The sequence below is a fragment of the Pagrus major genome, chromosome 11 (assembly GCF_040436345.1).
Source record: "Pagrus major chromosome 11, Pma_NU_1.0".
Taxonomy (NCBI): domain Eukaryota; kingdom Metazoa; phylum Chordata; class Actinopteri; order Spariformes; family Sparidae; genus Pagrus; species Pagrus major.
The window spans coordinates 1,404,244-1,465,191 of record NC_133225.1 but is presented as its reverse complement, the minus strand read 5'-3'; the positions used below and the strand labels follow the sequence as shown (position 1 = coordinate 1,465,191).

The 60,948-nt window shown below is 43.9% G+C and overlaps 2 protein-coding genes across 2 annotated transcripts; one reads left to right on the top strand and one right to left on the bottom strand.

The window, feature by feature from the left end:
- Nucleotides 1–486: 486 nt before the first annotated feature.
- LOC141004428 (sterile alpha motif domain-containing protein 9) lies at nucleotides 487–6,002 on the top strand. The gene is made up of 3 exons (XM_073475905.1): nucleotides 487–1,143; nucleotides 1,464–1,743; nucleotides 2,269–6,002. The coding sequence occupies exons 1-3, from the start codon at nucleotides 487–489 to the stop codon at nucleotides 5,901–5,903; spliced, it is 4,572 nt and encodes a 1,523-aa protein (XP_073332006.1). The 3' UTR covers nucleotides 5,904–6,002.
- Nucleotides 6,003–10,139: 4,137 nt separating this feature from the next.
- On the bottom strand, nucleotides 10,140–43,149 carry frem1b (Fras1 related extracellular matrix 1b). Its single transcript, XM_073476617.1, has 35 exons — nucleotides 42,903–43,149; nucleotides 42,731–42,825; nucleotides 42,375–42,637; nucleotides 41,303–41,502; nucleotides 40,408–40,731; nucleotides 40,182–40,290; nucleotides 39,947–40,078; nucleotides 35,169–35,513; nucleotides 34,562–34,704; nucleotides 34,273–34,469; nucleotides 34,035–34,125; nucleotides 33,554–33,721; nucleotides 33,183–33,391; nucleotides 31,726–31,819; nucleotides 31,377–31,629; nucleotides 31,012–31,206; nucleotides 28,482–28,670; nucleotides 28,190–28,386; nucleotides 27,856–28,081; nucleotides 27,009–27,153; nucleotides 24,833–24,974; nucleotides 24,027–24,231; nucleotides 22,536–22,800; nucleotides 17,730–18,150; nucleotides 15,193–15,394; nucleotides 14,957–15,101; nucleotides 14,582–14,711; nucleotides 14,417–14,489; nucleotides 13,723–13,872; nucleotides 13,088–13,419; nucleotides 12,629–12,673; nucleotides 12,347–12,508; nucleotides 11,947–12,065; nucleotides 10,966–11,051; nucleotides 10,140–10,411 (listed from the first exon to the last, which is right to left on the bottom strand). The coding sequence occupies exons 1-35, from the start codon at nucleotides 43,116–43,118 to the stop codon at nucleotides 10,203–10,205; spliced, it is 6,477 nt and encodes a 2,158-aa protein (XP_073332718.1). The 5' UTR covers nucleotides 43,119–43,149; the 3' UTR covers nucleotides 10,140–10,202.
- Nucleotides 43,150–60,948: the final 17,799 nt, after the last annotated feature.

Genomic DNA, 60,948 nt, shown 5'->3' with positions numbered 1-60,948 from the left:
AAAGATCATTCTCACTAATCATGAATCATGTGTCTGTCAGAATAATTGCAAAATGACTTTTTGTAATGTCGATGATTGATTGAGGTTGGATGACAAGATATTACTGGTTGAAATTAGTTGGTTCAAGCTTATATACGCTTACACGCAGTGCGTTTGTTTTGTTTATAGGAAAAAGACATTACTGGATTGTGCTGTAAAGTATAAAAGACCAATAATTTTGTAATTTTTGGCATATATTGATAATGCGTTCACAATATGATCGTGAATATGATATTAATTGAATTTGAAAGGCATTTTTCATTTCAGTTAGACTGAACAAATTCATAATAATCTGCATTTTATAGGTACGGCTATGTATACACGCGCACACACGCTTTTCATATCACCTTTTCTAAATGCAATGTATTTTCTTACTGTTCCTTCTTACTGTTCCTTTCATCGTTTTCTTTTAAATCAACCGACTCTTTTCTTTTCAGTTGATCCAAAATGAGACGTTCGACAAAAAAGTCACCACCTCCTGTTGAAACATGGACCAAGGAGGATGTCCACCTGTGGCTGATGACAGAGGTCCAAGTACATAAGACTTGTGCTGACAGATTCTGTGAAGAGGAAGTGTCAGGAGACATTCTGGTTGATTTTGAAAAGACAGACATATTGGACTTGAGAATAAAACACGGTCCTGCTGTCAAAATCACATCTTACCTAAAAGGTCTGAAAGAAGGATCACGACATGAATCACAGTTCCCAGGATATGTAGAAAACTGGACCAAAGAGCAGGTGAACCAGTGGTTACTGCAACATGTGAAAGTATACAGCAAATACGCAGAACGGCTCCAAGAGGAAGATGTGTCTGGAGATTGCCTTGTTTGCTTCAAGAAGCAGGACTTACTGGATCTGGATGTGAAAAGTGGTCCTGCTGTGAAGATTCTGGCAGAACTCAAACGGTTAAAGGAGAAACCAGAGCCGACACTGCAACCCATCCTTCCCACCAGCACAGACGAAGAAGCAGCACCAAAACCCACTCAACCTGAACAAAGTCTGGCTCAGGCCATAGCAACCACACAACCAGAATCATGTAACAAAACTGAGGCAAAAACAGAGGAAATAGTGGGAAATGAAAAGGCTCAGGAGACATTCAAGAAAGTTTCTGAGAAGCAGGAAGTTCGGAAGCCAAAGCCACAGAACTTGGGGGCCAGAAAAAAAGAAACAGTTGTGGTAAATTGCGATGTTGTTTTATACTACATAGTTTATTAAATATTGTTTAGAACGTTGCAAAATAGTAAAATCATGAATAAGATTAAAAATATAATTGTATTGTTAGAACACAAAGGCATGAATAGGGATAGACCGATTATCGGCCGGGCCGATTTTCGGTCTATCTCTAGGCATGAATAAACCTATTCGAATACAGGCAGTAATTTAAGGGTAGAGTTTACAGTAACGTTGGTTTCTGTTTCTTCCAGCAGACCACAGGCCTACCAGACAACCCCAAGATCAATGTGACGATACAGGAAACCCTAGAAGACCTTTCAAAAGAAGACTTTAAAAAATTTCATTTCAACTTAGCAGTATATGACAGATCCCCACATAAACCCATTCCTCGGGGTAAACTGGAAGACAAGGACACCATGGACACTGCTAAGCTAATGACTGGCCGCTATGGGAGCGAGGCTTTACAAGTCACAAAAGACGTTCTACAAGATATCGATCGTGATCTGGCTCTTAAACTGGAAAAGAGCATGGGTAAGACAACCAATGCAAATATTTATATAAATAGTGAAATTGCATTAACTTGGCCTTCACATTTTTTGTTAGTATTTTGTCGAAAATCTTTGTTATTTTGTAGTGCTCTCTATCCCATCTTGCTGAAGCATACTCACGCATTTTATTACATTTTTGAAATTACTACTGTTAAATCCCAAAGACCAAAACCTGAAACTGGGTGACATGTTCTTTTATTACCAAGTGCACTACTTCCTTCTGTTTGTTTGACAAGAACTACAATGAGCAGCTGTTTGAGGAAACTACTGAACCTTTTTTAAACATTAAACTATATATTTGTGAGGTGTTATTAAAGATTTATATATAGGAAGTTGTAGCTGTGAGTCACAGACAGTTTTGAGAAACAGACTAACACTGTTGGTTTTGGTTTTATTGGGTTCGGCTAACATTAATAAAAATAAAGAACAGAAGCCACAACCTTTTAAAGTTCAATTGGGAGGTGTTTTTTCTTTACTTAATAATGAACTTATTTTACTGTTTATACAGGTCAACAAGAGCAGCAGCGTCTTTCAAAAGAAGCTTTGAAGAAAGAAGCCAACCAGGGTGACAAACTAAAGAATTTGTTAACTTGTGGTGGGAACTCATTGGACAACTATAGCAGATTTGTTGTTGTTGTGAATAAGAGCTGTCCAGAACAACTGCAGTATCTCAAGTTTTTGAGTAAGATGAAACTGTTCTGTGTGTTAGACTTTGACCCTGACTCAGGTACTCCAGATGGACTCTGCCATTCATACAGAGAGTCAAGAGTGGCTAATCTGCATACCCCAACACAATATCAAGGACAGACCGACTCAGTGATAAAGAACCTTAACCTCTACAAACAGACCAGCTGGGTGTTCTGCAATGGCAGACATGACCTTGACAGCGACTCAAACAAGGAGTTAGACTATAAGAACTGGCTGAGAAAATCTTGCAAAGATGTAGAGCAGTTGGTTTCATTCATTTGCAACCCGGAAGTTCTTCTTCGTGGAAGAAGTCTCATCATATTCCTCCTACTTTCCCCTGTGGACAATGAGAAAGACCCAATATTTGATACCTACAGGTCCTTCATAAAGCACACTGAAGAGGAGAACATCATCACCATTTGTGCATCTCAGAGCACATATTTCAAATGGAGGGAGCTGATACAAGAAAAGTGTGACTATGACATTGACCATCTATCCATCAATGACCTGACCCTAAGTGAGATCAATGGTACCATCATGGCACTGGGGCCATTCAGTCAGTCATCTGGAAGACTGCTGCCCTCTTCTGGTTCCAGCGCTGTTGTCCTGAAAAAGAAGGAGGAGGATGTCATGACTGCTCTGGATATTTTGTGTCTCAATCAGTGTGAAAAAATGTATGATGAAGAAAGTCCAGAGTTTCATGACTTAAGAATCAAAGTTGAGGAGGAATTCTACAGAGGAGGCAAAGTCAAATGGTGGAACTTCTACTTCTCTGACAAAGACAAAGAGAAGCCATTTGTCAAGCGGGAGAAGTATGAACATTTGAAGAAAATGATCAGGTCTCAATTGAGGGATTCAAAAAACATCTGTGATCTGCTTAATCTTTTTCACCATCCAGGCTGTGGCGGTACCACCTTAGCCATGCATGTGATGTGGGATCTCCGACAAGAGTTCAGATGTGCTGTGCTGAAAGACAACACACTGCCAAAGACAGAAGTTGCCAGTCAAGTCAGAAGGCTCATGACACTTGAAAGTGATAAACCATCTCCAGTTTTGCTGTTAGTTGATGATTCAAAAGAAAGTGAGAATCCTTATGATCTTGTGAACTGCATACAAAGAGCAGCTACAGAGGACGGCTTAAACGTTAATGTGGATGACGCCCAAAATTGCAAAGTCATCATCCTTTACTGTGTTCGTTCCCATAGCCCGAAGGAGCAATACAGAAAGCACAATCCAATGCAGAGTCAATACATCACTGCTTCACTGACACAAGAAGAACAGCAGGAGTTTGAAAAGAAACTCAAAGAGCTCCAGGAAACTCATGAAAAACCTGAAAACTTTTACAGCTTCATGATCATGAAAAGCAACTTTGACCAAAAATACATTGAGGATCTTGCTCGTAACACACTGGAGAACTTTGATAACAGCTCAAAGACGGACCAACTGTTTGCTTTTCTAGCATTACTTAACACCTATGTGGCAGAATCTGAGATTTCTCTCTCACTCTGTGAAGACTTCTTGGGGATAAAAGTGATTCGCTGGCAAGAGGATAATCTAATGGACAGAATGAAGCCATACTCAAACCTTCTCATCACAGACACAGTTGAAGAATGGGGAGACTTCAAAGGAATCCGAATCCTTCATCACTCCATAGCATCTGCATGTCTAGAAAGGTTAGAGAAAAGCTGCCATTTAAAAGTAAGTGACATCACTATGGAGATTCTTCACTGTGATCTGTTCTTCAGTGACACAGTTGTCAAACACAGATTCATGCTCTCAATTCAACGAATGCTGATTGACAGGCAGCGCAGGAAAGATGGGGATAACAGAGAACCATTTTCTTCTCTCATAAACAAGATCCACGGCCAGCAAGGGAGACAAATGGTCCAAGAAATCTTTGTGAAAGCATCATCCAGGTTTGTGACAAGTGCATCCATTCCTCAGGCGCTGGCCAGATACTTGTACATCAATGAGCGTGACTTTCCAGAGGCTGTGAAGTGGGCTGAAAAGGCCAAGAACATTAAGGAAAACCCATACACATCTGACACAATTGGGCAGATTCACAAAAAGAATTTAAAATCTAACAACCAAAGAGAAAAGCAGGAGACATCTCACAATCCAGAGGATTTAAACACAAACATCAAAATAGCCCATAAGGCTGTCAAAGCGTTTAAAAGGGCTCAAGAGCTGGCAAACACAGAGGATGAACCTGAGGGGGACGCTGCTGATGATGAGTCAGATGACTATCCCAGAAAGTCATATAATGTTTTTGGCTATCTGGGTGTGCTGGAAATTGCTTTCCTGGTTTTTGAAATATTGGCCAGATTGCCTTTCTTTGAGGAAAGTGATCCAATGAAGAAGAGGTACTTGCAGAGTTTTCTGAAAAAAGCAATCCCAATCACCAGCGTGTACAAAGAGGACAATGAGATCAACAGCAGATACATGGAGATCATCAAAGACCATGAACAGTTTCTTGTTAGTTTGAAAACTGAAGTAAAAGAAACATTTGATATTCTTGACTGTTACTTCACGTATATAAAAGCAAACAATTCTGAATTTGAGTCAAGGAATCGTTGGACTGTCTGTGGTCATTTTAACAAGTATTTCACCCTTTTTTGCACTGCACCAGAGGAAATGAGAAAAGAACGGCAAAACAATCCTAATCTCAATCTGAAAATCGATATTGAAGAGAAAAGATCGTTTCTTGAGAAGAATCAAGCAGATACATTTGCAGGGATTCTTCAGCATTTGGACAAACCTGCCGAAGAGACTGAGAAGATCACAGAGTGCTATGAATTTCTGCAACAAAAACAACAATTTATCGACAAAAAACAAAAGACAAAGGAAACAATCAATTACATTTTGTCCAATATAGTTCTCTACCTTTTGAAACCCACATCTCAACATGTGAAGAATCACAGCCAACTCTCTGCTTTACTTTTGAAAACTCTGCATGATGTAGGACTTAGGTATCCCTTCCCAGACCCATACTACCTGGCTCTGCTGTTACTCTGGCCAAGCCCAACTGAGAGAAACACAGACTTCGAGGCATACGTGCGAGCAATCCGAAACTCATCTTACAAGCGCCTGACTTCATTGTTCCGAAGAAGGAGCACCGTTGCCCACCTCTACTTGGGGAAAGGAGAGGGACTCAAGAGGCTCGTTTCTAAACCACAACTCGATGAGAATTTCAAAAAAATGCGCCGTGACACCTTGGCACAACTTTGGCGAAATGGAGATATATTTAAAGACAAAGCAATTATCAAACGCCTCCATCGAGTCAGTGGGACCATTGAGCAAGGAGAGGTGTTTGCCAATTATGGAAAACTGAAAATCCCTGTGCGTCCAGCTCTCATCGCTGGCATAATGAGCGGTTTCAGCACAGAGAAGGTTTCTTTCTACCTTGGTTTTGCCATTAATGGGCCCCTCGCTTATGATATCCAGTATGAAAACTAGGGTAGCTAATTGTACAAATGAGTGCAACACAAGCAATGAGACACGAACTGTACAGCTTGACAAATTGGTGTAGAATTTCAAATACACCTCATAAAAACACATGCGCAAATGACAACTAAAATAGATTGCAGGGTTAAATGACAGTCCTGTAGCTCTAGCTCTTTATGTATATATATTTTAAGATTCTTTTTTCATCTTTTATAAACATTTGTTATCCACTTTGATTTTTTTCGTTGTTGCAGATGTGGCACAATCACTGAACTGTGTCCTATTTATTTATCTGCAAGCACAAATATCACAATACAGCTGTTGGGGCTGGTTAAATTGTAAAAATGAGTGCAACACAAGAAATGAGACATGAACTGTACAGCATGAAAACAGGTGTTGAATTTAAAATACACCTCATAAAAAAACACATGAGCAAATGATACTAAGACAAATTACAAGGTTAAATGACAGTCCTGTAGCTCCAGCTGTATACGTTTTATATTGTTTTTATATTATTTCATCTTCTATAAACATTTATTATCCACTGTCAGGTTTTTTTTGTTTTATGCAGATGTCACATATTCACTAAACTTTGTCATTTATCAATATGCAAGTACAAGTACTGTATACTACAATGGTTTAAACTGCTGTGAGCGTGGTCGTCAGTTTTGCTCTCTCCTCTACATCACAGCATGAATGTGCAGCGGTGACACAGCAGCAAACAGGAGGTTCACACTCTGTGTGTTCATGAGCAGACAGGACTGCCTCTTTATGGAGTCCTCTGTCCTATCTGTACATATTTTTTACAATATTTTTCGTGTCTATTTATCTGCAAGTACAAATATCATAATAAAAAGGTAGTGAAGATCAAGTGTTGCTCATTTATTCAAGGACAGAGAGATGAAGTCCCAGCAAAAAAAACATTGATCTACCACTCAATAATTCTGTATTTTTTGTTTGACTTTACAGTTTATTGTAACATTGAACAAATAAGAGCAAAGGTGAAAAAATTTGATCATTTTCAGCTACTCTTGTGTGAGAAATGTGATTGTTGTGGACATCAAGTTTCCTATATCTATATATCTATTTTCTACATGATTTAACATAGTAAGTGGTTTGCCAGCTCTAAATACATGTATCATAAAATATGCAATTAAAGAAATGTGTACTATTTTTGTTGTTGTTAGTATTATTTAGCAATTGTAACATAGACTCAGTTGACATTTGTAGTATGAAATCTCTGACACTTTACAGCATGTAGTGTCAACCTGTGTATTTCTGTGAGCTGTCTACAGCTCCTGAACAAGTCCAAAAATCCACAAGTCTACAAAATGTCTGAAAAATGGTGAAAAATGCCATTCAGTGTTTCCCAAGGCCAAGATGACGTCCTCAAATGTCTTGTTTTGTTCTCAACCCAAAGATATTGAGTTTAATGTCACAAAGGAGGAAAGAAACCAGATAATATTCACATTTCACAAGCTGACATCACAGAAATTTTCCTCTTTTTTTTTTGGGAAATGTACGCAAAACATTAACCAATTGTCAAAATAGTTAGCAATTAATATAATATTTGACAACTAATTGATTAAAAAGCCTGGGGGCTTGTACTGGACTTTGACAAAGATTTTGGTCCCATCTGCGATGCAGTAAAAGTATTTGTTAACAAAATGTAAAGTGATTCCAGTATGTTTTACTGCCGATTTAAGCATATATTGATGATTATCGGTATATCATGTATCACAGTTATTTAGATGGGGATAATTGTGACATTATTTTTTTTTATCTCCCATTCCATTATTATATCCTGTTTCTAATTGAGCAACACAATCATTTAAAAAAAACATTTCTTATACCTTTCTGTCAAAAGCTACCTCAGCAAGCCTCAACTTAGTGATATATAGTTGTATTATATATGCATCATAATGAGGCTTTCCAAAAAATTTAAGCAAGGCCTCTCTTACAACTTAATCATTACAAAGAGCACAGCACAACAGTCAGCTGCACGAACATTAACATCTATTAACACGACTGTATGACTCAGAAGTATCTATTACTATCTGAACTCTGTCCCCCTCTATGATCAAGTAAAACAAAATGGCTGCACTGATTCATCTGTTCCAGAGCAAGAACCATATTTAAAACTTAAGATACCGCGCTGACCACACAATTCAGCTTCAGGTTACTGATCAATCATTAAATAACAGAGAGAAACCAAACGATTATTAAAAATAGTAACGTTACTCACCAAATGAAGATCCTGCAGACTGACGTCCATCTTGCGATCATTTCCGGAAAACTGCCGGATCAGTTTGTCCTTTATCTCCAGCTCTGTGAGGAGATCTTCACAACTGAGACTGAAGCCAAGAGTAACATTAAAGAGCCAGTCTGTTGCTGTTTAATGTGTAGTCTTCGTTTTCTTCTTGTCAGTGCATCGAAATCCAAACAGAGGAAAGCGACAGCTCGTTAGCGCCCGTTAGCCGTTAGCTGAAACGTCTCTGTTCGCTGTTGCTAGCTTGCACCAATCCTGCCAAGGCGGTTGATGGTCGACTTTTCTGGATATATTCAGATTTTCCTTAAAAAGACAGTCTTGAAAACCGAATTTTAGTTCATCCGGCCACCGTCTTCTTTACAAAGTTGACTCCAAACATTTCCTTCGGTTCAAATCGTTTGTTTTCGTTAAAAACTGTCGTGTTTTTCCGTCTGACTCGCGCACCGTCAACTTTGAATTTTTCGCGGGTCGCAGGTGGCTCATCCAATGAATAATCGCGAATGCCCGGGAGCTATCCCGCCCACAGCTAGACAACATATGATTGGCTGGGACAACTGTCACTTTTAAATCCATGCCCACATCTATATAAAGCCTTCGCTGTCCTGCCAGGGGAGTCAGATTCACCTAGATACCGTCAGAAGGAGGGTTGTGATTGGTCCATTTCACAGGTCCGTTATATTAACCACCTGTTGCCCTGAAGACAGGGGAGTCCAAGTTTATAACAATAAAATAAATTATTGCTATTATTGCAGTGAATGAAAACAAACAAACAAATAAATAAACATTTGGAAAATAAAATATAAATATATATATTAGAAAAATATTGGAGGATCCATTATTCTCAAGCCTTCACTGAAAACCTTCAAGGCCCAAATGGTTCCCCTCTGTTATTATAAATGATGTCACTGAACTAGTAGTAATTTTGAACTATTTTGTACAGGACTGCAACTACAGATAATTGTTATTCTGGATTAACCTGCTGATTATTCCCAGTATCTTTAAACCCGGGCCCTGTATCATATATCTATGTTTTGGTGTGTAAATCATTCATACTGACCGAAAGTTTTGGAGTCAGACCTCAGCTGCTGCATCACCTGCAACATAATCCTTTGGGGCAACTATGAATGTCAAAGTCACGTCCACTAAAAGTGCTTGTTTTTGTCACTGACGGCTGAGGTTGTTATTTCAAGTGTCTGACAACATTACAAAAATGATTCCTACAGAGAGAGAAATGTTTGTTAAATAATAAGACTAAATTTGTAACCAGAAAAACGAGTCTCGTTCGAGGAAAAGCCTCGCTCTGACATATTGTGAAAACAGTGAGAAATGTGGTGACGAAGTGACACATTATTACAAATACATTAAAATCATTCAAATGAAAAGCAGCAAATCTGAAACCAGCTGAGAAGCTGCAACCAGACAATGATTTTACAGGAAAAATAATTTATTAATGGTCTAATTGTTTCAGCTGTATTTGTATAAACTGTTTTGTGGTTTAGTTTATGACAAAACATTTGATAAACTCTTCATATGTCGTGCAATGTGCGATATAGTGGAGCAGAAGTAGAAGAAGTAAGAAAGTGTTGTGAAAAGATAAACCTCAGGTGAAGCACAAGTACCTCAAACTTGTACTTTATCGAGTACTTGTACTTAGTTACATTCCACCACAGTTTCCAGATTGATGGAGATGAATTTGTCATCCTACAACACAGGGTCGCACAACGAAACAACAACTGATGTGGTCCTAACTGATGCTCAGTAGATGGACGTCAGTGATGTTTTTGACGGTTTTCATCACCTGCTTCCTGAACGATGCCAGTTTGTGATGTTTCAGTCGAGATGCTGATAAAATAAAAATGAGTGAAACTTCTGATCTAAATCTGAATTTATAGACACGTGTGTTAGTTTGTGCAGCAATCTTTATTATGACAAAAATATGAAAACTAATGTACAGAGCAGCATCGTTGCGTATCATTAAATATGATCTGAACACGTTCACGGAGGTCGTGATGACCTGTAGCTGTAAATACTCTGAGTGTCTCTCAGTGAGTGTGAGCCGGCGACGAACAGATGAATGTGTGTTGAGTTTCGGGGGAGCAGCTTGTAGAGATCCAGCTTCGAGGGTTTTCAACCAGCACGCAGTCCGAGCCGACGTCAGAGTCGCTGCGGCCCTGCGGCGCCCCCCTCAGTCTGGAGAAAGACACTGAGCGACCGTCGGCCCACATCCAGCGACCCGGACCTCCAGACAGACCTGAGGAACACGAAGGAGAGTCAACGGCCTGGAAACTGGAGGACAACAATTACTGATCAGTGATCAGGTAGAGGTTCGATTAAGGCTGCAACTAATGATTATTTTCACTGTGATTAATCTGACAGTGATTTTCATGATTAATCAGTTGTTTGGTCTATAAATCGTCAAATTATTGTGTAAAGTGCTCGTCACAATTTCCCAGAGCCCAAAGAAAATAGATTCAACTCGTCCAAAACCCAAAGACTCTTCATTTACTGTCATAAGTGACAAAGAAAAGCAGCAAATCCTCACATGTAAGAAGCTGGAACCAGACGATGTTTCACCTTTTTGATTTAAAAGTGACAATGAAATAAATGAATATGAGAGTCGGTCATGTGACATTAGACGGGATGATACTCCAGTCTACAGCAGGTGATGTTACACCTGTCAGCTGTTCTGACAGAGGTCAAATTCTCTGAAATCATTCGAACGTGCTGCATAAAAATAAACCTGGTGGTACGAGTGGTTCAGTGTAGTTCAGTGTTGATCCGTCACTCCGGTGTTCAGACACTCACCGATCCAAAATGGTTTCCTCCCTGCAAACTTCCACAGCCAGGTCATGTCTCGTCTGGACCGCACGCTCGTCAGACTGCTGTTAAACCTGACACACACACACACACACACACACACACACACACACAGTATTATAATAAGCAGTAGGGCAGGTTATCCTGATGAATGAGTCTGTATACGTTGTTAGATGTTTATATGGTGAAGTCACTGTTCCACTTGTTCTAACACCTGTCTTCACACACTGCGTCATTATATCCACATTACTGATGATTATTGATCAGAAATCTGATTGTGTGTGAAGTACCAACAGTCATCCCTACAGTACTGTCTCAATATCAAAGTATTTGGTCAAAAATATAAAGAATATAGGCTAAAAATACTGCAATATTCTGTTAAGGCCACATCACTCAGCCCTATTGGGCAGGAAAACATAGTTCAAGCTGGCTTGTGTCATTTAAATTCATTGAGATTAGGCTGAAACTTTTGTTCCTGTTCAAGTTGTTACTCTGTAATACATCAAAATCTGTTCATTAAAGGTGCAGTCTGCAAGATTTAGGAGGATCTACTGGCAGAAATGAAACATTATATTCATAATATTTTTAAGAATCGTTGTGTTTTTGTCACTTCCGTTACCAAACACTGGCTCCAGGGGGCCTTTCACACTTTGTTGTTTTTTACATTTTGAGTGGTTACTGTAGGGTAGGGTGAAACGAGGGGTGTTCAGTTGGTTGTAACCTGCACCATCACCACTAGATGCCACACTGGAAGACTTTTTCTTTTTTTCTTTCCGAGTTATAATCATTAAGATAATTTTCCATTATTGTTCTCAGATGTCAGATATTAACTTGATGAGTAAAGAAATATTCAAACCAACAGAAATAATGTGCTAAATGATGAAAATAAGTTGCAGTGAATGTGGGATTATTGTTTAAATTGAGGGATGAAGTTACAATAAAACAAAAGAGTGTTTTCTTGTGGTTTACAGCAGAGAGCAGGTCCTCTCGGCGCTGGCCCAGCTCGCCACAGACGAGCTGACGATGTAACAGCGTCTCCTGTAGTGAGTCCACCCGTCAGGACACGAGCTGCTCACCGACTTCCCCGTCTGAGGAGACACAGAGAGAGTTATCACAACAGAAACATCCAGCTGTCCCAACCACACCACCTCCGACCTCTGTGAGCAAATCAAACGAGCCAACGTTTATTATAAAGAAGTCAGTTTGGACTTTTTAAACTTTTTTAATAGTTTGATGTGTTGATGAGCTCCTTCATGCAGCTGAGAGTCTGTATGAAACACTTCACAAGTTATGAACACAAAAAGTTTGAGAAAGGATCAGTGTGTGTGTGTGTGTGTGTGTGTGTGTGTGTGTGTGTGTGTGTGTGCACCTTGCGCTGGCGTAACTCTGGGTGGTGTCGGGGTTCTGGATGATCCATCTGAGGAGGATCGTCGACTGGGAGCTCCTGCAGGAGGCGACTGTGAGGCGAGCGACTCCACCCGACGTCACCCGGCTTCAGCTCCTCCAGCCGGAGAGGAGTGAGACTGTGGAACTGATGGAGGAGGATAATGACTGAACTTACATTTTTGAACTGTTCCTTTAAGTACAAAGAAAAATCTGACATCATCACAATAAATGAGCAAATTGTGAGAATACAAGTTTTCAATCTCACCGTCCAGACCTTCTCCTCAGCCCTCCTCTCTCCTGACAGACGCACCTGAACATCAGCAGGAAGTCAAAGACTAAAATATCAGTTTTGTGTTTTAGATTCACACTGAAAAAAATAACAACATGCAAATCAACATGCAGCCTAAACTGCTAAATGTATGAATGAGGTCTTGATCACTGCTGGTCTGTAACACAACATGTGAAGGAGACGAAGAGCTAAAGATCGAGACGCTCAGCTCTGAGGCTGTTTTTTGGTTGTTTTGGGGGTTTTATCTGAAATATGGTTTGATATGACTTTGAACATTCAAATAAAATTGATTAATACACATTATATGCTTATAAATCTCCATCATTTCTATCAGTGTTAACACTGAGCTCTATCTGAGGAAACATCACAATTAAATCACTAAAGCAAGGATAAACTATCTGGAATTATCCTTTAATCAGTAAAAGAATCTCTCACCTTTAGTCCTCCATGTCTGACCCTGTGTCCAGAGCTCCCAGTGCTCCCAGTGCTGGTCCCTGGCAGCTGCCTGTAGTGGACTTGGCTGTAGCTGTGGGCCGCCTGGTCCTGTGGGTCCCCGTCTCCGTAGTCCAGGAAGGGTCGGCGGTTTGGGACGTCTCCTCTGGGAGGATGAGGCTGATTCTCCCACAGCAGCTCCGCCTCGATGTCGGTGACCGGGTCCTCCTCCTCCTCCGGTCTGGGAGGGTCAGGGAGGCGAGGGGGATGAGGAGGAGGAGCTGGGAATCGCTTCTCGTCCTCCTCCACCATCAGGTCGTCTGGATCACACCTTCCTGACAGACGGCAGAGAGGAAACTTTATCTTTCTTGGTAATGTGTAATTTACTTGAGCAGAACTACCACAAAAAGTGAAAAGAAAAACAGAAAACACCTGAAAACATCTGCACACATCTGAAAACATCTGCACACGTCCACGACTGAGAGCGAACACATTTGTCTTGACAGAACATAAAACTGGCACATCAATATACATCAACCCGTCCTGATCTAAACGTTAAGAGTTCTGACCGTGTACAGACACGTGTGTCGAACATCATAAAGAAGAAAATCGGCTTGTGATCATAATTTTATTTTTACCTCCTCTGGGGTCGATGATCTCGACGCTGGCGGACGTCCTCTGTCCCAGGACGGCATTTTTGGGGCTCTTCAGGGAGACGGTGAAGGTCTCGTGGTTTTCCTCCAGACCGTCGTCTATCAGGTAAATGTTCCAGGTTTTCACACTGACTCCTGAACAAGAGACGAGGAGACAGGATGTAATGCTCTTTGTTATCCAGAGCTGGACCAACATCAGAACATCATCACGTTCAGAACATCACAGCTGCTGGATCATTAATGTGGATTGATTCAAGTTCGCTGAATTTATCCACTGAGATCTTCAAAAAATCAACCTGTCTCTGTCATCAGCTGCACGGCAGCAGAACCTGAAGCTCTCTGATTGGATGTTTCTATCAGCAATGCTTTCTGGGACTTGTAGTTATGGACACAGTCTTAACACAGTCAACAGAGTACAAATACTTAGTTACTGTACTTCAGTACATGTTTCAGGTATCTGTACTGTACCTGAGTATCTCTGAGACTTTCCCTCTCTACATCTGAACACAAACATCTGAACTTTCTCCTCCTCACATTTTCAAAACAGGCTCGTTACTTTAGTTTGATGCATTTGAGGAGAATTATGGATTATTGTTATTTTAGTTGAATCAGTACTTCTACTTCTACCAGAGTAAGTGTGAATGCAGCTGGTGTTTGTGTTAAACCAGTGGAGTCAGACCTGGATCAAACTGGATCAGACCGGCTGTGCTGTGAGTGAAATCTCTGCCGGGTTTGGCCGATCCTTCCTCCACCTGCTCAGACGTGACACAACACAAACACGGAGCTCATGAACTCAGTCATGATGATATTACTGCAGTGAGTCTGAGAGGCGTCACCTTCCTACCTGGATAGCCACGTACGCCGGGTCGGCGCTCTTGCCGCTGCGTTGGATCTGGATCTGAAGCGTCCCCGCCGTCTCACAGGTTCTGTAGCAGGTGGCCGACAGCTCCACCCGAGACCAGGACAGCTCCAGTCTGCAGGAGACACAACAGGCTCACACTGCTGTTTGTTTGAGACACGTGAGGTTGGACGTGTTTCTGTGGTTGTAAGTTAGAGCTGCCTTCATCTTTTAATAATCTTTTTAATTATGTTTCTGCACCGACACACCAAAGTGTCCTCGGTTGATTCTGATTAAACTGAGCGATCAGAGTTCTTCACTGACTGGATCAGATCCTCTCTAATAAACCAGCTTTGGTCCCTGATCCTTCTACAAACCTACATCTCAGGCAGCGCCGTGTTTCCTGCCGGGTCGACGAGGCGGAACTGGAAGCTGTCGGCCGTCACCTCCACGTCCGCCGGGAGGACGAACACCACGGCTCGCTGGTCCACGTCCCGCTGAGTGAAACGACCTCTGATGTAAGCTCCTGGTGGGACGGCGAGAGTTTCAACTCAACTGAACGTCTTGACCCACCTGTCCAGTAACGGATGACTGTTTCTAACCAACAGACCGCTCACCTGTCAGAACATTCTCCAGGTAGCCGAAGTACGGCGCTCTGGTGATGGAGAACTCCAGCTCCTCTGCCGGGCTGTCGGGGTCGGAGGCCTGCAGGTGTTTGGAGGTGATGAAGATGCCGAAACGCCCGCCGCCAAGATCCACCACGGAGCTGGGACTCCGCCTGGTGGTCAGACTGGGAGGAGTCCTGTCCACCCGATCCACCTGAACACAGCAGACACCTTATTAAACACCTGAGTTATAGGAGGATAATGTGAAGAGACAAAGGTTTCACTGAATAACTAAATATATTTACTCCTGTTGAACTTGTGTGGTTTTAACTTTTCTGTGTTAATCTGAGGATGAAGTTATTCACTACACACATTACGTTTCTTTGACCGGTTTTTTGCTTTATCTTGTCTGACGTTTTTGATTTTTCTCAGTTTTAGTCTCATATCACTTTACAAGAAGGGGACAAGTAGAGAGTACAAATAAGTGCAGCAGTAAAAAATACAATTTAAACACAAAGACACAGAAACAATTGATGAGGAACCTCTAAAAATAAGCTGAATAATTATAAAAATCTTATATCTCTAACATGTGAACTCTTCAGGAAAACAACCTCGAAAAACATGAAATCACCTTAAAAAATCTTCACACATTCAGTTGGATTGTCTCATTCTGTGATGAAGCTGAAAGAAGCTGAACATGTAAAAACATCACTCAGGTGAGTAACAGATGTTCCTGTTATTTTGTCCATGCTGATGATACATTAAAGCGCCCTCTGGTGGTCGTTTGGCAGCAGGAAGTCAAAGATCACTGAGTTTAAACAGGTGCAGTTCTGTGTTCTGACCACCAGGTGTCGCTGCTGTCATGTGTAATAACCAGCTGACACTGAAGCACACACACACATCAGAGCGACATCACCGCATTAAACTGCATTCACAGCTGATTTAAATCATTTCTTCAGCAGTTTTTGTTTAATATAATTTATTGTCATTTATTGTTTTTATTATATTTTATTTTTTGACTCTAATTATAATTTCTTGTGGATTGTTAATCTCAAATTAAACACCAACACCCGTGAGGTTAAAAATGTAAAAAATACGGCAACAAATATTTTGACCATTAAAGTTGTTTATGAGGCAAAAACAGCTGAATGTAAATATAAGGTGCTTTAATGTCACAGTAAACTGAATCTCACATTTTAAGATGCTAATTATTTTCATTTTATGAAGTAAACAGTTAAATGATCTATAATGAAAATATAAAATATAAAGTCAGTTGAGCACCAAAATCAAAATACAACAATAACCAAATAATCAGAAAAGTTCAGTGTTGTGCAACAAAAACAGCAAATAATATGATTTTTTTTAAAACGTCCAACAACATGACATAACTCATCTTTCTGTCTCAGTTTTATTCTTAAACAACAGAAAGTGAATTTTACCTCAATTCACATTTTTTATTGTAATTTCATCACATTTTTTAATGTTTATATTTTTTAACAGTTTTAAGTGTTTGTAGACAGAAATAACCTGATTTAATGTTTTTTCTTCTGAGATTTTAGTGACTTTAAAAGCCTGAGTGTGTGTGTGTGTGTGTGTGTGTGTGTGTGTGTGTGTGTGTGTGTGTGTGTGTGAAATATTCATGAAGCCTTTAAATACTCACACACACCAAAACAACCACACACACATTTAAACTAAAATAAAATCCCTCAACACACACACACACACACACACACACACATTGTCCAATCACAAACAGCCTCTGTTCTCTCAGAGGTTCAGGACGGTCGGTCCGGCCAGCGTGTTAGCCACCTGGCTGCCTGTGTGTGTGTGTGTGTGTGTGTGTGTGTGTGTGTGTGTGTGTGTGTGTGTGTGTGTGTGTGTGTGTGAGAGCAGGTAGCATGCGATGGTGGATGGGGGGGGTGGGGGGGGGTCTTGGCTCACCTGCTGCTCTGCTTCAAATATTTATGTTGTCGTCCACCTGAGAGTCGACGGCAGCTTCACCTCCAACAAACATCAGAGTCCACTGACACCACTGACGTCATCAGACACAGAGCTCAGCTGCTGCTCCAGTGTAACTGAGTACATCTACTCGAGTACTGTAACTGAGTACATCTACTCCAGTTCTGTAACTGAGTACATCTACTCCAGTTCTGTAACTGAGTACATCTACTCGAGTACTGTAACTGAGTACATCTACTCGAATACTGTAACTGAGTACATCTACTTGAGTACTGTAATGGAGTACATCTACTCGAGTTCTGTAACTGAGTACATCTACTCGAATACTGTAACTGAGTACATCTACTCGAATACTGTAACTGAGTACATCTACTCGAATACTGTAACTGAGTACATCTACTTGAGTACTGTAATGGAGTACATCTACTCGAGTTCTGTAACTGAGTACATCTACTCGAGTACTGTAACTGAGTACATCTACTCGAATACTGTAACTGAGTACATCTACTTGAATACTGTAACTGATGGGTCTGAGTGACAGCAGCAGGTTTCTCTACCTGCCCGTACGACTCGTGTTGTGAGCTGCTCACCTGGATGTTAAACACAGCCGGCTCCTCTCTCAGCTGTCCAAACTCCAGGTATCCTCTGTTGCTCCCGTCGGTCGGCAGGAAGTAGAACCTGTCGATGTCCGCCGGGCTGCCCAGGTCGTGTTGGTAAGCCAGGTTCAGCTCGTCCACGTCCGTCTGGGTGAAGCTGAGCGGCGGAGACAGCGGGACTCCTCTCAGCAGCAGTTTACCGTAGCGCGGCGGCTGCGTGATGACGTAGCTCAGGTTGGCGGTGGCCGTGTCGGGGTCGGTGAGCTGCAGCTGGTCGGCGCCGATGGTCTCCGTGGAGCCGTCCTGCAGCCGGAGGCCCGTGTTGTGGTGGAGGGAGGGTGGGATGCGGTCGCCGTGCTCGATGGTGAAGTGGAGGGTGCCGCCGCGGGACGAGTCGCCGTTTGTGACGACAAAACTGTGAAGACGGAACCAAATTTAGTCAGAAACAAGTCAGAGACGGTACCAGATGTTCATAAATCCACCATCAAGATCCAGTGTGTGAAACAATAATAAAAATAATTATAATAATAATAATACTAATAATAATAATCTATAATCATCAGTGTTCACTTTTTAAACAGAACGACAGAAGAGCAAGATCCTGAGAAATGAGAACGCCTCAGCAGTTTGTGAAAGAAAGAAGGTCCAGTGTGAAAAGTGTCACAGTGTCACAGACGAGGGGACAGAAAGTGCTAAGATGCTAACATGCTAACTGATTTCTGGGCCTTAGGACTCATTACTACAGGATTCTGTTTACGAGGCAGCGAGGCTCGTGCATTATGGGAAATGTAGGATCCAGTGTTTTTGAACTAAACGTCAGAATATCTTCACTTCGGCTGCTCTGATCTGGACCTGAAATCCTCAGTGACGCGCTGCTTCATCATCAGTGTGTTTAAGTGATATCACATAAGATGAGACAATTTATTAATGATGGAGATTAAAACCTGAAAATAAATTTATGTTTTGTTGTTAATTTTTCAGCAGAAATATATAATAAATATAATAATAAGTGTCTTGATATTGAGTTTAATTATGAAATATTTCCAGTAATTAATGTCTTGATTGGTCTTAAGTAACAGAGACAGCTTCAGTCATCAATCACTCACATAAAGGCCTGTTTTCATTTGTAGTTCAGTGGTGACAGTTGACAGAGCAGCGGACCTGAAAAATGAGCTGTGTGTGTGTGTGTGTGTGTGTGTGTGTGTGTGTGTGTGTGTGCGTGCGTGTGCATGTGTGTGTGTGTGTGTTTCGTCCTCCTCTCAGCCCTCTGCCAACACAATCTGCCTCTCAGCCCTGCAGCTGACAAACTGCCCCGGGCCTTAACACACACACCGGCCACCACACACACGCGCACACACACACACACACACACACACGCACACACACACACACTCAGAGGCAGGTCCTGGTGTAACATCTGGCTCAGATGTCGGCCATATTTGCCCAGGGACGGCCGTCTGTGGCCGGCTCTCTGGCCGTCGTCGCCGTGCCAACGCTGTTGTTATTCTCATAATAATGCCCATTCATCATCCGCTGTCACGGCAACGCAACACACACAACACACACATGCACGATGCACAGGTGTGTGTGATCTTCAGACGTGTCCTCCTGCGTCTTGTTTTCACTCAGAACAAAGATTTAAAGACGCGACGATTCGACCTCAAACTTTGTTTTTCTTTTCCTCAGAGGATAAAAAGACGAAGCCGTCGCTGCTCAGACTCGCTCATGTTCAGTTGTGTCTCGTGTTGTTACTGTGTGAGTACTTATACTTGTACTATATACTTGTACTATATACTTGTACTTTATAGAGACGTGTTTACTGGAGCGATCATTAGTCTTCTTCATCTTAAGTTTCTTATTATGACCTCATAACACTGACAACATGAGACGGCTTCACGTGTTGAGTCGGCTTCATCAACAACGATGACGGTAAAACAGCCGCAACAGAAAACTTTCACAATAAAAGTCAACTTCCTGTTCATCGTGACAAGAAGCTGCACAGGATCACCACAAACATCCACATGAGTCAAACTATACAGGAAATCACCAAAAATCAACTCAACATTGCAATAAAATAAACGTCTTTGTAGCTTAAAACCATAAATCTGATCCTGAGGTTTGAACAGAGATTCAGCAGGTTTCACTCCTGAAGTGAGACACTTTACAGCCGACCGGACCTGAAGACGTCAGAGGAGCGACACACAAACTTCTCCACAAACACACGAGAAACTCAACAGAAACACTGATAGGTTAGCTATGAATATGTTGCTAGGCAACCCACATAGGACAGACAACACCAGCAAACATTACAATGTGTGAATAATACAGCGGAATGGTAACAAACAAACAAACAAACAAACAAATAAAGTTTAAATATTATGTTAAGAATCAGCTCAACCTGCTGTTTATCCAATAAACTCTCTCTGCCTGCCTCTCTGTCTGTCTCTCTGTCTCTCTCTCTGTCTGTCTCTCTCTCTGTCTGTCTGTCTCTCTCTCTGTCTCTCTGTCTCTCTCTCTGTCTGTCTCTCTCTCTGTCTGTCTCTCTGTCTGTCTGTCCCTCTGTCTCTCTGCCTGTCTGTCTCTCTCTTTGTCTGTCTCTCTGTCTCTCTGCCTGTCTCTCTGCCTGTCTCTCTGCCTGTCTGTCTCTCTCTTTGTCTGTCTCTCTGTCTCTCTCTCTGTCTCTCTGCCTGTCTCTCTGCCTGTCTGTCTCTCTCTCTGTCTCTCTGCCTGTCTGTCTGTCTCTCTCTCTGTCTCTCTGCCTGTCTGTCTCTCTCTTTGTCTGTCTCTCTGTCTCTCTGTCTGTCTCTCTCTTTGTCTGTCTCTCTGTCTCTCTCTCTGTCTCTCTGCCTGTCTCTCTGCCTGTCTGTCTCTCTCTCTGCCTGTCTGTCTCTCTGTCTCTCTTGGCTGTCTGTCTCTCTCTTTGTCTGTCTCTCTGTCTCTGTGTCTCTCTCTCTGTCTGTCTCTCTGTCTCTCTGCCTGTCTGTCTCTCTCTCTGTCTGTCTCTCTCTCTGCCTGTCTGTCTCTCTTGGCTGTGATGTGAGGGCTCTCAGAGAACCAGCCGGTCGGGGCAGCAGAGGTCTGGGTGACAAACTCAGGGTCTGCACACACTCCAGATCACACACACCCCGACACACTCCCCCTCCCCCTCCTCCTCCTCCCCCTCCTCCTCCTCCTCCCCCTCCTCCCCCTCCTCCTCCTCCTCCTCCCCCCCTCCTCCCCCCTTTAAAACCCTGCCGCTGCCAAATTGGCTGTAAAAGCAGATAACCCCGGTGCAGCAGAAAGCCTCTCGTCTCCTGACGCTGATGGTTTTTCTCCTCTCTCTCGTCTCGGTGCCCAGTTCTTCTTTCGTCGGCCAAATGTTGTGTGTGATACTTTCTTTGTGGGCGCGGCGCTGACAGAAATATCCTCCGCTCACAATACGTAGGCAGATAATTTGCCATTTATTCTCCTGATGTGTGCAGAATTTCATGCTGCGCTGCAAAATGGCTTCACTTAACAGAGCGAGCCAAAGTCAAACAGCCCAGCTGCTGCACAGACAGAGCGACACGGACGAGCTCGGGTCACACGTGCTGTTTGTGTTCGAATCAGACCGTCAACATATCAGGCCCGGATCATAATTATGTTTCTAATGATTCATTTCTTCTATCTGACATTAATTCAAACCCGGACAGTCGCCCTGATGAGAGCGGACCTCCTGTGAGCGACGCTGAGCCTGAGATCGATGTTTTCATGATCCTGTTTAAATCGATCTCAAATAAAAACTACGACAGCTCGACGATCATTGTTTCAAACTTCAGTCTGTCGGCCATCGTGTCGTTCACTCAAGATGATGTGTTAATGTGACGTTACTGTGCAGCACAACACGTGGTGAAAGCACCTGGTGGCTCAGTGAGGTGGCGCCGGGAAAACAGGAGAACAGGTCGATGTTTGTGACACAGTTTCAACATTTTATCAGTTATTGATTTACAGACTTGAAGCTGAGATTGTACAGATTTTAAGGATATGAATCATTTTACAATAATCTCAGAAATGATACTGATGAACTTATCAACACACCTTTGCTCTCTCTTCATAAAAATGATCATATATTAAAAACTAAACAATATAAATATATGAAATAACTTTCAGAGTGTTAAGAAATATTTTGTTCATGTTTCTATATTCAGATTTCTTTTTGTTAATATGTTTTATGTCCTTATTTATTAAAACTTGAAGAAAAAATCATATCTGGTTTTTGTATTTTTTAAACTCATGACATGATTTTAATAATTTTATCAATTATTGTGGTTTATTAGTTTAAAATGACCTTTTAGCTGAGATTGTACAGATTTTAAGGATATGAATCATTTAAAGATGATCTAAGAAATAACATCATAATAATCAAAAAATACCAAAGTAGGCGCCGAGGAAACTGTAGATGATTTATTAAAACACCTTCGTTAACTCCTCATGAAAATGAGAATATATTAAAAACTCAAAAATATAAGTGTGTTAAGAAATAATTTATTTATGTTTTACATTCAGACTTGTTTCAAATTAATGTTTTGTGTCATTATTTAATAAAATTTGAAGAAAAAACATCAGATTTCTGTACTTTTTAAAAATGTTATTTAAGACGTGATTTTAAAACTTTCATCAGTTATTGTGATTTATTGAATAACAAAACCTTTTAGCTTAGATTGGACAGATTTCAGGGATATGAAGCTTTAGAAGAGACCTCTGTCGGCACCGGGCACCATTTCTACAGAGCCCGGCCAGAACCACAGACTTCAACGTGTTAAAGTGTGTGTGTGTTCTGACCTGAAGGAGTCGCTCTCTGCGTGGTGGCTGTTGTCGTGGGTGTAACACACTCGGTGTGCGGCGACGTCCAGCTGTGTGAAGGTGGTCAGCGGGACGCCGGGCTGCTGGACGGCGTGGACGAGGCCGTGCCGAGGCTGGACCGACACGGTGTACACGAGCTCCTCCGGACGACCGGACGAGTCCGACGCCAGCAGGATGTCGGTGTTCAGGACGACTCGCTGCCCCTCGATCAGATGCACTGCCTTGCTCAACAGCACCAAGTCACCTGGAGGCAGTGAGAGGGAACATTTTAACATTTAACCTGTTCTGCCATGATGGCGCCTAAAAAGTGAAAACCTTTGCATAAATCAGATTTATATGAGCGGTGCCAGCGACTTGTTCACCTCCAGCCCAGATTACAGGGTTAAACTGTGTGAATGTCCCTTTAAAAAGAGCATATGTGTGAATCTACCATCAAAACTAAAGAAAATAAAAAGTATTTTTTATTCTTAATACTGTAAATGACTCTGGATTTAAGTGTCCAAAAGTTAAGATGACATTTCTTTCCCTGTTACGTAAAAAAAGATGATGGAAACAGAAAAAAGTTCAAGTTGGCGACTAAAACAATCAAAACCAAACAGATGAAGTGTCTCAGTGTTATGGAGAGTTGGAGGAGGAGGAGGAGGAGGAGGAGGAGGAGGAGGAGGAGGAGGAGGAGGAGGAGAACCCAGAGGAGACGAGCCAACGCCCGTCCACAGCTGCTCCACCTCCCCTCCGTTAATTATTCACCGGCTGAGGAGGTCGGCCGTTTCTCACCTCGGCTCCTCCAGGATCAGAGGGCCCGGAGCCAGAAGGACCGAGGCCTCGTCGCTCCGTGTTCACCCGACTGGCAAAGGGAGGTGAGGGGGGGGGGGGCGCTCAATAATACATGAACCAGGACCGAGCGGCCGGCCAGAGGGACCACCGAGTGTGTGAAGGTCCACCGTCTGTGTGTGTCTGAGTGTGTGTGTGTTTGTGATTGTTGTCTTCTTATTGTTGCTGGAACTTTAGTCTGAAGTTTCAGGATTTGATGTTTTCTGATTTGACTCTTTGCTCTGAAAAACACTTTCTTACTGTTGAAAACATCGTCTCCTCCCTCCAGGCTGATGAAGCTGAAGTCTCGTAGTCCACACAACATTTCTGGAGCTTCACAGTAAAACAGAGTTGCAGCATTCTGCTAAACAACTGAAGCAGCTGGAGACTTGATTTAAAACGGCATTAAAACTTTGCCGAATCAGCTGTTAGCACTTCCTGTTTGCAGTGTACTCATGTATGTACACACAACTATCACTGGATCACTGTGATACTGAAGAAAACTTAAAAACATGTTGTTTCTCAGGCAGGTTCTGCACATGTGAGGAGCGTTAAAAAGGCTGTTATTAACGTCAAAGTTTTCACTGAAACAATCAATTATCTTTTAATTCTTTGTGATCAGAGCGTCTGTGAACCAGAACTTTAGTCGTGACCTCTGACCTTTGTGCACGGTGTGGACCGAGACGAAGAAGCTCTGAGTCGGCGTCTCGTTGTCCAGGTCGCTGAGGGTGAAGCGGAAGCTGTCGTGACCTTTGAACCCGGCGGCGTTGGTGGCGGCGGTGTGCGCGTACCACAGACGGTTCATCTCCACGTCGTCCTGAGTGAAGTTCTGACCGGCCGACAGCTCGGACCACCCCGACTCCGTCTGCAGACCAGGAACAGACCAGAACCATTAAAAACACGGAGAGGTCCACTGGTTAGAGTGAACACAGCAGGAACACGAGATTTGATTTGAACTATTTAAATGAACAGAAACAGAAGAAGAAGAAGAAGAAGAAGAAGAAGAAGAAGAAGAAGAAGAAGAAGAAGAAGAAGAAGAAGGAGGAGGAGAAGAAGAAGGAGAAGAAGAAGGAGGAGGAGGAGAAGAAGAAGAAGAAGAAGAAGAAGAGTGTTTCAGCTGATCCAGTCATTGAACTAGTCACCACAGTATCACCAGACTCCCTTTACAAATCATCTGATTTTAAGAGTTGTTTGGAGAATCTAAATGAACACGTCATAAATTATCTTTAGAGTTTCTTTCAGGACAAATTTCAACGCAGTCCAGTGAAAAATAAGACGCTGGTGAGGCTGAGAACAAACACACACAGAAAGTCACTGACACGATGAAGTACAGCTGGAGGATTTTACAGTGAATTTAATAAAAGTTTATACGTTATTCTTTAAAGAAGAGATTCATGGAGCTGGATGAGTTCCCGTGGACTCACTCTTCTCTTCACGTACCTGATCTGATCTGATCTGAGTCTCACCTTCAGCTGCAGTTTTCCGAAGCGAGGTTCAGCGTTCAGGAAGTAGTACACCTGGTTTGGGGGCGTGTCCAGGTCCTCGGCCTCCAGAGCCACGCTGGAGATCACCCTGCGCTCACCGGAGTTCACCTCCAACCCGCCGTTCCTGAAACACCAACGAAGAAGAAAATCTGATTATTATACGCTGATGCTGAGGTTTGGATTAGAGTCAACACGTGATCAGTCTGGTGTTCATGAAGACGCACCTGAGCTTCTTGTGTATATTATTATTATTATTATTATTATTATATCTTATATTCATGTGTATATATATTTATTTGTATTATAGCTCTCGAACTCGCTGCCTGTGTCCGTTCCTTCTTTTAAATAACTCCTCAGAACTTTCATATGAAGGATTTTTTTATATTAATAATAAATAATATTAAACAAGTTTGTTTGGTTATTTTGCTCTTTTATTTCACACAGGATTTTTATAATGTTGTACCGTTTTAACCTGTTCTGTAAAGCATTTTGTAACTGTGTTTTGAAAAATGTGATCCAAATAAAGTTTATTATTTTTTTTGACGTATAAAATATTATTTTATTTATTGATGAAGCTGCAGTCAATAAAGTCATTCAAAACTTCTCGACCTCGATCAGCTCCAACATTAAAATGCTTAATGGATTAATAGTTACATTCCAGTTATATAATACACTGTATTTAATTATCTATCAGTTTTTCTTGGGGCCACTGACAGAAAATAGCATAAATCCAGAGATCTGACGGACTCTTCATCATCTTTTGCCTCCAACATAACCTTCAGACTGTTTTCTGATTGGCAGCAAAAGAAATCAGAAAGAAATCAGGAAGACAAACCTCTCTGATTTCTTTCTGATTTCTTTCTTGATGCCACGAACATGCTGGAAAGGAAGGGAACAGGAGAGAGCAGCATCTTTCAAACTCAACACCCAGTGAACGATGTTCGAGTGCTGCAGGACAGACGCAGAACTATTTATGTGCCAACGTCCTGAACTCTGATGTGTTTTACAGCATGAAAAGAGGCTGGTGGAGAGAAGAGAAGATAATACTGTGAGAATCTCTGATCCTGGTTTGGATCTTAATTGATGTTCAACTTAGAATTGAACTCTGAGAAGAAAAAGACCCAGATATCCTTTGGATGAGAAGGTTTGATGTGATGAACACGACCTGCAGATACTTTGACACAAACAGGAAGAAAGTTTGTGAGAGAGCAGGTTTCTCCAGTGGGATCATGGAGATCTGTGGTGGAGGAGGTGGTGGAGGAGGTGGTGTTGGGTGGGTGTGTGGGGGGGTTGAACATCAGAAACCGTCTGGCTGCTTCCTCACTCGTAACTAAAATCCACGCAGGACAGAAGCTGCCACGTCCATCCTGCAGGAACGCAAAAACAAGGAGGCCGGCATCTGCCAAGTCTCTGCGTTACTTCTGCCTCGGCGGTCTTTACAGTACCAGCTCGGCCTGTGCCAACGCACCCACGCACACCAACAACTGATCTGGGGACAGGGCACGGCAGGCGAGGAGGGGGGAGCGACGGGACAGCACGGGGAACCCAGTCAAGGATGCAAATTCCCAAACACTCGTTCAAATGAAAATATTATGGGAGGAGGGGGAGGAGGGGGAGGAGGGGGAGGACATCCACTGAAGCAGAGCGACTCGCCACATGTGCACATCAGGTCCACCCCCTCCTCCCCCGCCTCCCCCCTGCTGTCCCATGTTGACTCCCCTGACCTCCTCCCCTCCTGCTGAGCTCCTCCAGCTTTCACTGCAGCAGCTCAAATACATGATGATTACTTTAAATTCCTGCTGATCCGAGTCAACACACACAAAACTTAGTCACCTTTTTAATACAACACTGAACTCATTGGAGGGTTCCACGCTGCAAAATATCTTATTTTAAAGCATAAAAAACACAAGGTACTTTAACTATACATGAGTTTTTCCATTGTAGAAGAAGAAGAAGTACTTAATGTCAACTGTCATATTATATTTAAATAGTAAAAACATCAACGTGCTCAAAGCAAAAAAAATCTGCATCAATGTCGAAGCCTTCAAAAAAAAACTCTGACCTAAAACCTCAAACAGTCGCATTTCCAGAAAAACCATATTAAAAAGCACTAAATCCTCATCTGTGTGTGTGTGTGTGTGTGTGTGTGTGTGTGTACTTGAGCAGTCGTGGCCTCTCGTCGTTGACCGGCAGCACGGTGACCTGAGCCGTCCCCTCGACTGTGTGGACGCCATCTGTCAGCCGCAGAGCCACGGCGTCCTTCAGGGTTTCTGTGTCATCGTGCATGTACACGATCTTCATCCCTGCAGAGGGAGGCAGGGGGGAGGAAGACGGGGGAGGAGGGATGAAGAGCAGAGCCAGGGAGAAGGAGAGCAGGTGAAAGGGAGGGCAGGGTGGAGGAAGATGTATACATCAGTAATAAACGCAGGGATTCTGTTTACCTTCACTTTGTTGTTTTTAATTCATTTATTTGTTTGAAAAATTATGAATATAGAAAAGAAAAAGACATAAAACCAAAACATTACGTACATAATATAACGACAGACGTGTGGATATAATCTTATTAATATTATACTAATTATTTTCCCTCTTGTTTAAGATAACAGGGATGAATCTGTACTGAGTGTTGGTACTACAGCTCCCATCATGCTTTGGGTGACACTAACACAAAGAAGAACAAGAGGAAGAAGAAGAAGAGTCTGTTTCAACTGATCCAACCATTGAACTAATAACCACAATATCACGAGACTCCGTTAACCATCTGGTTTAAGAGTTGTTGAGTTAGAAGAAACTTTATAAACTTTGTGTCTTCATTATTTGTTCCTTCTTGTAAATTCAGCAAATGTTCTTCATGAACTTCTTTCTGTCTTTGTGTAAAAACATGGTGTCAGTGTGTCCCAGTGATGGACGTGTTTGTTTCATACAGATCTGAGAAGTGACATCAGAACTTCAGGACGTGTTCCAGCCCGGTATCAGTGACGCAGCGACCTGTGTTTCTCTCTCACCTTGTCGGAGCTCCTGCAGGGTGAAGGAGGTGACGGGGAGGCTCCTCTGCAGGAGGTCTGCTCCCATCTCCTTGTAGCGGCTCATCTCGGTGCCGTAGATGCCGTTGATGAGGCGGCCGTGAGCCGGCGGCTGCACCACCGTGAAGGTCAGGACGTCCAGCGGGGCGTCCAGGTCGAAGCCGTTCAGTATGGACGGAGTCAGGTCCCTCATCCCGCCCTCCTTCACCTGCAGGAGGCGGAGACCAGGAAGAACTTCACGACTACGTCAGCAACAGGAAACTGAACTGCTGCTCCAGATCTTCATCACGGTGGAGTTAGTGAAAGGTGAACCTACCGTGAAGTTGGCGAGCAGCAGTGACGGCAACTCGTCATTGGTTGGATTGATGATGATGTAGACGGGGACGGGGGCGGAGCGATGCAGCCCATCGCTCACACTGATGGACAGCTGGTCGACTGTTGGCTCCACCCCTTTGCTCTCTGACTGGACGTAGTTGATGAAACCGGAGGTCAGGTGGACGAGAGTGAAGGATTCTGGGAACACAAGAACACCAGGGTCACATCGGGTCACACACACACACACACACACACACACACACACACACACACACACACACACACACACTGACCGACTTGGACTCCGGCGTTGCTCTTCTCGGAGCCGGGCGTCGGCAGCGTGTTCTCCAGGAAGCCGTGCAGAGGAGGAGTCTCCAGGTGAAAGGTCAGCTGGTCGGGGGGGCTGTCGGGGTCCGAGGCCCCCAGGAGCCCCCCACACAGACAGGCTGAGGAGCCCTCGTCCACCACCAGCATGGACTCACCTGGACAGAGACACAACGACAGAGACATGAAGGAAACGGTCCACTGCTGACTGGAATCACAGGAGAAGAGTCTGGAAGTGACGCCGCAGGCTAACGCTAAACTTTACAGACGCAGCAGAGACACACGACCCAGACAGGCAACCCAGAACCACAACGTGCTGCTGGTCCAGATGGATCGTCCCAATCTGAGCAGCAGCTGACCAGGAAAACACTCAGTACAGGCCAGTCTGCCTGCCATCCATCCATCCATCCATCCATCCATCCATCCATCCATCCATCCATCCATCCACCCAATCATCCTCTTGTCAGCTGCTAATGAATCCATCACACCCGTCCTCCGTCTCGCTGCTGTTAATTAACAAACACAATCACCTCTGGACCTGGATCCATACCGCCATAATCCATGTTTACGTGTGTGTGTCTATACATTGTGTGAATGTGTGTGAGCATTAATGACGGACAGTCCTGGATCTGGCTGATAAACTGCCGTCCCTCTAAAACAAGAAACAAGGTAAAGCCGGATTCCTCGTGTTTCTCGCCGTGCTAATGCTCTTACTCTGCGTCTTTATTCACTGATAATTAATTAGACCACGAAACACCACGTTTACCCGCCTAACGCCCCCACCTCCACCCGAGACGCTGCACTGGCTGGCGGTGCTGGTGTTGAATGAATGGGGAGATATGCTGGCAGGATTAGAGAGTTATCCCGCCGCTGGTAGCGCCGCGGTAATCCGGCTACCGAGGCGGCTAGTACACGTCGCCTATTGTCAGCGAGGGGATGCGCCTCTTTCTGCTTTTGTTCGGTAAAGACGTTCATTGTCCGCTGTCCACTGTCTCCTGGGAACACACACACACACACACACACACACACACACACACACACACACACAGGGCCGATAATCTCACCCAGCTGTGTGTGTTTGTGTGTCTGTGTACATGTAATACGAGCAGACAATAGGAAGATTTCACTTCAACTTGTCAGTGCCAACCTCGTTAGCCTGGCCGACACACTGACAACACACACTCTCACACACACACACACACACACACACACACACACACAGCAGTTACAGTCACTCACAACAAATACAAACTAAAAAAACACCATTATTTTGTCATTATTTTTGTCTGCGATTGAACTAAGTTAACTTTAATATTAAATATTATTGTCCTGAGATTAATGTGTAGTTTTGTTTCAGGAAGTTTCTATAAATCTGATGCATCACGATGCTTCTCAGTCAGCAACGATCTGCTGTGAAGTTGAGGCTCGGCTGTATTTATATCAGGTGAACACAACTGAACCGGACTCATCTTAACTGAACCGGACTCATCTTAACTGAACCGGACTCATCTTAACTGAACCGGACTCATCTTAACTGAACCGGACTCATCTTAACTGATGTATCAGAGAAGCTTCTGATCGAGATCTCAGCCGAATGTTTCAGGAAATAAACATTTTTAGATCTGAGGAACAAAATAGAAATTTTTTGCAGTGTGCAAACATGTCAGGGAAATGTCTCTCTCTCTCTCTCTCTCACACACACACACACACACACACACACACACACACACACACACACACACTCCCAGTCATCCCAGTGTGAGTCCCAGTGGTCACTGGTCTCCATTGATAACCACAGAGCTCCTCCAATCCCTCTTCTTGGCTCCGACTCCAGCGAGAACTAAAACCCTCCCCAGGAGAGTGTGTGTGTGTGTGTGTGTGTGTGTGTGTGTGTGTGTGTGTACATGTTGTATATGTTACCCCCCCACACCCCTCCCAGTGCAGAGTGTGTGTTGGACTGATAGGTGACAGTGTGTTGTCGGGTCAGAGCTGCTCCGCTGCATTAAGAGGATTGTCAGCAGTGAGTACACAACACACACACACACACACACACACACACACACACACACACACACACACACACACACACAGTATTTATCTGTTGGATTCTTATTGAGACATTTTCTGTGAAACGTGGCTCCGTTCAAAATCTAATAGATTTTTTTTTCCCAAAGAAAATTTCATGTTTTTTAAAACATTAACATAAAAAAATGTCCACAAATATGAAAATGTCTTTTCGGGACCTTTTGATGCCACATTGAGTCATTTAATGTGTTTTTCAAGGTCACACTGTCTGAAGAATCAATGATGGGAAACCAGGAGGAACAACACCACCTACAATTATTATTTTATTATTTTTTGATGATATAATAAATAAAATCAACACAACATGGACCTGCACGAGCAAGAAATTCCTTCAAGGTGTTGAGAGTCACAAGAAAGAGACGCGCTGACAACCCAAAAAACTGTTTGCGGCTCGGAGGCATAAACGCGTCTTACCCAGAGTGACGGCGGGGACTCTGTTGTTGACAGGAAGAACGGTGATGTTCAGGTCGTAAACAGGAAGTGTGCCGTGCAGAGGTACGGGTGGGGGCGGGGCGTCTCCGTGACAACAGCCGTCCGTCCCTCCGGCCTCGCCGTCAGAGATGATGAGTGTGACGGTGTCGAACACCGGCTCAGGTCCGATCTCTCCTCCTGAAATAGAAACTTATCTTATTCAAAAATTGATTTTAATACAGTTATTTTAATATTTATTGCTTGTTTGTGTATGAAACAGTGTGAAAAGGATCTGGACTGTGATCAGGGAGCAAAGACACATTTTTCCCACGGGCCTTGAACACATCGTCTCTCATGATGCGTCTCACCTGTGTGGACGTAGTAGACGTGTCCCTGCAGCAGGTCCTGCTGGGAGAACTTGTCCACGGTCAGTCCGGCTCTCTGCAGCTCCCCTCGGCCGGGACTCCGGGCCAGCATGTAGGTCAGTCTGGAGTCGTCGCTGTCTCGGTCCGTGGCCGACAGGTAGTCCACCGTCACCTGGACCCGCCCCCCCTCATCGCAGCTCAGCTCCCCCCGCAGACCTCCACCCAGCTGGGGAGGCTCATCGTTCATGGGCAGGACCTGAGGATGATATTGATACGGATATGATGTATTGATCGCGCCCACCGACACCAAGATCCAAACAGTGTCGACTGATGACGTCAGCGGGAAACTCACCTGAACCAGCAGCACGACGTCAGCAGAGTTCTGACCGTCCGTCACCTTCAGGTCCACTTCGTCTTCAGTCGTCTCAGAGTCGTCGTGGATGAACCTGAAACACGCGATCACAGAACATCATCTCCAAAACACACAAGTTTAACTAACGCAAGAACTTTGTGACTTCGACCGCGAGTTAACAATCCGATCGAGTCGGGCTGCAAGAGATCAAACTCTGATTTTAACTGACCGACTCTTCCTGTTTGATTTACGAGCTGCGTCTTCTTTGTTTAACTTCTTCTTCCTCTTCATCATCTTCTTCTTCGTCTTTTTCTTCATTGTATTCTTTGTGTCCTTCCTCAGCAACCCTCTCTTCGTCACCTAAGTCTTCCTCTTCTTCTTCTTCTTCGTCTTTTTCTTCTTTGTCTTCTTCATCTCCTTCCTTGTCATCCTTCTCTTCGTCGTCTAAACCTTCTTCTTCATTCTGTTTTTGTCCTCTTCATCTTGATGGTCTTCTTTGTCTTCTTTTGCCTCTTTTTCTTCTTCCTCTTCATGAACTACTGCTTCTTTGTCTTCATCTTCTTCCTCTTTTTGTTGATCCAGTGGGAATCACTGAAATCACAGTGAAATGCTGCAGTTTTAAATCCTGGTACTCTGCCGGGCCTCCTTCTCTTCAGGTCCAGTTTCTCAGTTCTGTTGGAGTGAACTGAGGCTGCAGGTCGGATCAATGAGACCAGAAGTTTCAGAAGATTTGTGGTTGCAGAGAACAATCACACTCACACACCCACATTAAACCCTCCACTTCCTCCTGGATGTGTTGTTTCATGTTTCTGTGGTTCAGCTGCTGCACGTCGACACCGTCAACACAAAATCCACTCAGAGCCAATCAGAGAGGTTTCCAGTGACATCAGCGTTTACATGTCGGCGGCGTGTCATCATGAAGTGAAGCACGGAGGCTTCTGGTTACTGTGTCTTGGATCGTGTTGGGTCTCACGGAGCTGCCGTCATACGTTTGGTTTTAAACCGCTGTGTTGTTGGAGAGTTACTCAACTGTGACTTCCTGTTTATTAAAACCTGGATCTGATTTTCATTTTTACTCCAAAGTCTGCGTGTCGCCGGAGAAGAACTGAGTCAGGTCCAGTGTGATGTAACCCGGTGATGTGGAGGAAACACCAAACACATTTAAACCGTCTTTATATTTTATCATCTGCCTTCAGAAATCAGAATCAGCTCCAGTGTGAAGACAGTTTGGCTAAAATTCAGTTGTATGTAAACAAACATTAAAAGAAGAACATTTCCCATAATGCAACGTGATTACTCTGAACCCTGTCATCACAAACAATGATACTGAATGATTCTGTAAAATAAAGCTAAAAGACGTCCAGACAAGGATTTTATTGCACCGAAGAATAATAAATAATTAATGTTGTCGATCGATGTTAATAACTCGTCATCGTCGTCGTCCCGCTGCGTCTCACCTGAGGCGGAGTCCTCTCAGGTCCTGCAGGCTGAATCCGTCTCCCTGCTGCAGCGTCCGGCCCTGCAGCTCCAGCCGGCCGTGGCGAGGCGTCCTCTGGACCTCCACCCTCAGCGTCTCCTCCCGACTGTCCCGGTCCCGAACCAGGAGGTGCTCCTCTGTCACAAAGGCCCCTCCGCCCTCCTCCACCCGCAGCAGGTTGGTGAAGGCCTGACAGCCACACAGAAGATCAATCAACACAATCATGGATATTTAAATGTAAAAATAAAAACTTTCAGAAAAAAACAGACTGATTTTCTATATTTTCCAACCACATTCACACTCATGGTTCAAATCAACAATCATCTTTTCAGTCTCTGTTTGACCTCTGACCTCTGGCGCCTGGTCGTCCACAGGGGTGACGGTGATGTTGAAGAGGAGGCCGGAGACGGAGCCGCCGTGCAGGTCGCTGACGGAGAAGACGAACTGGAGGAAGAGCGGCTCCGGGCCGATGTCCTCCACAGGAGGCATGAAGGCCACCTTCATGTGGTTCACTGCATGCTGCCACAGGACAGGACGCAGTAACTGAGTATCTTCTTAAAGCTAACACGGAAAAAATCCTCAAACTTCCAAAAAATGAAAATCATTTCTGTCAACTGGACAAACTCCGTCTGCTGAGTGAAGATCCAGAACAACTCTTATCCAGACCTTGGGTTGATATTTTCTGTAAGTCATTGTTCTGTCGATATCACATTTATTTATAAATGTATAACACTCTTCATTAAACACCTTCTCATGGGACTGTAGGAGTGAATACAGCTCAACCGGCTGCCTGCATATTTGAGGATAGTTCAAATGTGTTTGTGTTTCCAACCTGTGTGAAGGACTTTAGCACCGGCACCATGTGGTCCTTCTTCATGGCGCTGGCGGTGTCGGTGTAGAACAGACGACCTGCATCCATCAGCCTGAGAGTTAAAACAATAAAAATGAGGTTCAGTTTCATCTCAGTGTTTCTTCTGCTCTGCACAGGAAGCTTTATTTTCTAGCTTTTGATCGAGGCATGTTAGCTGCTACTTCCAGTTCTTGAACACATCCTGGATCAGTTTCCTTACCCAGGATGCATCGGGCTGAAGCAGGGCGTCGTGATGACGTAGGTCAGGTCTGTGTCCGGATGCTCTCTGTCAGTGAAGTGGAGGTGAGCCTGAGTGATGTAAACCACCTCCGTCTCCTTCACCGTCAGAGAGCGAACGCTGCCCGAGACTTCCAGCGGCAGCTGGTCCTTCACCGGGAAGACATGGACGACCACCGTCTGGACCGCAGGGAGGAGGAGACGGGTCAGACTGACTGTCGATATTCAATCAAACACTTCCAGACCAGGCGTAATATTCAGTTTTGACTCACGTATGTCTGGGAGAGGTTTGGCGGCTGGTGGCTGTCGGACAGCGTGACGTCGAACGAGTCTTCAAACTGCTCCTCTCCTGAGTGCTGGTAGTAGATCTGACCCTGGATCAGGTCTCTCTGCAGGAAGCTGTCCACTGGAGCTCCTGCGAGGACACATCGTCAACATTTACAACCCAGCAGCTTCAACATGAGATAAAAAACAATACCGCATGTTCTGCTACGACTGTGCAGCATTTAGCTTTTAGTTCAGTGGATTAATAATAATCTGATTTATAGTTTGACTGCAGATTTACTGAGAAATGACCTGCAGAGATCAATAAGTGAGAAATGATCTGAGAATACTTTTAGAAATTTAGACTTTTCTTTTACTGACAGGCGGGTTAATGTTTTGTAATTTATATTTTAAGATGTAAAAGGCTGTAAAAAAGGAAGGAAAAACATTTCTTGAAATTTAGAAATATTAAATTAAAATAAAGGCGTGATATTTTCCAAAATTAGATTTTTAAGCTGCAAACAACTTGACCTCTAAAACAATCCACACCTCCTTCTAATCTTAAATAAAGATACATGTTTCTCTGTTTTCAGTCTGAAGCCGCTCCACCCTCACCTGTCTCATGGGCGGAGCTCTTCCTGACCACCTGCCCCGCCCGGGGGGTGGAGACTATCTGGTAGAGGATGTAGTCGTCGCTGGAGTCCAGGTCGGAGGCCAGCAGCATGTACTCCTCCAGCCGCACGGCGCCGCCCTCCTGCACCTCCACCGCCACGTTGTTGATGAGGAACGGCGGGGAGTCGTCCTTCGGCAGGATGTTGACGGGGAACTTGTGGCGGATGCTGTGACGGCCGTCGCTGATGCGGAAGACGATGTGGTCGCGGGTGGTGTCGCTGTCGGAGTGATGGTAGACGACCACGCCCTCCCTCAGGTCCCGCACACGAAACATGAACGCCTTCCCCCCTGAGGAAACAGCAGGAGACCGTCTGATATAATATGTAACATCATATAATATATAATAAATAATATATAATCAAATATTATTTACATCTGGGGAGGAAATTTAAATCCAAACAGATTAAAACAGAGTTTAGACTTTTCACAAATGAACAGCTGGACAATAAACCAGCCCTGACATAAAACATACAATTACATATTTTAGTGTTTTTAAGATTAATCTATATATTTATATCGGAAAAACATTTTCTGTATTGTTGTGATATTGTTAAAGTACATTTATGTCATTTTTTGTCTACAGTGAACTTATTTAAAGAAGAAATGTTGGACAAATAAAACTGAAATGTAAATGATTAAAGTTGACAATTTTAAGTATATACATATATATATGTATATATATATACATATATATGTATATATGTATATATATATACATATATATATATACATATATATGTATACATATATATGTATATATATACATATATATGTATACATATATATATATGTATATATATATATACATATATATATACATATATGTATATATATATGTATACATATATATGTATATATATATATGTATATATATATACATATATACATATATATGTATATATATACATGTATATATATACATATATATATATATATATATATATATATATGTATATATATATGTATATATACATATATATGTATATATATACATATATTGTCATTTCTAGCTGCACAGTTTAATGTTTGTATCACCTCTACATTATATTCCTCACAGCTGACTGGTGCTTCACACTCTCTGCTCAGTCTGAACTCGGCGGCGTCAGTATGAAGAGTTGGAGCGAACATGAGAAACTTCTCTGTCCTACATTAATAAAATGTAGGCCGTGTCCATCTGTCGGCTCTCTGCTGGCTGGCCTTCCTCACACTCTACATCATGCTAACACTAACAGCGGAGCGTCACATGACTGGCGGCCCACTGGCGGACATGTGTTGTTGTCAGAGGACGACTCAGTTTCCAGCCAAAGCTTCGCACTTTGATTCAATTACTGCCTCCAACACATGCACTGTTTTTTTCTCCCATTGTCACTTGGAAATAACAAGTTTCTCTTAGCGCCTGAAGGCACCGCGAGGCGCTGGCTGGGGTTCGTGCTGTGAACACCGGTGGGGTAAAACATGGCGTCCTTCCCGGTGGCCGCCCGGTTGCCAGGATGGGGGCTTCCTGTCTCACTGCGCGTTGCCAGAGAGACAGAAGGGCAAGGTCAGCAGACAGATTGAGAGACGAACGGTCGCGAGCCCGAACCTCATTAGCAACTTTACCGAGGGAAACCGACTACTGGTCCAACTGATGGAAACAACTTGGTAATTGGGCCCAAAGGTGGCGTTGGGCAACAGGCCCATAAAGGAAAAGATGGGAGCGTGTGTGTGTATGTGTGTGTGTGTGTGTGTGTGTGTGTGTGTGTGTGTGTGTGTGTGTGTGCAGCAGGACAGGCAGCCATCCATTTGGCTGAAGGCGTTGGACCGAGCCTGCAGTGACTGTCCCCACGCTGCAGCGCCGTCGCCCCCGAGTCGCAGCATGGAGGGTCGGCGTCGCTCTCCTCAGAGACGCGACTCCACCAGAGGATCCGCTCACAGGCCCGATACAGTACATGTGTGCAGAACAGAGCCAAACTTTAGTCAGCTTTGTTCCCACTTAACAAGAGCGGCAGATAAACACGGTCCAAACCGAGGCGATAAAACGATGCAGGAGCAGGTGCTGCGGTCCGACACGGAGGAGCTGGTGGTGGAAACCTGCCCAGTGGGACAAAAGTTTCAACAACCGTCCAACTCCTGTTCAGCTGGAGGAGGTTTATCAGGACGGGACGTGATGTGGTGGACGAGGACGGAGTGAGAAACAGGACGTAATAAAGAGACGAGAGAAGAAAAAGGAGAAAGAAGAACTCATTTCAAACGTCAATGATTTAAAACAACAGACGAGTTTCTGATCCGACATGCGGAGGAAGAAGAGCTCGAGCTGATACTTAAAGAAGTAATAATACTGCGTTAATACACATTAAAACATTTCATTATATCCAGATTTTCCATCTCACTCACTACTTCAGTTTGTGTTCAGTTAATGTGGATAAATTAAATAACTGAGTGTTTTATTACAGGAGACAGAATAATAACTAACTTTAATGTTTAATACTTGAATAATAAACACTTAATGTTTCTGTAGAAGTTTATTAACTTTATATGTAATAACTGAATAGACACATGAGGTGTTTGTACAAGTCTTCATTTATTTAATAACATTAATAATACCTAAATAATAATTACCTAAAGTCACCGTTTACAGCATAATTAATATATTCATATATGATATTCATATATAAATCACTGGATCAATAATATTGATACGTTAATTACTTATTTTACTGATGAGTAACTCTTTGTCCAGAGATCAACAATATTTCTTTGTATTATTAATCTGAATGTGAAACGTAACTATTGATGGAAGTTATCAAATAAATGTTGAGGATGGAGCTGCGACAGTTAATCAATTCATTAATGAGTTGTCAACTATCAAATCAATCACCGATTTGATAATCGATTAATTGATCTGAGTAACTTTTTAAGAGAAGAAAAGTCATAATTCTCTGCTGTCGGCTCGTTAATGTGAATATTTTCTGGTTTCTCTCCTCGTCTGAACATCTTTAGGTTGTGGACCAAAAAAAAGACATTTGAGGACGAAACACTGATTAAAACAGCTAATTGATTAATCGAGACAATAATCTGCAGATTCATTGACAATGAAAATATGAATTTCTACTCTTTTCCTGTTAAACTCTTGATAATGAAGAAGGAACAGGAGAAAGTTCAGGTCAGAAGACACGTTTGTTTCATCAAAGTGTTCAGACGACAGATTCAGGGTACATCAGCTGACACAAATTAAATATTCACTCGTCGTTTTCAATTAATTATATTATTAATTATATCACCTTCACTGAAGCTCAATCTGTTTCCACAGTATGATTTAATCTATTAATCGTATCTACTGTCAGCGATGAGCCCCTCGCTCACTAATCAATGAATCAATAAATACAAACACTGGTGATTTCTTCCTGTGGCGCTCACATTAAACTGTTCTGATCAGCTAATGTTGGCTGTCGCTTCGTGGTGAGATCAGTGACGCATCACAAGACACAATACGATGGTGTCCACAGCACAACACGACTCCGGCTGTGCGACAGGACGGTGAAATGTGTGAATGTGTCCACACGAGACAGATCTTAAGTTTTAATATCAGCTTTTCTTGCCACAGACGAGTTGCAGTGAGTCAGAGGATCAGCTGTGAACACACCTCGTCCTCTCCCTGCCAGCCTCCCTCTGTTTCTCCGTCTCTAAAGCAGCCATGAAAGGTTAACTCCCCGTCTGAACCCCTCGGGCCGCCTGCACTCCTGTCACCTCCCCCCCCTCCTCCCTGCCTCCTCCTAGCTGGTAGCATTAAAACCTGTTTGGGGACAGTGCATCTGCTCCCTGTGCACGACGGCATGAAATGGCATAAGTCCCTCCAATCTGCTCGGTCCCGCTCCCCGTTAGAGACAAAGAGGCCGTCTCCCGGCGCGCTGGGCTGGAAGGGACAGACGTGGACGGAGAGGGAGGCAGCGGCAGCCTCCGCGCTGCCACGGCCCCTGGCGAAGTGGCCACGGCCCCATTTTACACCTGATTAGAAAACACATGCAGGGCCACTAGACATATGCTTCCCCAGCCACACCACGGTCCCTGGCGGACGGGCAACACATGGAGGAAAAAAGGCGGAAAAGGCCAGACGACGTTCTCTGGGAATTCCCAGGGCAGTGTGTCGAATACCAGCACGGGATTAAAGCAGCGAGGGACGAGCACAGACGACCCGTTTGAGGCCAAACTGGGTTTGTTGCTTACGGTGACGGGACTCCATCCATGTGAATAGATGTCCGTGTTGCAGCTCTCCATCTTCAAGCTACTCCCAGTTTATGTGCTCCATCCAGTCAGCAACGTGCCGAGGTGACGGCAGCGCGAGCATACAAAGAGTTAGATCAGATCAGACTGTCGCCCAAAACACTGAAGTCACATCACGCTCATCTCCAGACTCCACCGCAGCAGAGAGTGTTCCTGGGAGCCGGGCCTCCCTGAACTGAACAGAACCACAACTTCATAACTTTACTCACCGATTTTGGAGAAACTGGATCATATTTTATTGATACAATATTTTCCTGCTTCAGCTCTCAGTGAGTTTACGGGTTTCCTGATGAACAGATAAGCTGACTCACTTACAACTAGCAGTGGAAGACTTCTCAGCTAATAGGAGCTAGCTACATGGCTAACTGAACTTGCAGCAGCTACAGTTAGCAGTAGTTAGCGGTTACTGTAGCAACAAGTAAAGCTACCTGTCGATCAGGAAACTAACCCTTTAACCTCACCTCTGACACTGAGGCGTCCATGCAGAGGTCCGTCCACAGCCACCAGGTAGACGGCATCGATGTTGTCACTGTCCACTATCTGCAGCTCCTCCCACGTGATTGGTCGGGACTGACCCTCCAACAGGTCCAAACCTGACGCACCGGAGAGGGAAACCACTCTGAGGTTAGTTGGACGGGAACACGTCCTTTTTAAAGGGTAAACATGTAAGTTGACGGTGAGATGATCTCTACGTACCCATGTTCCAGGAGACTCTGGGTGCGTTTGTTTCAGCGGCTCTGATGGAGATGTGGACCATGATGGGCGGGCTGCTCATGTAGGAACCGTCTATAGCCTCAAACTCCATCTGAGATAAGATGATCGACAGGATATTAAAATACGTGTTCGGTTTCCAAATACTTAACTTGAGATATTGATTTTAATCGTCTGTATCCTTTATCATGATTATCATGATCTTCAGTACCTCGTAGTTCCTGCGGTGTGATTGGCTGCTGTTGGGTGGCTGGTACGCCACCTTCATCTCGTGGAGGTCCAGCCAGGTGAAGGACGTGACGGGCTTGGTGTGGTCGTCCAGGTGGGTGATGTAGCCCGCGGCGGGCGGGACGGTCACGTTGAAGACCAGCCTCTCCTGCGGGGTCTCGTGGTCCTTGGCGTCCAGGGTGGCGGTGGTGAGGGGGGTGAGGATGAACTGGTCCACCTCCAGGATGAAGGAGGCCATGAAGGCGGCCTGGGGAGGCTGGTTCTGCATCGCACCGTGGATCAGAACCGGCAACCACACCGACTCTGCCTGAGGGCGGGAAAGAGAAGGTAGAAGATGTTTCTAAGTCTCAACAACTTCCTTCGTCTCTTTTTTACCCAGTTTGTGTAAATCTGCGTCTCCTCTGCGACACACGTATGTTTCAACACAACATACAGCAGATATAAATCAACACATACAGACACAAGTTAAGTGTTACTGTGGTGCTGAGGAGCTTAAAGACAATCAGACGTGTGAGAAGTGTCAGATCTTTGTAATAAAGACACATTGAAGGATCCTGAGGTCTTGATTTTAACGTCCTGCTCCACATCCTTCACATCCTCAGAGCTGAGAACAGGACATGAAAGTGTGATGTCACCTTCTCTCTGCCAATTAACCGCTTCACGTCTCAGATGCTGGAAACTTTCCACATCCGACTTGGATCTGAAGCTGCAGTGAATCCACTCTGTTCAATTAAAGCACCGTGATGAGCACCACCACACGTTCTTCTCTAAGAGCTGTTTATCTTCAGCACATCGTGTCCAACACTGCGTCTCAGCAGAAAAATATCTAAATCAATATTCTTATTTCCTCCACATTCACTTCTGGATGTTGCCCGTACCTCCAGCAGCGCCCTGGTGGCCTGCTCCCTCAGCTCCACCCTGATGGGGACGTAGTCGATCTCTGGTGATGGCGGGCTGAGGTGCTGGTACTTCAGACCGGAGCTCAGGAAGTCCTGGCAGCTGGTTTTCAGGAAACGAACCTCCGTGGCGCCATGAAGACACGGTGTGTTCCCCGGACAGAGCGCCGCCGTCTCCCTGCCTGAGGACGACAAGCAGACGAGGACGAGGACACGTCAAGAGTTTATTTTGATTGAAGCAGTTATTTATTTTAGGGTTTTTTAATTGTCCTCCTGAGTCTGATTAGTGAAGCCATGAAAACTTTCATCAGGTTTGTCAGTGTTGTTGTAAAATGGACGCCGCGTCTTCTTCTGCAAACAGGTGCAGATAAAGAAACGTGATCTGAGCGGTGAACAAACAAACAGCAGAGACGTGACAGCAAATACACAAAACACCAGGTTCACACAAAATATATCATTTTTAAATTCTCTATTCTTAATGTCGTCTAATTGTTGAAATCTTTAATGTACATTTTATATTTATTTGTCTATTATTGTCACTTTTATTGAACTTTATTTTATATCGCATTTATCTATATTTAATTTTAAGTAAAGTTTTCAATTTTTTCCATTTTCTATTTGATTTCATTTTAAATATTTTATATATTAAATGTTTTTTAAATTTCCTTTTGTTATCATTTGAGCAAATTTTAATGTTTCTATCTCTAGTTTTGTTGTTTTACTGTAAAACCACATTTAGAAAAAATGCAAATAGTTAAAGTTTATTATTATTATTACCATTATTTTATGTTTTACTGCAGAGAAACTCTTAAAGTAAATTAATGTTTATGTACATTTTTCTAAATTAAGTTCGTACAAAATGAAATAAATTGAAATAAATTAAGCTAAAGGTCCTGTTTTTGAAAAAAAAAATCAACTTTTCCTATTATAAAAATAAATGAGATCATTTTATTTTTAATGTGCATCCGTCAGCCAATCAGACGTCAGTATTCTCTGTGGTCACAGTTTAAAAGACGTGAAATGACTTTGGACTCGTGCTGTGTCTGAGACGTACCCTTCCTCTGCGTGGCGTCCTCCTCCTTCACCAGCTGACCCAGAGCGGGGACGCTGGTGTCGGTGGTCATCAGTCTGACGGTGCAGACCAGGTCGGCTCTGGTCCGGATGTTCAGGACGGAGCTGTCGATGGCGTTGGATAAACCGTAGAACTGAGGAACCACCAGCGGGGCGGTGCCCAGCTCCACCACACCGGACACGCTCGAGTCCACCACCAGCACCGGCACAACCACCGTCTCCACCAGCGTGTCCGAGGACGTGAACCTCCACACAGAGACAGCGTGTTAAAGGACAACGCCAACATTTCATTGTGGTGACTGAGCTGCTAATGCTAACACGTCTCTGTTGCTAACTGACCTGTAGACTCTGAGCTTCACCGAGTCCTCGTCCAGCTGAGGGCTGCCGTCGTGGACGTACTTCACCTCGTCCTCCAGGAAGCTGCAGTCAAACACCTGCACAACAAAACACCGGTAACACCTCTGCACCGGTCCACTTGTACCAGGGACAGTGTCTACAGGTGTGTCCTCACCTGTGGAGTCAGCCTCCCGACTCTCTGAGTGACCGGTTCGTTCATCACCACCTCCACCTTACAGTCTGCGGTCGGATCCACGCTGATCTTCAGCTGCGTCTCTGTGATAAACGCCGACTTGCCTCTGACGACCTCCACCCCCGAGTTCACCACAACCAGACTCCCTCTGCAGACGGACGCCACCGCCAGCAGCAACAACACGCCGCCAGCAGCCATCTTGGATCTTCTGCTTCACAGGATCAGGTGGAAGGTTTTAATCTGAAGAGAAGTTGTGAGCACAGCTGATGGAGGATGAAGGCCTCACTGTTGTTGTCTTCTGTCGGATTTCCATTCAATCTGCCTCCACCCACATCGCTGTGCAGCTACACCCTGCAGGGAGACATGACAGTGATCACATGACATTTACAACTTTTACCGACATTCACAGAAATATTCTCGATTAGAAGTTTCTTTATCAGCGAGCGTGGTGTCAATAAACGCTGCTTTGTCATAACAGCAGTTTGTTTATTCCCAGTTCAGGTCGTCCAGTTTCCCCTTAACGATAACAGACTAGCGCCCCCTGCTGGTATGGAGACTTATTTCCTCTAGTTGGCCGTCTGCTGAGGTCTTTGTGGTGTGTTCAAGGGCAGCTTATTGGCCGACACACAGACCATATGAGTCGATGTGACAGTTGTCCTTCGTCGCCACTAGTTCACTGATGTCAAGCGTGTCAGCTCGTCACTTATTTCATTTGGTTAAGTTTTTTTATGGTGTAAGCTCATCGACAAAATGGCGAGTGCAGAGCCTCTGTGACAGCAGGAGCGCTGCCAAACATGCTCACATGGAAGCAACACCACAGATCAGTGCCAACGAAAGGTGCTAACATAACAAACAAGACACTGAAGGACCGACACACCAACGTCACTGTTAAAACAATGAGGCTAACGTTCGACTCCAGAGTCTCACCAGCTTTTACAAATATGGTCTGATGCAGTAAAAAGCTCATGACCCAGGTGTTAATCTGACCCTTGACCTCTTCACCAAACGTCTTCCTGAATCTGATGTTGAAGTACTTACATCACAGAATCCTGAGCCGCTCCAAACCTCCTCCAGCGTCACCATCCACCCTTAAAAACTGCTAAAAGTGATCAGCTGCTCGGCTCTTAATCCCTCCGACTGCCCTGAGCAAACACCAAAACTCCTCTAAACCCTCCAAACCCTTAAAAACAACTCCCAGCATGCAGCTGGCCGCCCCGGCCTTCTTCCCCCGCTGCTCCACACGCCCAGCCGGAAAACGCTTTCACCCTCCATTTCACTTCAAACTAAAGCCCACTGCAGGAAACAAGGGGTTAATCTGCGTGACCCCGCAGAGGTGCTGGAAATGGCATGGGACGGGTGGAGCGGGGGGAGGACGGGGGAGGACGGGGGAGGGTGTTTTCAGGATCAAAGCAGGGCACCAACTGGAGCCGGCGTGTCACTTCCCATCCGACCAGACGAGCGTCGGTTCGTTAGTTTGAGGTTTCAGCTGATGTGAGTTTAACCCGGCGGTGCCGCTCGGCTGCAGCTCTGAGAACAGGCCGTACATGGTGCTGAGCAGCCGTGAGGTCATCAGAGACGCCTCTGGAGACTTTGTTTATAAAAGATTGTTACATAATTTAAATTCCTGCAGTCTCACAGGTGGTTTGAACACATCAGCAGGTTTGAACCAGCAGGCCTGTTACGTGTCGCTCAACCCTTTCTGTGACCTCAGCAGCACCTCGTACGTTACTCCATGACCCGACCCGCGGTGTCGGTCCGATGCCTTCAGAAACTCCCTCCGCCTAAATCTTTATGACGCTGGAGAAGCAGGAGGTGTCTGAAACACTTGACATCACACTCACTTCATTTTGTGACTGTCCCGCTGTGCGGAGGTGAGAAGTAAACCGCAGTTTGAACTTCTGTCAGCTCGTTTTTCAACCCCGACACGACTAAAATACTTCTGTCACTTTTAATTCAAGGATTTTATCGTCTCGTGCATCAAAATGTCACCGAACTAAATATAATACTGCAATCAAAATCTGAAAACTAGAATGGCCCTCAGTAGAGTGCATACCTCTGTCCAGGCCCAATGCATTCATAGATACCAGCCACCAAAAAATAAATATATTAGATTTTTTTTCTTAATATCCTTTAGTGTTCTGGATCCGTCTCTTTATCTGGATCCACACCAAAAGTTAACGAGGTCTATTCTGGACTGAGACTCGTCCTCCATCCAAGTTTGCTGGAGGTCCGTTCAGACTTTGAGGTGTTTGTATCCTCTGGGGAAAATAAATGTACAGAAAAGGAGAATTTAAATTTAAGTTTGACTGTGAGTGAAAGCTTCATCAGATCCTGAACGCAGCCTCGAACGAAATACTCTCACCAAATCTGAACTGTTGGTGACAAAGAGTCTGTAATCCGATCTGACGCTCAACAATAAAACTCATCTGTCAGAAAATGGAGGCAAAACGTAGCAAATTCTTGTTCGAGAGCTCGTCGTCAACAGTCAGAAAGATAAAACTGTAACAACGGTCCGGAAACACACACAAAGCTAACGGTAGCTAACGTTACACGCTTGATGAAAGTTTAATCTGGTTCCACTTTAGAAACCTTTTGTAGCCTGGAAGCTAACGGTGCGGTTCTGGACTGAAGCAGACAAACTGGATCTCAACTATCTGTCGTATTGTCATGAATGTTTGAACAGACAGGAAGAATCAGACTAACTTTCTTGATACTCTGACAAATTCTGTAATTTAAGCATTTAGCTCAAAGCTATGTTGAGCTCTTATAACTCATTTCCACCACACGGAGACTCGTCTACTCACTCGTCCGTCTTTACAGGCCCGCTTTAGTTACAAACTATTCTAACTAACTTTACAACTTGTACATTGATCAGTTTATAGTTTAGTGTAGTTAAAGTGATGTGATGGCGATGTCGTCTGTTTACAGCCGTACAGATGTCAGCCTTTACTTCTAGTGAGTGGTGAACATCTGTGAAGATTATCCTGCAGAACAAAACGTGTACGGATCATAAACTTGTGTTCGTCACAGAGGTTATTTTCTGCAGTAATCCAAATCAAATTGAAAATCTCCCATCGGCTTTTTGTCGAGCAGACAAAGGGTGATGCTGAGTCAGTGGTCTCGATGTTTTAAATCCACCTGTCAGTATCAGCTCAGCTCGCTTTGAACCCGACCCAGATGAAACCAAATGAAGTACCAGGTACCAGGAACTACCCCAACTTTTGCCAAGGGAACACCAAAAAAAACAAAAAACTAAAAGTCGAGTCGAGCTGAACCATGCAGAGAAAATGAGGCATTCGTCTTGTTCTAGTTTTACATAAACTATGAATTTTAAGTCTGCTGTAGTTTTTCCAGGTTGTTCAACACCTTCTTTAAGTTGTTTATGACAGTAAGTAAGTTAAAGCCTCGCTGTTAGGACACTAACACCAGAGAGCATTTAACAGAGAAAAGCCTCCGGTCCTGTTTCTCTGTAAGAGGAATGTATTTTACCTGCACAGCCGGTGGATCGGTGCGTCGTCTCTGCAGAAACGTTGGACGGGACGGATCCAAACAGCAGGACCGAGGCTGAGGCAGGACGTCTGTTAAATGATCCAGCAGCTGCTGCGGTGGCTGGAAGTGAGTCACTGCTGCTGGATGGGAATGCAGCTCTGAGGTGAACTGACACGGTTCTGAATGAAACACGATAATTAACTGCAGATCTGACCACAGTCAGACCCACACGGGCCTTTGAACAGGGAGGCCGACGCTGTGCACAGTCAGGCTGCTGAATGGTCACAAACAGACCGAGTGTTTTCCGATTTCCATGTTTAAACAGTGAAGTGAACAAAACTAAAACCCTCCTGTAAAACAGAATAAATACAACTACAAACACCACTCTGCTACAGATGCTACTGAAGCTACTAGGCTAGCTGTGCCACTACTTTACTGACTTCTACTTAACCAACAACAATTAACTGATATTTCTTCTTCCTCCTTTTACAAACTGTGTTGGCAAAACAAACAGAGGGAAACACTGCTAACAGGTACGCAGACAGTAATCAGCTGCTGGCGCCTGAAATCAAGAAGTTATACCACCAGTGAATTATCATCAACATCTTAAACATCAGCTTGATTTTTGTCAAATTATTTCTATTGGACGAACAAACTTATATTAGTTCGCTAAACTAGTTATATTGAGTTAACAAGCTCATGCTTAGGTTTGTGTGTTTGCACGTGAGTTCGTACGTTAGCTTATCGTTCCATACGTGAGTCGACTTGTTGCGACCTGAGTTTACGTTCTGTAAACCCAGACAAGTGTTTTTAAACTGTGTGTGTTGTCTGGTCTGGGCTGATGTTGGTTAGCCAACCTTGCTGACAGCGTCAATCTCTCAATTTTAAGCTAACATGCTGTTTCTTTCTGTTCCCTTCATTCTTGAGTTTAGTGGTTTAAACGGCGAGTTTATCTATTTGTACCAGAGTTTACGTGTTCGTACCTTCAGTTCAGTACGAGTTTATCTTTCCATGCGTGAGTTTAACAGCCTGTATGTGAGCTGAAGTGTGAGTTTAGATAAGAAAGATAGATTAATTGTACTGAATGCCTTCGTACATGAGTTTATCTGTCCGTATGTCAATTTGTGTCTGTACATTCATTCATGTATTTCTTTGTGAGTTAAACTGTGTTTATCAGTCCTCATTTGAGTTTAACACATTAATTTGTCAGCGCCTACATGAGTTTATCTGTCCGTACATTGGGTTTATCTGTCCATACATTGGGTTTATCTGTCCATACATGAGGTTATCTGTCCATACACTGGGTTTATCTGTCCGTACACTGGGTTTATCTGTCCGTACACTGGGTTTATCTGTCCGTACACTGGGTTTATCTGTCCGTACACTGGGTTTATCTGTCCGTACATTAGGTTTATCTGTCCGTACATGAATTTATCTGTCCGTACATGAGTTTATCTGTCCATATAGTAAATTTATCTGTCCGTACACAGATGCAGGTCTGCAGCAGCTCGTTGCAGCAGGTTTCTTCTGCAGCTCTGCAGAAACTAAACACACTGCAGAGAAAGTTTCCACTGAACTCCTGCAGCTTTAATCACATCCTCAGTCTGTAAAACCTGAAGGGACACACTTCCATCAGTGTGTGTGTGTGTGTGTGTGTGTTTACGAGTGTGTGAGTGGTTTTAGATTAGAAAGAAGCCAAATGACAGAAGAACGAGAGAGTAAAAGTCAGGAAATCCCCTGGTTCTGCTCTGATCTGGGTTTCTTCTCTGTGTTTCGAGGCCTGTTGGAGGTGTGTGTGTGTGTGTGTGTGTGTGTGTGTGTGTGTGTCGGTTGGCACCTACCTCCAGTTGTTGGAGCTTCTTCTGTTCGCCTCCGTCTTCTTCACCTTCTGCACACGCTCAGAGGAAGAGGAATGCTGTCACACACACACATTCACACACACACACACACACACACACACACACACAGACACACACACTTCACACTCACTGTTTGCCACCACCACCTCCCCCGTTACTCCACAGCTCTCCGTCACCCTGAGACGTCTGGCATCCAACAACAAGAGGCAGAGAGGAGGTAAACTGTGAGATAGGGAGAACAAAGGGCGAGCGAGTTTCCTCCACTGGTTGAGTCTGTCCTAAAGCCAAAACCAGAGAGAGAGAGGGGCGAGCGAGGGAGAGAGAGGGAGCAGACAGGAAATGTGCTGTGAGGTTTCCAGGACTTTTATTTTTACAGCCCCCCCGCCTCACTGCCTCCAACCCCCCGTCTTTAACTTCTCTGTGACGCAGGTTTGTGTCAGAATCCACCTTTTAACATCAGATACCTGAGGACAGACTCACCTGAGGGCCTCAGGTGGGTCAGAAGTTCCTGTTTGTTGTTTTACAGTCGTGTGATCAGCTTCAGTGATATTCAGGAGAGCTGACAGTGACAGAAGAAAGGCATTCTGGGAGTTTTTGATCTGTGGACTGTTGGTCATGTTAACCAGAGCGGACACAAGATATTTGAGTAAAAGTAAAGATATCATGTTAAAATATTACTTTGGTAAAAGTGAAAGACACACATATGAAAAGTACTCGAGTAAGTATCTCATATTTAAATGTACTTAAGTATCAAAAGTACAAGTAATTAAAAGTATGGGTTGAACTACAATATTTGTAGTGGAGTAGAAGTAGCAGAAAATGGAAATACTCAAGTAAAAGTACCTTAAAAGTGTGTTTAAGTAAAGTACTTGATTACATTCCATCACTGAGTAAAAGAAGCAACTGCATCGAATGTGTTACTCAAGTAAAAGTATGTAAGTATAATCAGAAAAATGTACTTCAAGTATTAAAAGTAGAAGTACTACACAGTGATGTAATGTAACTAAATACATTTACTCAAACACTAAACTTAAGTACAATTACGAGGAGCTTGTACTTGAGTATTTTCATTTTCTGCAACTGTATACTTCTACTCCACTACATTTACCTGATAACTGTAGTTACTAGTTACTTTACAGATTACATTCTGCATCAGAGCCAAAAAATGCTAAATATTCTATTAAAAAAATAGTATATACGTGTGTGTATGTATATATATTATTTACTCTTAGTAGTTTTGATGTTAAAGTACATTGAATATCAGATACTTTAAGACTTCAGTTTATTCTCATGAGGTGAGAACAAATTAACAAAATGTGTAAAAACACTGCTACACAAAGTGAGAAAGTTTTTGGATCCGGCTCTTGATCTGTCTCCAAACCAGAAGTTGATGAGGTTTATTCTGAGCTGAGACTCTTCCTCCGTCCACGTCTGGATGAAATCTGTTCAGTAGTTTTTGTGTAATCCAGCCGACAAACCAACAAAACAACCAAACAACAAATGGACGCAGGTGGGAATAAAACCTCCTTGATGGAGGTGACTAACCACTGAGCCCATAAACTCATCAGGAAACTGTTCACTGACGTCATGAATCCAGTGAGAAGGAGGCTCATTTTCTCATAAGCTTACATACATTCACTTATTTTAAAGTCGCCCCCTGCTGGCTGTTAGACAGGATGCAGGTTTAGGCTTCACTCTTCACTCAGTCCATATTTCATACAGTCAGTAGTTAACGACCTCAGGGAGGGTTTTTTCTTTCAGAGCAACAGGCTTTTGTTTTCAGAATAATTGGCTCTCGGTCGACTGGACATTGTTCAGAGTGTTTGGCACCGCTCGGTCCGACGGAGGTACTGAAGTTACATGTTCAATATTTTCCTCTGTGGTGTCGTTGAGTAGAAGTAGAAAGTGGAATCAATAAAAATGCTTCAGTACTTGCAGGAACCTAATAAGTGTACGTTCCACCACTGCTGAGCCGCTCCAATAATACAAAACATCCAGCTTCCAGTCATACTTTCACTCAATCACTGATTTAAATGAAGAAATGTTTGTTTTGTTCGGCTGCGCTCCAAAATGACTTTTATAATCTGTTGCCCTCGTTAAGTCCTGAGTTAAAACACAAACACAGGTCACCCCCCGCTGAGCTGCTGCTCACCAGTGACTGAAAGAGCCAGAGCAGAGCCGACCTGTTCACCTCTGTTACCCAACACACACACACACACACACACACACACACACACACACACACACACACACACACACACACACACACCACACACACACACACACACACACAGTGAATGGCTTCTACAGGTGATGCAGGAAACAGAAGAAATCCCCTTTAATGGAAGAAGCAGCCGTCAGAAGAAGAAGCTGGTCCTGATCCTGCAGATCCTCTAACAACATTAACAGACGGCTGCTAACAGCCTCGTCAGGGTTCAGACGACAGGAGTCACATTATTGATTAAAGTAATTAATTCTTGTCCATCTTTCACAACCTGGATGACGTCACCGGGAAAGGAACCAGCGACCGACTCCCAGGAACAAGAATCTAAACCAACATGGCGTCTGAAGCAGCGTGTGTGATCCTGGACGTCTCGTGTTCGTGACCACCAACTAACAACGCGTTGAATTCGTCAAAGTCGGCGAGAAAAGGCGAAACACCTTCCTCAGAGGTCTCGATCTGACCTGTAGTTTCTAAATAAATCTGGATGGATGATCATAAGTCTGATCATTTCTTCCTTCCTGTCCTCGCTGCTTGGTGAGGACTGTTTGGTTTCCTCTCTGAGCTGTTTGTTGGTGTTTCAGAGCGTCTCCTCAGAGTCTGAGTGTTTCAACACATGTTGTCAGGAAACCACAGCGAGCAGCAGCAGCAGCTCGGTCTGTGGAGGGTCTGATCTCCGGGAAAACATCCAGGAGGAAGAAAATCTGCTGGACGGAAGAAGATGAGGATGTTCTGTCTTTTCTCTCTTCTTCATTTTTTTATTTATTTCTTCGCAGTGGTTGAATGCAAGTAAACACATTTACAGATTTGTGGTACTTGTGCTTTACTTGACATCTCAGAGGCAGATTATATTACTTATTTTACGCCCCTCCACAAAAAATCCTTAAACTAAAAAACCGTCTCAGTTGCAGAATTCCAGTTTCAAAATGAAAAGTGCATTTCACATGTTTGAGGTTCAATTAAATGGATTTATCAAGAGTTTTCTTTCTAAAATGTTATTTTATTTTGGCGGTAACTGTGTTTTTAATACCTGATCACAAAAATTGGATTTTAAATGTTTTATATATCTTGCACACACAAATGGAAAATGACATTTAATTAAATGGATTTATTTTAATATCTGTCACCTTCTGTGATTGTTATTCTCTGTTGAAGAGTTTTGTAGAATTTGAATTAATGAATTTATGAGCTGCTGATTTTATGTTTATGTTTTATGTCGAATGGCCTTTATTATCTCCTGAGGTTGGGTTTATTTAAATATTGTTTCTTCGTAGGTGCCTTCACTTTTGATTGTAATTATTTTATCTATTTATTCTGCTTCTTAAGGATTTTTTATATTAATAAAGAACGATTGAATGTGTCCTTGGAAGAAGAGATTTTCATCAGGTTTTAGAAGCAAATGTTTCCACAAACCACAGATACGTTCATATTTGTACCTGTCACACGCTTTAAATCAACATTTCTACAAAATGTCTCATATCAGGTTCATATAACATGTAAATGAGGAGGGACAGTTTGTACTGGAGCCACGTTTGTGCCGACAAAAACAGGACATTTTTGACGAGATGTCGGGACACCTACAGCTGTGTTTGTGGCGACAGAAGCAGGTATTTTTAAGCCAAAATGTGATTTTGTCTGTCTGTTGTTCGCATATCTCTGGAACCGTTCATCTGATCTACTTCATACTCGGCAGGTTGGTTGCTGAGGACATCAGGAAGTGCAGTGTCGAATTTGGTGCAATTTGGACGTGCAACACGTTCAATATTAATACGTTTAGAATAAACCGTGAACGTAATCATGTGGGGAAGAAGATGTAAACAAAAAGGGAGATTAGCATGGTGCAAAAACTTGAAGTAGTAACGCGCAGCAGTGAGAAAAAACACAAGCAGAGAGAACTGGAGGTGAGATTTTAAGTTTCCATCGACAGCAGTATGCTAGCTAACGTTCAAGGGCTACAATATTTATCAGCTGCTCCAGGATGTCTCTCTCGTTAGTTGTTGTGGTCCAGCTCTACTGACCTGATCATCCAGAGTTCAGATCATAATATTAAACATGTGTGATGAGTCTGTGAGCAGTTCAGGAGGCTTCAGACTGAATCTGTCAACGTTACCAGATTTACCAGATCAGCACGAGTAAAATTTTAAATTGAACATAAAGAAAAAACGTATCTGTGGTTTGTAGGAACATTTGTTTCTACTGATTGGTTTTAGACTCATCAACCAGGCAGTAAAATATTGTTTTTATCTGTTATTTCCCCGTAAAATCTCACACAAACACTCGGAGGACTGCACACGGCTACACTGTGACTCCTGTTTTGTAGAGAAATTTAAAAATCATTTAAAGTAAGTAAAGAAAAAGATGTCCGTGTTGTGACCTGAGCAGCTGGAGGTCAGATAAAGAAAGTTGTGCTGAAGTTGAGGCGTGTCTGTCACACTGGATTTACATTTATTCGGAGGCTTCAGTGCCAGAAACGTCGCTGCAGCTCTGACTGACTTCCAGTCGACTGTCCGGCGCTCTCTGATCACTTCTGACTGCTACCCTTTGCGTGGTGACTTTAGACTTTGCCACGGCGTTTGGCCCCGTGCCCACCTCCTCGGCCCCGGGGTCCCTGTCAGCCTGACGCCGTGACTCCTCCACCGCCTGAAATTAATTTCCCTTCCTCACTGACCCATAATTAAATCCTGGAACAGTGTGTACTGACGAGTGGAGGCGGGAGAGAAACAACAAGAAGAAGAATCCTCTTTCAGCTGGTGAACTCGGAGGACATTTTGTGTTGACGGAGCGGTGCGTTCTCTGGGTGTCGAAGCTGCAGAGGTGGAGCTGCGTGTTGGAGGATAGTTGGCGGCCGACGCCTCCTGACAGATCTGTTGGCTGAGAAAGTGAGAATCTGTCGGCGCCGCTTTGAACGGCAGTTTTTCTGGAGTTCAGTAATTATCAGGTAAGCAGCCGACACCTTCCAGTGGAAGCTGAGGGTTCTGCCGAGCCTCTTTGCAGCCACGAATAAAGTGAGAGATTAAAGCAGCTCGGGTTTGGAGCCGTCCACTGAAGCCTCTCCACCGGCAGCGTGTTGGCAGGAGAATCAGAGCGGCGGGCCGCTGCCAGCCTCGTGGCACCCGTTCAGCTCGGTGGCACCGGCCCACGAACAGCCAGAGCTGCATCCACAGGCAGCATCCTCCCTCCCCCCGTCCCTCCCTCCCTCCCACAGCGAGAGGTTGAGGGAGGAGGACGTCTTTATTAAGAGATTCAGAGTGAATATTCCTCCATCATTACTGCTGCTCACAGTCTGTGTGGGCCACATGAAGGGCTGAGCGACGACAACAGTAACTGTCACATCATTTAGAGCAGGTTTCCACTTCCTGTCTGTCTGGAAGTGTGACCGGAACCAGAACCATCTCTCGAGCTGAGCTACGCTACAAAAACCAGCACAGAAACAATAAACTCACATAAAGTAGACAAACCACAACCAACACGCCACTTTGGGGGCAGATGCCAAAATATAACTTTTGGAATAATCGATTTATTTGTCAGCTTCAAGGTTCATAAGATAAAGAAAGTCTTCACAGAGAGAAATCAGTTAGCATGTTAGCATGTCAGCACTTCCTGTTCCCTCGTCTCAAAGTCTGTGTGTGTGTTGAATGATTTCCTTCTGTAATGATCCAAAATCTAATTCAATAATCCCACAGAGGGAACCGGGGCCATGCTAACTTCAGTTAGCTACAAACGAGCGTCATCACTACGTCACTCTAAAATGTGGTTATTAAACACCTGAGATGAAACAGAAGCAGCTTGTTTTACAGTTTAACAGTTAACTTCATTGTCATCACACACTGAAACAATAAAATGTGATCATTTTAAATGAACCCGAGCATCTTTTTCTGCATTATAATCTCCACAATAACAGTTTTCATGTTGGTGCTGATGGATACTGACTGTGATCGGCTGATGATGTCTGTCGGGCTTCACTCGACTATCGGTGACTTCTCAGATATGTTTTTATTCACAAACAGGACAAATAAAAACACTTTCACCTTTTATTTATGGTTTTTATTTGTTATCACAGTTTACTGAAAGGTTAATAGGTCAAGCTGGTTTTAAGAGCGCCCTCTGCTGGTTAAACAGGTCAAACAGGTCTCGTACTGTCAGTATGTGGTCCGGGACAGAGACGCAGCTACAGTTTACGGATGAACACACTGACTGAGTGTCTGCGAGGTCGAACACGAGCTCCTCTCAGGCCCATTAGTCCCATTAAAGAGTCGTACTGGTGACCAGTGGAGGCTCAGAGTCTCACTGGGAACCTGTCAGCTCCGATCCGTCAGAGTCACTGACTGACTGACACCCTCCTCACTCCTCCCCGAGGAGACCATGGGGTGACGTCGGGCTGCGGGTCGGGTCAACAAAGGGAAATGGATCACACGCACACACGCACACACACACACACACAGAGGCCTGAAGCCTGGCCGGCAGTATCAGGTGAGGCCGTGTTGAAGGAGGAATTAGACGACTGGATGAACGAGACGATGAAGAGAGAGAAGGAGGAGGAGGAGGAGGAGGAGGTGGAGGAGGAGGTGGTGTTGGGGGGGTGTCACCTCCTGAGGAAGGCGGGGAGGGTCCGGGGGGTTGGGGGGGTCTGACCTTCGCTGGCAGCGATGAGGAGGGAGGAGCTCATCCTCAGATTATGCAAATGAGGCGTCGTTTTGATGCAAAACACGCCGGACTGGCCGCTAATGTTTCCCCAGTCGTGAAAGGGCGAGACTCCCTGGGAGAAATACCAGGAGAGCGAGAGAGGGAAGGAGCTGGGGAGTCTGGGTAATGAGCGGGGCAGGGCGGGCGGCTCCCCCAGCGTTATACATTATCATATTTCCACGTAATTAGTTGGTTTTTCCACATGAAATGAGGAAGCGGCTCGACGGTGCGTTCACTGCCGCGAGGACAGCCGGCCTCTCCTCATCTTTCTGTTACTGAGTGATGACCTCTGACCTTTACTCACCATCGACCCACCACGCCGTCCACACACACACACACACACACACACACACACACACACACACACACACACACACACACACACACACACACACACAGAAGCCCCTTCATCCACCGACAAACGAAGATGGAGTCCATGGATCTGATTAATATGTGAACGGTGGCCATTAGCTAGAGACAGCGAGCTAACAGGAGCCTTCGGGGGCCTCCAGGGGCCCTTTGGCAGTCTGCGTTCTGTATCACAAACATACAGAGGACACGTGGCAGGATAACCTGGGCACACAACCAAACACAACCATGATATTAAAGTGGTTTTGGGCTGAGGTGTAGCTGAAGGCTTCAACGACCTGCTGATTCTCACTGAGAGGCCAAAAGTGAGGATGTGATGTTACTGCAGACCTGACGGGGTCCTGCTGCACCATCATTACACACCATAACACATGGAGACAACGTTCAGAAACAAAGAAACAAAGACTTCAGATGTGGAATAAAGTCTCAGATTAAGATTTATCACCAGTCTTATAAAATCATACATGGAACAAAGACTGCTGAGCAAATCTTTCACTGTGTTATGAGGATTTAATCTCCTGACAGAATCGGATATCTTTAATTTTATTGGTGTTTTTGCTTATTTTTGCCACAAATATGATTTTAAATGAGGTTTTTTTTAATCACTTCTGGGCCAGAGCCTCAAGGTTCTGGTTTCATTTGGTCTCCCTTTACACTGGATGGATAAATAAATAAAAGCTGAGAAATAAATGAAAATGTTGAAAAACGCCCTTTTTTCTTTCCTGGAGAAACATTCCTGGATCCGCACCGAACGTTAATGAGGTCCATCCTGAGACACAACCTCCATCTGAGTTTGGTGGAAATCTGTTGAGAAGTTTTTCTGTAATCCTGCTGACAAACCAACAAACCAACAAACCAACAAACCAACGGACAAACAAAAACATCACCTTCTTGGCGGAGGTAAAAGTAGACAGAGTCACGCTGTACTCAATAAAGTAAGACAGTTAATCAGGAAAAACTATTTTAAAAAGATAAGAATTTAATGTCTAAAAAGTATTTCAGGACATTAACAGATTGAGATAGTTTAATCCAGAACTGTAAATAATTTGATTTTTGTTTTGGAGAGGAGAGCTGGACAAAGACTGAACACACCTGAAGTATAGAAGAAGGTCGCTGTGTGTGTTGGACGACACGTGATGTGATCAAAAATATCTAAAACAATTCAATCAAACTCACTTTCTGATGAGAATCGTCAGAATCATCCCAAAAATCTGCAGATTCATCTTCAGTCAGACTTTTTACCAAACAGGAGGAGCTGGGTTCAAAACTCAACTTCCTGTCGGTGCGTTCAGGACGGAAGTGAATTTACTCTCGAGAATAAAGTGACGCTTCAAATTCAGACATACGACCAGATTATATTTTTAAAGGAACAGTTCATCTAAAACTTTAAAACCCAGCCATCATCTCCTCCTGATGATATAAAGTCAGGCTCAGCCATCATCTCCTCCTGATGATATAAAGTCAGGCTCAGTCATCATCTCCTCCTGATGATATAAAGTCAGGCTCAGCCATCATCTCCTCCTGATGATATAAAGTCAGGCTCAGCCATCATCTCCTCCTGATGATATAAAGTCAGGCTCAGCCATCATCTCCTCCTGATGATATAAAGTCAGGCTCAGCCATCATCTCCTCCTGATGATATAAAGTCAGGCTCAGTCATCATCTCCTCCTGATGATATAAAGTCAGGCTCAGCCATCATCTCCTCCTGATGATATAAAGTCAGGCTCAGTCATCATCTCCTCCTGATGATATAAAGTCAGGCTCAGCCATCATCTCCTCCTGATGATATAAAGTCAGGCTCAGCCATCATCTCCTCCTGATGATATAAAGTCAGGCTCAGCCATCATCTCCTCCTGATGATATAAAGTCAGGTGAAGTCTCGTAGTCCACAGAACATTTCTGGAGCTTCACAGTAAAACAGAGTTGCAGCGTTCTGCTGAACAGCTGAAGCAGCTGGAGATGATTTAAACATCAGATGTCTCCACACAGCTCGTCTGCTGTGGTCACAGAGATCAACCTGATCTGAGGAGACGTTATTTAACCCTCCATGTGCGGTCGAGCTCCACTTCAGATGGGATGCACGCTAACACTGTTAGCTTAGTAGCGTCATGAAGATTTCAGCTTAATAAAATGTGTAAATGACGTCTTTTCAGATCAGTTTGTGATCTCTGGCTTTGAGATGGGACACATTAGAGAGGCTTTTTTCACATGCAGCTGTAGTTTCAGATCTCTACCAGTTCATTTTCGTAGAAATCAGGTGAAACCAGCAGCTGATCAGGTAAAAACTGATGGTCGCTTTGGGGGTGAAACTGTAAACATGCATTAAAAACTGTCTTCTGAGTGAACCTTTCACCTTGTTTCTCAGACTGATTCATTCATCCATCCCACGCCAGTATCAGCACGGCTTCACCACAAACTCCTTTTGACGTGACGTGCCCAACATGCTCTCCATCCATCCCCGGGGGTCCTGCTGAAGCCGTGACATCCTGCGTGTTGGAGGCAGTGTGAGATGGATGGATGGATGGATGGATGGATGGATGGATGGATGGATGGGTGGATGGATGGATGGATGGACCAGAGGCTATGGACTGGGCGAGGCAGAGCGGCGGCGTGCTGGATGGCGTGCATCTCAGGGAGCACGCTCAGTGAAGCAGCAGGCGGGCAGTAGCTTCAGATTAGCCCTCAGAGGCTGGAGAGGAGTTGGCTGCAGTCCGGACTTCATGCATCATCAGCCAGAGTCCTGCCCTGCTGTGTGTGTGTGCGTGTGTGTGTGTGCGTGTGTGTGTGAGTCCACAGTGTTTGTGCTTTGAACAGGAAGCCATCTTTCTCTCTCTCAGCTGACTTCCATCGGTGTGCTTCACCTCTGATCTGATCTGATGAGTTCTGATTGATCCTATATTGATTGAATATCAGATCAGTGACTCTGTTGGTCAGGAGGAAGCTCTGATCTGATTTCTGATCTCTACACTTCATGAATATGAAAGATAATTCTAGTTTCATTAGAGACTGTCCTTTAAAAAAACAAACTACAGCATCAATTATTTCAGCGAACGTAGACGTTTAAGTCACAGCGCCTCCTCGTGGCCGCAGGAAGTCATTTCACATTATAGAGCGACACAGGAACCTCACGAAACATCATGGCTGGAGCTTCTGTTGACTGAAGGGACGACAGCCGACTGATGAACCTTCATTTACAGAATAATTACAGACATGTTTATAAGTCAGACAAAATAAACGCTCATTAACTTTTATAATTATCATCCAAACACACGCAGTGGTGGTGCTGTTAGTGGTTTTATTGATATTCTCGGCGTTGGTAGTGTTGGTGTTGATGATGTTGATGGTGTTGGTGGTTCTGGTTGTGTTCCTGCTGGTGTTGGTGTTGGTGTTGTTGATATTGGTGTAAATGGTGTTCGTGGTGTTGTTGATGTTGTTTGTGAGGTCAGATTCAGATTAATCGTTTGTTGTTTGTAGATGTGAAAGACTCGTGTGGATGAAGGCCGAAACAAAAAAAAATTGAGTTTTCAGATTCAGCCAGCTGAGAGTGGACATGTCCTCAGAGAGGAGGAGGAGGAGGAGGAGGAGGAGGAATAGATGAAGGAGGAGGATGTTGGCTGGTGGAGGAGCAGGACAGGGCAGCATGGCGAGGCTCCAGTCCGCTGGCCGGAGCCCAGTTGGTGCTTAATCACAGCGAGCGGTCAGCCTCCGCCTTTCACAGCCAGCTGACATCAGGACTGTGTGCGTGTGTGCGTGTGTGTGTGTGTGTGTGTGTGTGTTGGCGGAGTTGGGGCTTCCCTTCCCCCATCATCCCCCCCACCACCCCACCTCCCATCCAGCATGTAGGTGTGTAATGTGCAGCCAGGGGAGGTGGAGGAGGTGGTGGTGGTTTGACTGACCTGCCAACACCACAAGTGCAGACGGGGAGTCGAGCCAAGGCCGGAGCCGAGCTGCCAACCGCGCTGGGTGACCCGTCCGTCCGCTGCTCGTCCCCAGACACTCTGCGGCCGCTAACAGCAGCACTGTGCCAGCCAGCGTGTGTGTGTGTGTGTGTGTGTGTGTGTGTGTGTGTGTGTGTGTGTGTGTGTGTGTGTGTGTGTGTGTGAACAGGATCTTTAAGGTGTGAAAACATCTCCTGATGACAGTTTGGCCGGTAGAAGGAAGCAGCTGCACAGCGTCACATTTACATCCCCAGTGATTCTGTTTCTGTTAAATGAGCAGCGAAGCTTCATGTTGGAGAGGAAACGTGATTCAAACCATCACGAACATTAAGACAGTAAAATAAATCAGAATCAATCTGATTCTCTCCGGATCGTTCAGTTACTGTTGTTACACATACAGAAGTTTACAGTGTTGGAAAAAAAAGATCATTCACATATTTATGTTTTCATATTTCTGTCTTATTGTCAGAGGAAGTTAATTCAACACCAGAGATACAAGAGAGGGAGTATTACAACAACAATAACAAAACGCAACAACAAAACTAAATTAAACAAAACAACAAAAAATAAAAAAGAATAAAAACATAAAAACAAAATCCAAACCAAACAAAAACAAAATAAAGCAACAAAAGCAAAACTGAACTTAACAACAAAACTAAACACCAAGAACAAAAATAAAACGAATCAGCAAAAAAAATCAACAAACACAAAACACCAAAAACTCAAATAAACAAAACTAAAACAAATAAAACAAACAACAATAATTTCATGTTGCTTTAACGTTCACGTTTTCCTTCTATCTTCTATTTAAAGAGACGTTATGTTACAGTTTGTTTTCATCTAAAAGAAACACAAACCTGCCCATCAGGTCCCGACAGGTCTCCACGCTCCACAGCTACGTTACGTTGAAACTATTCCCCGATCCAACGTGTGCTGCTTTATTATGTTTCTCCACAACCACCTGGAGACACCTGGAAAATAACCCTCAGAGAACCAGTGACCTCGCTGTGCTGTGGATGATGAATCCATGACGGTCTATGTCGGATTTGTATTTTGCAGTTCTGTCTTTTTGTCTTGGATCTGTAATAATCTCTGAAATACTGTACTCAGAATACATTACTCCGCTGTATCCTACCTCTATAGATCTGTATCACCTTCATGGTTAAAGGACAGGAAGACACATGTAGCCGCAGAAGAGCGAGAGACAAACTGCTGAAGGATGTTTTGATGCTAAAACGTTGGTACTAGAGTTTGAATGCAGGACTTTAACTGGTATTTCTTGATCTGAGTTCTTCCTCACTGTTGAATATCACCTCCTAACTCTGTGAGTGAGCCTCCGTCCACGCTGCGTGCTGCTCTTAATGAATGCTAACGCACCGAGCGTGGTGTGGCGGTCGCCCCGAGGCGCCGTGCAGCTGAATCAACCTCTGAATGTCAAACAGACACGACGACGAGCCGTGATCATGTT

Bases quoted from the DNA above. Each gene is read 5' to 3' on its own strand.
- LOC141004428 (XM_073475905.1), top strand. From the start codon at position 487: ATGAGACGTTCGACAAAAAAGTCACCACCTCCTGTTGAAACATGGACC. The intron at 1,144-1,463 runs GTTTCTGAGAAG...TGTTTCTTCCAG, and splicing joins CTCAGGAGACATTCAAGAAA to CAGACCACAGGCCTACCAGA. The intron at 1,744-2,268 runs GTAAGACAACCA...CTGTTTATACAG, and splicing joins TAAACTGGAAAAGAGCATGG to GTCAACAAGAGCAGCAGCGT.
- frem1b (XM_073476617.1), bottom strand. From the start codon at position 43,118: ATGGCTGCTGGCGGCGTGTTGTTGCTGCTGGCGGTGGCGTCCGTCTGC. The intron at 34,705-35,168 runs GTGAGGGTGGAG...GTGTCCTCGCAG, and splicing joins GAGCTCCGCCCATGAGACAG to GAGCTCCAGTGGACAGCTTC. The intron at 18,151-22,535 runs GTCAGAACACAC...CCGTCTTCACAG, and splicing joins GCAGAGAGCGACTCCTTCAG to TTTTGTCGTCACAAACGGCG.